Below are 72,089 nucleotides of genomic sequence, written 5' to 3'. Positions count from 1 at the left end.
GCTAACGCTCTATCAATAAAATTCCCAGCCGCGCCTGAATCGACAAGCGCCTTATGCTGGGAATACGGGGAAAACTCAGGGAAAGTGACACACAAACATATGTGCAACAGAGGGCTCTTGGTGAGAATGGTGCCGGCTCACCTGGGTTGGCGCCAGAGCGCCCTGCCTGCTGCCTCGATCCCCAGAGGAACCAACCCGGCACCGACGAGCTGGAACCCCCTCCGGTCTCCCTGCGCACCGCCCCTCCCAGCTCCATGGGTATCGGAGCGGGGGTGCGGGAGGATGGAACCACCAGACCCCGATCTGAACGTCCGCGGGTAGCCAGTAGGTTGTCCAGCTGGATGGACAGGTCCACCAGCTGGTCAAACGTGAGGGTGGTGTCTCTGCAGGCCATCTCCCGACGGACGTCCTCACGCAGACTGCAGCGGTCATGGTCGATCTGGGCCCTGTCGTTCCATCCCGCGCCGGCAGCCAGGGTCCTAAACTCCAGGGCGAACTCCTGGGTGCTCCTCGTCTCCTGCCTCAGATGGAAGAGGCGTTCACCCGCCTCTCTACCCTCGGGCGGGTTGTCGAAGACTGCCCGGAAACGGCAGGTGACCTCCTCAAACTGGTCCCATGCCGCATCTCCCTCTCTCCACATGGCGTTGGCCCACTCCAGGGCTTTCCAGGTGAGGCACGAGACGAAGGCGGACACCCTCTCACGGCCCGATTGAGCCGGGTGGACGGTGCCCAGGTATAGGTCCAGTTGTAGAAGGAACCCCTGGCAGTTCGCAGCCTTTCCGTCGTATTCCTGGGGCAGGGAGTCACGAATCCCACTGGGACCAGGAGGAAGAGGGGCGTTTAGGGGAGACCTTGGTTGTGCTGGTGGAGGCGCTGGAAGAACTCCCTGTCTCTCCCAGCGGTCCATTGTCTGGACAACACGATCAATGGTGGTGCCAAGATGGTGGAGCATTGCTGCGTGCTCCCGGACGCGCTCCTCCACCCATATACCCGGGGTACCTGCTCCTGCTGACTCCATAGTTTTGGTCGGTAATTCTGTAGTGAGGTGCATACTGGCGGCAGAGAAGTCAGGCGCAGGAGAACAAAAACTGATTTACAACAGTGTCCTTTAATATCCATAAACCACCTGTCAACAGAACAATACAATAAATGGGTCAAACAAAACCCGGTAAATACCAGCATACCATGCTAAAGCACTACAAGAAACAATTACCAACAAGGGGGAACAAAGGGTTAAATACAACATGTAATTGATGGAATTGGAACCAGGTGTGATGGAAGACAAGACAAAACCAATAGAAAATGAAAAGCGGATCAGCGATGGCTAGAAGGTCGGTGACTTCGACCGCTGAACGCCGCCCGAACAAGGAGAAGGACCAACTTCTGCGGAAGTCGTGACACCAGTTTTTCCTAATCAGGTCACATGTTATTTTTTTTTTTATGTCAAACTGCAGCAACCTTATACTTGTTCAATGAATTATATTTAGACTAGATTATGAGGGGGATTTCCTCTACCCAGACAACTGATAGACAGAACTCACAGAGCTGAGTTTGCGTTACGCATGTTTGCGTTATGACTCACGTCTGTCATCACTATTATGTTGTAATAATTTTGGATCGAAAACGTATAGGCAGCTTTGCCAGCCCAATTTGGAATATAAACCAAATTTGATCACATTCACATTTTCTCCTGACACACAAATGGACTATAAATACATAACATGACCAATTATTTACCTAAACCAGATGAGCAGGGTGCATAGGCTATATGCAGCACCTATTATTAGTAGCCTACAGTTAATCCGACTGCAAAATGGTCTCGTTTTCATCCCATACGGCATGTCAGATCTGTCAGTTTAGGTGTAGCCTAGGCTGCTGCAACATTTATGTCATGAGTTTTTGCTTGTGTCTGTCTGGAGTGATTGTGTGTTATCTTTGCTAAATAAATACCGGAGCAAAGTGGAAACCCTACTTAAGCGCGCTCGAAAATGATCTGTGTCAAACTCTCTTTCATCTAACTTTTAATGGATGACACGATGGAAGCTATCAAATCATTCAGAACATCCCAGAAAAAAAGTAGAAAGTTCCATATGTTCAGCAAGTAAAGCATCGTAACGTGCAATTACCACTGCAAGTAGGGTTTCCACTTACCGCTGTAGTTGCACTTGTTAGCGGAACTTTCCCTCTCGTCGTGTACTCTAAAAGCCAATTATTGCATGGCGAAAAATGCAGTGGTGTTGATAAGTCGCTTGAGAACATCCCTGTTTCTTCTTTCTCGTTGTTGCGCAGTTAGAATATCCAGACATCCGCCGTGATCGATGCGACTTTTTGGCAGAAGCTTGAATCTGATGTGGACATTTATACGCTCCCTGCTTTTTATTTTGCAGTTTAGCTTAACGATCAATGTTCTTCAGGTCACTGTACCCACCTTTCAGCCAAGGCTCAGACTTTACAAAAAGCAGGCAAGGCCAGAAATACAGGTGGCTTAATGAAAGATCCTGTTATCCAGCTATACTTTTGATTAGAGGTCGACCGATTATGATTTTTCAACGTCGATACCAGACCGATTATTGGAGGACAAAAAAAGCCGATACAGATTAATCGGCAGATTTTAAAATGTATTTGTAATAATGACAATTACAACAATACTGAATTAACACTTATTTTAATATAATAATCAATAAAATCAATTTTGCCTCAAATAAATAATGAAACATGTTCAATTTGGTTTAAATAATGCAAAAACAAAGTGTTGGAGAAGAAAGTAAAAGTGCAATATGTGCCATGTAAGAAAGCTAACGTTTCAGTTCCTTGCTCAGAACATGAGAACATATGAAAGCGGGTGGTTCCTTTTAACATGAGTCTTCAATATTCCCAGGTAAGAAGTTTTAGGTTTTAGTTATTATAGGAATTACAGGACTATTTCTCTCTATACCATTTGTATTTCATATACCTTTGACTATTGGATGTTCTTATAGGCACTTTAGTATTGCCAGTGTAACAGTATAGCTTCCGTCCCTGTCCTCGCTCCTACCTGGGCTCGAACCAGGAACACAACGACAACAGCCACCCTCGAAGCAGCGTTACCCATGCAGAGCAAGGGGAACAACTACTCCAAGTCTCAGAGCAAGTGACGTTTGAAACGCTATTAGTGCGCACCCAGCTAACTAGCTAGCCATTTCACATCACATCGTTACACCAGCCTAATCTCGGGAGTTGATAGGCTTGAAGTCATAAACAGCAGAGCTGCTGGCAAAACGCACGAAAGTGCTGTTTGAATGAATGCTTATGAGCCTGCTGGTGCCTACCATCTCTCAGTCAGACTGCTCTATCAAATCATAGACTTAATTATAACAAAATAACACACAGAAATGCGAGCCTTAGGTCATTAATATGGTCGAATCCGGAAACTATCATCTCGAAAACAAGAAGTTTATTCATTCAGTGAAATATGGAACCGTTCAGTATATTATCGAACGGGTGGCATCCATCAGTCTAAATATTCCTGTTACATTGCACAACCTTCAATGTTATGTCATAATTACGTAAAATTCTGCCAAATTAGTTCGCAATGAGCCAGGCGGCCCAAACTGTTGCATATGCAATGAACGCAAGAGAAGTGACACAATTTCACCTGGTTAATATTGCCTGCTAACCTGGATTTCTTTTAGCTAAATATGCAGGTTTAAAAATATATACTTCTGTGTATTGATTTTAAGAATGGCATTGGTGTTTATGGTTAGGTACACATGGGAGCAAAGACAGTCCTTTTTAGCGAATGCGCACTGCATCGATTATATGCAACGCAGGACACGCTAGATAAACTAGTAATATCATCAACCATGTGTAGTTATAACTAGTGATTATGATTGATTAAGTTTAATGCTAGCTAGCAACTTACCCTGGCTTCTTACTGCATTTGTGTAACAGGCGGGCTCCTCGTGAGGCAGGTGGTTAGAGCGTTGGACTAGTTAACAAGATTGCAAGATTGAATCCCTGAGCTGACAAGGTAAAAATCTGTCGTTCTGCCCCTGAACAAGGCAGTTAACCCACCGTTTCTAGGCCGTCATTGAAAATAAGAATGTGTTCTTAACTGACTTGCCTAGTTAAATAAAGGTGTAAAATTATATATATTTTTTTAAATGAATAAATCTGCAAAATCGGCTTCCAAGATTACTGATCTCCAATTGTTATGAAAACTTGAAATCGGCCCTAATTAATAGGCCATTCCAATTAATCGGTCGACCTCTACTTTTGATACCAATCGGTATTGAACACCCTCACCTTTTCACCCTTCTTCGTGAAACTGATCTCAGGCAGAGGTCGACCCTCGGTTTTAATTAGCACCTTTTCCGTGTACCACAGCGAATTAAGGGGTTCTTCATCGAAAAGTTAACAAAATTGAAATAAATTGCACTAACTGGACACAAAAATGATGTTCTAAAACCAAGAAAACAATCTACCTCCTCCATGTCCTGTAATTTGAAGAAACTCATTTGAATTGAAAAATATGACTTTTCAATCTCCAATAATGTCACCAAGCTCCTCAACACATAGATTCCCACCCTAATGCTTTGTGGCACAAGCCCAATACAACACTCGTTTCATCTGATCCTAATCCTATGATTGGATGACAACATGTCAGTTCATACTTATCAATGTTGATTGGTTGGAGGTCGTCCTCTGGAAGTGGTCAAAATTACCATGCAGGTCTATTGAAGGGGGTGAGGCCCTACGTGCCTCCTAGGTTTTGTATTGAGGTCAATATACACAGAAGACAAAAGCTTTCTTTTTTAGTGTTTCACTATTTTTATTTTAATGAAATTTCACCGAGGAGGATGGTCCTCCCCTTCCTCCTCTGAGGAGCCTCCACTGATAGAGAACCACACACTAATATAGGGTCAAACAGACAGGGAGAACCAGACACTACTATAGGGTCATACAGACAGGGAGAACCACACACTACTATAGGGTCATACAGACAGGGAGAAACACACTTTTCTTTATTCCCTCAGTAAAACCACACAGTTCACGGTTACTAAAGAAAAGCTGGAAACAGAGGATGAAACTTTCTTTGCTCTGCTCCCTCTCTCTGTTGTCCCAGTGGTGTACCATGGGGTGAATATGACAGTATGTTACCCCAGTGTGGGTCAGGATGGCATCCAGAAGGAGACCAACGCGGTGGCCATTATAGGAGCTGCCATCATGTACTGCTGTGTGCTCTTCGCATGGTGAGTGGCAAGTCACTGGAGGAGTGTGTAATGAATGTCAACAGTTGTCCCATTGAATCATATGTACAGTCTCTCTACACAGTGATCAAACAATAAGAGCTCTATTCAATCCGAATCGCTGAAGGTCAGTGTTACAGCGTGATTGAAATTTAAAGACAATTGTCCTGCGTTAGTGGAGACTGCATTCACTGTAAACACTGCATGTGTTGGCTCAATCAGAAAATACCTTTACATTTATATTGCGCAATCTGTAACACTTCATCGATACAGACTGAATAGAGACCCAAGTACTTTACTTATTGACTTATTTAGGCTAATTACTTACTAACTTTCTATGTAACAAATGGAGTGCAATTTTGAGGTTATTTTTTGTTTCTGTTTGAAAAAAATACATTGCTTGTCCTAATATTAGTTTACTTCAGTTGCTTATCCAAACAATGCTATATTTTCAGTAACGAAGCATCCTACCTGGCAGAGGTTTTTGGCCCTTTCTGGATGATTAAAGTTTACCGCTATGAGTTCCAGGTAAAGTACGAATTCATATAAAAATATTACTGTCAAGGATCATTCACTGCCAACATGGATAATGGAGGATCAACTCTGTGTTCCTGTGGCTCTGCATACATCTTGTTCTCAGTGGGTTCGTGGCACTTTAATTGGGGAGGATGGGCTCGTAGTAATAGTTGGAGTGGAATAGATGGAATGGTATCAAATACGATGCCATTCCATTCGCTCCGTTCCGGACATTATTATGAGCCGTCCCCCCTCAGCAGCCTTCACTGATCTTGGTATTAATTTGTGATGTGTGAGCGGCATGTTTCCACGCTCCATACGTGTGGAGAATGTATGGGCATCCTGAGCTCTGCTTACCTCTAGCAGTTTGATACAACTCCTGGAATCTCTCTCTCTCTCTCCGTTTTCCTAGAAAGCCACATGCTGCTTCTGCTGCCCTGACAAAGAGGAAGGTTGGTAGCCTACATGTCAATAAATTCTCAGCAACACTTTATTTGAAGGGTACCTGAATAAGGACTTCGTAACACATTCATGAAACATACATAAAACAAAAATAAGCAGTACATTTATGTTGGCGAAAAACTTCCTTTAAAGTTGCGGTTGTTGACATAAGCATGAATGTTAATGTAGTGCTTATGAATGTTTATGTAATGAAGTCCTTATGTCCTTATGTAGGTACCCATAAAATATATAGTTACGTAATTATCTTAATACGGATTCTTCTCCATATTATAAATAAGCCAGTATTAAGGCTGCAGAATAGAAAATATGTCTAAATAATTTATGTACAGACTAGCGGCTAGCCTATACTGAGACTGGTGTTATGACATTCAAATAAAATCAATATGATTTAGCACTATTCTTACACCTTCTGGGAAAATAAAATTACTGTGAATGATAAATTGCATGTTTTCTATATGCTGCTATGGTATTGTCAGAGCAGCACGATTCTTTATCACCCTCAGGTGATTGACTTTATATGTTTGGTCTGTGGTGTTTCCAGAGGTGGAGTTTGTGATTGACGAAGATATCAAGGGCTGCCAGAAGGTGATTCACAACGAGAACCAGAGAGTGGCTTACAGCTACTTCTTCTTCCACTTCGTCTTCTTCCTGGCCTCGCTCTACGTCATGATGACCCTAACCAACTGGTTCAGGTCAATATCTCACTCACTGGGCATTGGACACCCCAGCAAACACACAACCACAACACAACGTTGTCTCAATGTTGACGTTACATGAAAATGAAGACACTTGATGGCTCAATCATAAGGGCTACATTACCCTGTCATAATATAACCCTGTCATAATATAACAGATATCATAAACAGTCATGATAGCCTTCAACGCGTAAGCGCATTTTTCCTCTATATTGTGCTCGCATTTGTCACACTGCTTTTCCAAATTGAAGCGTTTCACACCGCATCCCAAACACCTGAGGGTAACAACATCAGTTTGTCAGTAAATGTCTACAACTAACTAGTAGCTGGGATGAGTTAAACATTTTCGGCATAGCTAGTTAGCGATGTATGCTAACATTAGCTATCGTTGCTAACTAGGTAGCTAGAGGACTGCATCTAACTAGTTCACTTGCTGCTGATGTTGAATCATTGCTGGTGAATGTTCATTACATCGTTGTGGTTTTAACTGAGATTTGTGATATAGCTAGCTAGTCTCCAGCTAGAAAGGGAAACAGAACATTTGGGTAAGTTGCTAGAACAAGGGAAAAAAACACATTTTAGTTCCCTTAATTGTGGGTAAGATTCTTGTTGACTCACCTCATTCGTTACCTGGTTGTACACAGCAGCTATATTGTGCCATTGTACCTCCATTGCCGTGCTAATCAAAATTCCTCTCCCACCTTTCCTTCCGCCACCTCCAGCTATGAGTCAGCGGTGCTGGAGACCACGTTCACCCACGGCAGCTGGTCCACGTTCTGGGTGAAAATGTCATCGTGTTGGGCATGCGTGGTACTCTACCTCTGGCTGCTGCTGAGCCCACTCTGCCACTGCGGCTCCGACTCGCACCGCCCGCGACGTTCCCGCATTAAACGCCGCTCAGCCAACTCCTCCAGTCACGTCAGTGTCAGCGTCTGACCTGTGAACTTTGGGCCAGAGTCTGGCTTCTGGGGGTGGAGAACAGGATAGGACAGCTAGCAGGAGAAGATGGACAATTTCCCCCGCTGTGGTACCCGGAAGGTGGAGGATGGTTTTGATGATATCCCCTTGAACCCTCCACCAGTCTCCCATATTGAAGTCGGATGTCAGGGGACAGAGATGAGAGGTCATGGGTCATTGAGACTCACTCCAGCTAGAAGGACAGACTAACAGACTAACCAGAGGATTAATGAATGAATCTGATGTTCCTCACACAGACCACCTGAACCTCCAAACATAGACCAAGGGAGTAACCAGACTGTGCTCTGAAACAGGAACAAAGACCCTATACACAATCACTACATCCTGCCATCCAAACTGATTTCACAACATTTCACTATTGTTTCACTCGGTAAGTGAAGTATTCAGTCTGGTTTAACCAGGCTAGAACCACTATGGACTACTATGCTGAGACTGCCAAAAGGGAACAAAAAGGATGAGCTCTTGACTGGCTTACGAGGGGAGCTGTAGGGAAATGTTGGCTGACTTGTTACTCTTTTTGAATATTTTATTTCTTATAGTAAGGACTGTGTACCATTTTAAAATTACAACCGGGGGTAGAGTTGTCAGTAGGATCATTATTTTTCTCAGTGGTTTCAACAACTGAAGGTTTACCTGAACATTTCACACCATTTCGAAGGTTTACATGAACATTTTGCACATTAGTGTGTTCATACTGTTTGAATATGTTCGCTCTGGTGTGGAGCTAATGTGAATGATAAAATAAAATATTACTTAACACTTTCGCCAACAGGTATAATGCTATATTACTTGTTATAAGCATGTATGAGCCTGTATAATGCCTTTACAATAAGGCCTAAACTGTTTTATGTTGGCCGAGCAAATTTCCAACGGACCTAATGGCTCATATAGTCAGGATCATTATGAGTTGATTACAACACATTATAAGGGGTTCATATATGTTCATGACAAGTCTTTCAATGCATTATATCTGTCGGCTTTAAGTAAAATGTTACCAAATACTCTTATACCAATTATTTATTTCGCAATGCCTTTTTAACATCGTGGGAGTGGTGTATCCATTTCTAAATTGGTTTTTGAAAGGAAAATGTGGTAAAATTGTTTTGGAAGTTAAGTTTTACAAGAAACCCCAGCTACAAGACCCTGACATGTTTGGTTTAAAGGGGCTCTCTGTGATCTGGGGTGTATTTGCTAGGAACAGAATGGAAACAAATGTGCCGAAACGGGAAGAGACCTACCTGGAATTTTCCAATATGAAACGCTTGTTTGGTATTCACATTTCAAAATGCTTTGCTACGGAGTGCACTAATGAATGCACCCGTGTTTTAGAAGAACCATTGAGGATCGAGAGCCACGTTTCTGTGAAGACTTCTCCACAGTTAATGACCAATAATTTGACTCTGTAAAACCTTTGTGTACGATACTGCATTTAGGTCCTTTTTTAGCTCATTTCATGTTACTATGATAGCAGGTGTGTGAAGTTATTTTTGTAAATACATTTTGTATTGAAACACAGCTTCTGTTGATTAAAGTGTGATATTTTTGTAAGCGAACAACCCCTAAAATCACATTGGATTCCAATTAGTTTCCCAAATTCAATTTTCTCCCTTTTGTATTTTTCAGGTTTTCGCTCTCAGAAATCACACCTTTTAAAACATTTTTTTTTTACACATAACAACAAAAATGGATGTTCCAAGTCCACAACAATGCTTGAACCACATCAGGGCACCACTTTTGAGGTCTGTGAAAAATAGAAAACAATTTAGATTTTTGGGTGTAGTTACCCTTTTAATGCAACTGTGGACCAGCAAGAGACTGTTTGGTTAGTGGTGTTTATGTGGTGCTCATATGATTGCAGAATTTGCTAAACAAATGGCCACTGGATTGATGCAAATAATCATATCATTCTGCCAGGTTATAGGCTACTTTGTAGTTAACATTTAATTGAGAAGGTTTTGGGAAAAGCCTTTCTATCTCTACCAGAAGACGTTTATTATTACCATCATTGCTAATGGCTACACAAAGTGTAGACATATGCACGCACACACACACACACTCCTTTTCCAACTCAGAAAGTTGCTGGATAATACGAATCACATTCTGACTGAACAGAATAGGCTACACACGCTCATTCAAATTCAAATATCTAAACTACAGTTGTTGCGTGTGAAAAGGTTTCACGTACAAAAAATAAAAAGTCAATGTGCATCAGCGTTTCATCTTTCCCTACTCTCGCTTCGCTTGTTAGATATTAAGCACATTGATAGTTCGCTAGCAAACCTCTCCTGTTGATGTACTGTATCATAGCAGCAGGCTAACAGGAGGCAGCAGTCTAAATTATCAGATCGAAACATGCAATGAGAAGTGATCAAGTGAAATATGAAGCAAGTGAACGGAGACAGCTTCACTCTATCCAATCAGAACAGCAGGATCAACATACAGCCCTCCCTTCTCTTTACAGACAGGCAACTAACCAGTTGAGGTATGTACAGCACCGTTCTGAGGAGGACGACACGCTGTTGTCTTGGCTGCCACCTCTGGAGTAGTAGCTGCTTTCTTGTTGTTCACAATTCTTCATCCACCCTTTTCACCCTCTGCTTTACTTTCCCTGAGAGTGTGAGTATCCATAGCAACGACTTAATGAAGAGACATGAGAGAGCTGTTAGCTGAAGTTAGCCAGCTAATTTTCTCCACTCAACTCAAACAGCAGATACTTCTGTTCTGATTCCAGATTTGAATAGCAGAGAAGTAGAGGAAGATATCAAATGCCCAACGTGTCTAACTTGTTGAGAAACTGGTCAGCTGATTTGTGTCAAAAGTTGCAGTGAATGGAATGTTAGAAGTCTGGAAGTTGATATTGTCACAATGGGATCTTTAGAAATCCCATGGAATTGAATGAAGATGGCAAATAAAATAGTTTCATTTAAAAAAAAGACTTTTTAAACTATCAAAAAGTTGTATGCAAGCACTCAGCAGGTCTTAAAGTTTGAATGATGTTTCTAGGGTAATCTACCAATACAAACTACACAAAATGCATATGAGTGCAGACCTTGTAAAAGGCCGTGTAAAATGTGGTGTCAGTGGTGTTAAAGAAAGCAATGTGTTGGCACATATTTAAAACCTTATAATAAAAAATAACTTGTTACAGCATAGTTAATGTATAGGAATAGATTGCACATAATTCACCAGTCATTCAAATTAAATATGTTTCTTATATTTGTAGCTACTCAGTGCCACACCAATATAAAATACTGAATAATCCATATTTTGTTTCTCACAAAAGTAAATATTCATGTGAATTAAACAATAGGAGACCTAACAAAACAGACTAAGGGAACCTGATTGATTTAATATTCAAAACACAGTAACACCTTACATGAACTTGCTCTTATGTCAGTGTAGATTTAAATGCATAGTAATAGTAGTAGAGTTGAGCGGTTTCTGTTACTACACAAGTGAAATAAACTCAACCCCATCACTACGCAATTACAATGCAATTCATGAAGTACTGTGCTATAACATGTAACTACAATGCTACTAGTGTAATTAATGACACGGTTACTACACAGGTATAAGAGCAAATTAATGTAAATTGTTACCCAAAACACATACATCAATAGATAGAAATACATTGATAGATTTAAAAAAAATACTATATTTTAGAAGCAAAACACAAATATAAATGTTATGATCTAGATATTATTTTGCCACATAAATACAATATGGAACCATATGTAGTTTTATACATCTTAGGTATGAGAAGAAAGTAAAGTGTCACATTTATTTTGACTGTTTAGTCGATGACATTTCAGATTTAGATATGATAGTTTTTTACAAAGTAGTTTGGATGTAGTGAACTACTTTTTCAAAGTAACTATTAAAGTCAACTATATTTTTCTTTTTTCAAAGTAACTATTAAAGTCAACTATATTTTTATTTAGTAGCGTAAGGGCTCTGTTCAATCAGATCCGCTTTAGCCGACATCCGCATAGCAGTTGTTCAGGCAGTGTCGGAGGTGGAACTGCGTTAGAGCAGATCCTGGCATTATACCTGAAGGGGACATTGCTATTGGCTGCACGAAGTCGCATTAAGAGAAATCTCATGCAAGCCTTATTTAGAAGTTCGAAACACGGAATGTGAGATGTGATCTACACCTCGATTCAGCTGATAGAAATCCTCATTATTTTCTTTAGGCTAATGATATTCAATTTGAGAGTCATTATTTCTATATAGCCTACACTTTGTCATTCTGAATATCTAACTTGAGTGACAATGATGAAGAGTAGCTCTTCACCAATTTGACAGCTCCAACACAGTTACATCTCCAGCACCGTCAAAACATCAGCTATGCAGGTGTCTGCTATCGCCGGTTAACGCTTTATCTGATTGAATCTAGGCCGAAGTGTAGGTTAACCTCTTCCAGTGTGAAGTAATTGATACAAGCTATAAACTATATTTTCAGAGTAGCTTCCCCAACACTGCCTGTTAGTAACCCAGACAGATAGTTATAGTCAGTTATCTAGTTAGCAAAGGGAACAAAACAAAACACAAACGCTTGGCCATTGCAGTGGATATATTCTTCTCTTTGGTTTAAAGGTTAAAGTTTAAAGGTGGGTGATAATGTCCACCTAAAGTGCTATACTTTGTGAGCTGGTCAGCTTTTGCATTGCTCTTTGAGGGCTTTGCCTTCTTATCACACTGACTGACAGATCTACTGGGTCACCCTGAGTATAGTCTCTTCCCAGGGTTCAACTAGTATTTGCCTCCGCCATTTTCAGTTCCCCCATTTTGGAATTCTAGTGGTTCTATTGCTCTCTGTGTGTCTTTTGAAGGGCCAGAGGCAGGAAGTTGTTGCGTAGGGGTGTATGGGATTTTAATGTCACACACAGACTCACACATGCAGCCCCATTGTTTGTCGGATTCACCATCAGAAGTGCTCAGTCTTGAGGAGTGTTAAGGAGTCATGACAGTCAAAGTATGTGTGCATCTAGGTGTGCACGTGTATACTGTACATCTCTATGTCTAGGCATAGCCGCCTCTCAGTTCCGCAGGTGGCCTGGGCCCTCTGTTACTACACAGATCCTCCAGGGGGCGCAACAGAGCGTCCTCTCTAGGTTTATAGGGTATTGCGTAGCTGTCCTCCTCCATCAGTATCCGGTTCAACGTCTGCTCGTTGTTAATGTGGCGACGCACCATCAGTACGTACTGGCGCCCTTCCTCCAGAGGGGGGCAGTCACACACGTTGGGCACCCACAGGAACTCGCGGTGCTCCAGGCGGAAGCGATTGTGGTAGGTGTGGATGATCTGGACATCGTAGCGCGTCTCCTCGCCCCGGTACAGCTTGCTCATGACTTTGGCACGGAACACTGACAACCAATGAAAGACATTATGCTAACACTTTACATAAAGCCAACAGGTATAATGCATTAAAACTTGGTATAACTTACAAGCATGTATGCGCCCTTACAATGTCTTATAATAAGGTTTGTTGTGCCATGCTTGTTTTTCCATGCTGCAATTTTTCAACTGACTTAAAATGTCTGTTTAAGTTTCACCGAATTACATTAGTTCCTTACTTTAAAAAACTATTCAAGTGAGATGTCAACTTGCACCACTATCACCTGATGTTGTAAACTCAAACCCAGCTGTAAACTGGGTCATGTGAATTTAAAGCACACAAGGGTGTTTGAACCGCTAACTTTAGGTATTCAAGAAGTTCAGACTTACCGAAGTCTTTCTGGCAGTACTGCCTCTGGCGCTCCCCTCGACCGCGGGCCCGCCTACATTTCCCACAATGCCCTACGGGAGTAGAAAGAGAAGCGGTGAGTTGATTTGAGCACAGATGGTTTTTTATATCAGGGTATTGCACAATGGTTAGGATGGCACAGATGAGTTTCTGAGAGTGAGTAGGGGACTTAAGGATAGTAGAGTAGAGAGTAGGATAGATTAAAGGAAAGAAGAGATTAGGACAGATTAAAAGGAAGAGTAGAGAGTAGGATAGATTAAAGGAAAGAGAAGAGATTAGGACAGATTAAAAGGAAGAGTAGAGAGTAGGACAGATTAAAGGAAAGAGAAGAGATTAGGACAGATTAAAAGGAAGAGTAGAGAGTAGGATAGATTAAAGGAAAGAGAAGAGATTAGGACAGATTAAAAGGAAGAGTAGAGAGCAGGATAGATTAAAGGAAAGAGAAGAGCATAGGACAGATTAAAAGGAAGAGTAGAGAACGGGATAGATTAAACGAAAGAGTAGAGTAGAGAGCAGGACAGATTCAAGGAAAGAGTAGAGTAGAGAACAGATTAAAGAGTAGAGTAGAGATTAAGACAGATGAAAGGAAGAGTAAAGTAGAGGTTAGGACAGATGAAAGGAAGAGTAGAGTAGAGATTAGGACAGATTAAATGAAGAGAGTAGGACAGATTAAAAGAAGAGTAGAATGTAGGCTAGATGAAAGGAAGAGTAGAGAGTAGCACAGATTAAAGGAAGAGTAGAGTAGAGAGTAGGATATATGAAAGGAAGAGAGTAGGACAGATTAAAGGAAGAGTAGAATGTAGGCTAGATGAAAGGAAGAGTAGAGTAGAGAGTAGGACATTAAAGGAAGAGTAGATTAGAAGGTAGGACAGATTAGAGGAAGAGTAGAGTAGGACAGATTAGAGGAAGAGTAGAGTAGGACAGATTAAATGAAAAGTAGAGTAGGATAGATTAAAGGAAAGAGTAGGGTAGATAGGGGGGATGCAGAGGAGAGAGGATTGTAGCATTTTAGCAAGGCGAGAGTTGAGGTTTAGGGGAGTGGGGGTGAGATAGGGGTTAAAGATTTAGGTGAGGGAGAGATTGAGGTGAGGTGGAGCAAACCTCCTCGGGGTGGTTGGGGTAGTCGGTTCCTCCTGGTCTCATCCCTCTCCAGGCGGGGAAGGACAGGTGGGCGATGGGGCTGGTGAGGGGGTTGTCGAGCTGGGTGGCGAGGGGACTTGATGGGCCAGCCACCTGGAGGAGCTGAGGGACAGTGTGGGAAAAGGTGAGTTACATTATTGAGTATCAACATGCCTTTGGAGTTAGGGCCAGGAGTTTTCATGACCTGACCAAGAAAAGGACCTCAAATGGAACTTTAAGGGATAGTTTACTTATTTATTAGATGTTTGTTTTCTTACCTTAAAAGCAGTCTACGGAAAAGGAGTGGCTGCAATCCACACTTTGTTTTTGTTAAACTAGCCACTGCCAACAAAATGTTAACATGAGCATTTTTTTTACCAAAGCACCATGTCAGTAAATCTCCCCAGTTAAGCATGTTTTACATTTCATGCCCAAATCATTTTTAATCATTAAAAAACAATTAATTGAGGACCACAATCCATTTAAGAGATGAGGGAAAAAATATCTAAATATGTACAATTTCTGAACTATTCCTTTAAATTTGCATTAATCATCCATTAATGTGAGATTTGTGCAAACGATGGAGAAGCATATGTGTATCTTGAATCAGGATTTGGGCAAGGGATCTTTCCAAGGCATTCTTTAGGTAGAATCTGTAAGGACAGGCAGTGGGAGACGAGAAGCAAGTACAGGGAGTGAACATTTAATGAAACACGAAAAGGGTCTGGACAGGGGAAACAAAACAACATTAATGCTGACACGGAGATGCAACTGAGGAACAGACAGATAGAGAGGGAGCAATCAACAAAGTGAAGGAGTCCAGGTGAGTCCAATGAAGCGCTGATGCGTGTAATGATGGTGACAGGTGTGTGTAATGAGGGGCAGCCTGGCGCCCTTGAGTGCCAGGGAGAGGGAGCGGGAGGAGGCGTGACAGAATCACTAAAGAGTGACTTTCTGTCCAGCATCAAATCACTATGATACGACATGAGCAAACATCGTCTTAGATCATTGATTTCTGCTCCAAAATGCTAAATCGCTTTTGTTCGTCTTGACTCCCCCACAGGCTTTCAATGCTCCCTGTGACCACAAGGTAAATAAGACCATGTTTCTAGACCTAACCCAGTCTTTAGCCACGACTCAAAAGGAACTGACTGTGTGACCCTTTAGTGGATCTAAACCCACCAGTTAGAAAACACTATGCTAGGGGCTAGACTACTTCTCAACCCACCAGTTAGAAAACACTATGCTAGGGGCTAGACTATTTCTCAACCCACCAGTTAGAAAACACTATGCTAGGGGCTAGACTACTTCTCAACCCACCAGTTAGAAAACACTATGCTAGGGGCTAGACTACTTCTCAACCCACCAGTTAGAACACACTATGCTAGGGGCTAGACTATTTCTCAACCCACCAGTTAGAACACACTATGCTAGGGGCTAGACTACTTCTCAACCCACCAGTTAGAAAACACTATGCTAGGGGCTAGACTACTTCTCAACCCACCAGTTAGAACACACTATGCTAGGGGCTAGACTACTTCTCAACCCACCAGTTAGAAAACACCATGCTAGGGGCTAGACTACTTCTCAACCCACCAGTTAGAACACACTATGCTAGGGGCTAGACTACTTCTCAACCCACCAGTTAGAAAACACTATGCTAGGGGCTAGACTACTTCTCAACCCACCAGTTAGAACACACTATGCTAGGGGCTAGACTACTTCTCAACCCACCAGTTAGAACACACTATGCTAGGGGCTAGACTACTTCTCAACCCACCAGTTAGAAAACACTATGCTAGGGGCTAGACTACTTCTCAACCCACCAGTTAGAAAACACTATGCTAGGGGCTAGACTACTTCTCAACCCACCAGTTAGAAAACACTATGCTAGGGGCTAGACTACTTCTCAACCCACCAGTTAGAAAACACTATGCTAGGGGCTAGACTACTTCTCAACCCACCAGTTAGAACACACTATGCTAGGGGCTAGACTACTTCTCAACCCACCAGTTAGAACACACTATGCTAGGGGCTAGACTACTTCTCAACCCACCAGTTAGAAAACACTATGCTAGGGGCTAGACTACTTCTCAACCCACCAGTTAGAACACACTATGCTAGTTAGAACACACTATGCTAGGGGCTAGACTTCTTCTCAACCCACCAGTTAGAAAACACTATGCTAGGGGCTAGACTACTTCTCAACCCACCAGTTAGAACACACTATGCTAGGGGCTAGACTACTTCTCAACCCACCAGTTAGAAAACACTATGCTAGGGGCTAGACTACTTCTCAACCCACCAGTTAGAACACACTATGCTAGGGGCTAGACTACTTCTCAACCCACCAGTTAGAACACACTATGCTAGGGGCTAGACTACTTCTCAGCCCACCAGTTAGAAAACACTATGCTAGGGGCTAGACTACTTCTCAACCCACCAGTTAGAAAACACTATGCTAGGGGCTAGACTACTTCTCAACCCACCAGTTAGAAAACACTATGCTAGGGGCTAGACTACTTCTCAACCCACCAGTTAGAACACACTATGCTAGGGGCTAGACGACATCTCAACCCACCAGTTAGAAAACACTATGCTAGGGGCTAGACTACTTCTCAACCCACCAGTTAGAACACACTATGCTAGGGGCTAGACTACTTCTCAACCCACCAGTTAGAACACACTATGCTAGGGGCTAGACTACTTCTCAACCCACCAGTTAGAAAACACTATGCTAGGGGCTAGACTACTTCTCAGCCCACCAGTTAGAAAACACTATGCTAGGGGCTAGACTACTTCTCAACCCACCAGTTAGAACACACTATGCTAGGGGCTAGACTACTCCCATTATGTCCTGCACCAAATTACTTGATAAATTACTAAATTATCAAACCTGTTTACTAAATTCTAAAGGATGCTAAAGTCTTAGATCATTGCTTTGTTGAGCAGTACACAGAAATTAGTCAAAACTATGGTTTTGTACCAAGCACCACTATCTCAGCATGGAATATGCGGTGGGTTTTGGGATTAGGAGCGTTATCACTAAACACTTCTAAGATAAGAGGGGGACATTCCACTCCAGAAACTTCATGCCTTGGCTTTATCAGTTATTGTCAGCCAGGTACAGATCAAAGTATAGCAGGTCAGAACAGTGTATTCAGTTTTGGATCAAAGTCCACTTTTGCAGTTATATAGGACAAATATAATGATTACTATTGAATGTTGGTTACATTCCAACCGGGGCCAATTTAATAGAAATACAACACTGATTATAAACCTATGATTGAGTTTGCAGTTAATAATTCCCCTCTTATATAAACGGATGTCATAAAACATTCCAGAAGACATGTGCTGCACATTAGCAAGGCACAGTCAGTTTGTAGGCCAGGGGTTTTCAAACTGGGGTCCCTGTCAGCCTCCCAGGCCCATGTTGCCCAGGGTTATGAACATACTTTGTAGATGAATAATATTACATAGTGTTGTATTACACCTTCTAAACTTATATCACAGATCCCTTGGCCAAAATGTGTTACCTTTGTTGTTAGTGATATTCATTAAAACCAAATGAAATGTAAAAAAAAAACTATTTTGAGATCTGGCAGTACCTCTGCTCTGCCGGAGGCAGTCAGATCTGAAAATATTAAAAACATATAAACATTTGTTTATTCATTTTACTTGTAGAGCTTGTCGTAATGTGCAGATGTTTAAATACCCCTTGCAGTAATGTTTAGATCCATCTATCTACCCATCTTTCGTGTCCATCTATCTTCCGTATTCATCCATCCATCATCCGTATCATCCATCCATCATCCGTATCCATCCATCCATCATCCATCTTCCATCCCATCCATCTCCATCTTCGTATCATCCATCCATCCATCCATCTCTCCGTATCCATCCATCCATCTTCATCCATCCATCTCCGTATCCATCCGTCCATCATCCGTATCCATCCGTCCATCATCCGTATCCATCCATCCATCATCCGTATCCATCCGTCCATCATCCGTATCCATCCGTCCATCATCCGTATCCATCCTCCATCATCCGTATCCATCCGTCCATCATCCGTATCCATCCATCATCCGTATCCATCCGTCCATCATCCGTATCCATCCATCTTCCGTATTCATCCATCCATCCATCTTCCATTTCTATCATCCATCCATCTTCATCATCCATCCATCCATCCATCCATCCATCCATCCATCCATCCATCATCCGTATCCATCCATCATCATCCATCCATCTTCCGTATTCATCCATCCATCCATCCATCCATCCATCCCGTATCCATCCATCCATCATCCGTATCCATCCATCCATCCATCCATCCATCATCCATATCCATCCATCTTCCGTATTCATTCATCCATTCATCTTCCGTATCATCCATCATCCATATCCATCCATCTTCCGTATCCATCCATCATCCATATCCATCCATCTTCCGTATTCATCCATCATCCATATCCATCCATCTTCCGTATCCATCCATCATCCATATCCATCCATCTTCCGTATCATCCATCATCCATATCCATCCATCTTCCGTATCCATCCATCATCCATATCCATCCATCTTCCGTATCCATCCATCATCCATATCCATCCATCTTCCGTATCCATCCATCATCCATATCCATCCATCTTCCGTATCATCCATCCATCCATCCATCTTCCGTATCCATCCATCATCCATATCCATCCATCTTCCGTATCATCCATCATCCATCCATCCATCTTCCGTATCCATCCATCATCATATCCATCCATCTTCCGTATCCATCCATCATCCATATCCATCCATCTTCCGTATCCATCCATCATCCATATCCATCCATCTTCCGTATCCATCCATCATCATCCATCCATCTTCATCCATCCATCATCATATCCATCCATCTTCCGTATCCATCCATCATCCATATCCATCCATCTTCCGTATCCATCCATCATCCATCATCCATATCCATCCATCTTCCGTATCCATTCCATCATCCATATCCATCCATCTTCCGTATTCATCCATCCATCTTCCGTATTCATCCATCCATCCATCTTCCGTATTCATCCATCCATCCATCTTCCGTATTCCCATCCATCTTCCGTATCCATCCATCATGTATTAAACTTCAGTCACACAAACAGAGGATGAGTGAAACCAGGGGCAGGTTTTCCCATGTAAATACATACATCACATTAAATGGACATTTTGGACATGAAATTTAACACATGTTAATAATGGGTACATTGACGTCCATTGGCTTTTGCTTAGAAAATGCTAGCTAGCAGTTGGTGACAGTGCCTAGGTAAACAAACCCACAACCTGGATTGCATTTTGTCCTTAGACTTCTTACAAGGTAAGGAAACAAAATGTTATTTTAATTTGGTTGAACTATCCCTTTAACAATGGTCAGCGGTCTTACCCCAGTAGGGTCTTGTGCTGACAGGGGGAGGTCTAGTAGTAGTAGTAGTGGTAGTAGTAGTTGTGGGGTGATCCCAGGGGATGTAGCTAGCAGTGTGGTGAGGCTGGCGTAGCTGACTCCTCCTGCCATGGAACAGAGCGTAGCGGTCTGGAGGGAGCCAATACTCGTATTCTATCCCCGGGTTTCTGTCTGTCACCAACACCTGCAGACACAACCACACAGTGTACAACGGATGTATATTTTAATATATATTGTTTTATAATACCCTGTATATTTTAAGCAATATTGGCCATATAACACAAACCTCAGAGATGCCTTATTGCTATTATAAACTGGTTACCAACGTAATTAGAAAAGTTAAAAATAAATGTTTTGTCATACCCGTGGTATACGGTCTAATATAACACGGCTGTCAGCCAATCAGTATTCAGGGCTCAAACCACCCAGTTTAGAACTGTCAATACCAACAATATACTGAAAAAATATAACATATGGAAGACAACACGTTAAGAAAATATATGTCCGTTACATATAGGAGAGGAGACTGACTGGTTATAAATTGGCGTTTTGTATTTGTCATTATTAGGATCCCCATTAGCTGCTGCCAAGGTAGCAGCTACTCTTCCTGTGGTCCAAACACATTAAGGCACTTACATTACACATAAAACAGTTTATCATATACATATCATATATAACAGTATTACACCACTAAATATCTACAATACAAAATGTATAATACCACAATATTGCAATGTACGTGTGTGTCGAGAGAGTCTGCTAGCGTGTGTGCGTATGCATGTGTCTGTACCTGTGTGGGTGTCTCTTCACAGTCTCCATTGGTGTCTGATGTGGAATAGAGTTCCATTGTCATTCTATAAGGTGTATTTATCTGATGTCTTGTGGGGTATTTATGGGTGTCCGAGAGTTCCACATTCAGTAGTCATGAGCCATGAGAGATTGACATGCATATCATTAACGTAGTACTGTAGTACTGTGAGCCACACTCTGAACAGTAGTCTAGGTGCATAGTCTGTATCATTGTTGTGAGGTTACATCCCTGTTAGTGAGCATTTTTCCTTTGTTGTGCAAAATTTGATAATTTTTCCATCCACCTGACAGGTGTGGCATATCAAGAAGCTGATTAAACAGCATGATCATTACACAAGTGCACCTTGTGCTGGGGACAATAAAAGGCCACTAAAATGTGCAGTTCTGTCACACAACACAATGCCACAAATGTCTCAAGTTTTGAAGGCGAGTGCAATTGGCATGTTGACTGCACGAAAGCCCACCAGAGCTGTTGCCAGAGAATTGAATGTTAATTTCTCTAACATAAGCAGCCTCCAACATTGTTTTAGAGAATTTGGTAGTACGTCCAACCGGCCTCCCAACCACTGTCGTTGTGTGGGTGAGCGGTTGGCTGATGTGAACAAACTGCCCCATGGTGGCAGTGGGGTTAAGGTATGGACAGGCATAAGCTACGGACATTGAACACAATAGCATTTTATCAATGGCAATTTGAATGCATAAAAATACCGTAACGAGATCCTAAGGCCCATTGTGAGGCCCATTTCTTTCTTTCCTTCCCGTCATGTGAAATCCAGAGATTAGGGCCTAATGAATCTATTTCAATTGACTTCCTCATATGAACTGTTACTCAGTAAAAATCAATGAAATTGTTGCATGCTACGATAATATTTTTGTTCAGTATAGTTATTGCATTGCAGCTCCTGTCAATCATAACTTTGACCAGACTGACCATGATGTGCAGGTCCTCCATAGTGGGTCCAGGGACCTCAAAGCTTTCCCAGGTGTCCACAGAGCGCTTGTACAGGAGCTTGGTTCCCGCTACGCTGTACTCCCCAGGAACACTGATCTTCCAGTTCCCATTAATGACAAACTGGGAACGCCCGTTCTGGAGCGCTGGAGGGAGAAGAGAAGGCTTGAATGAAGGTAGGAAATGTGTTTAGTTTTCAATGCTGATTGGTGAAGTGTGACTGAAATTGGCTTTGTGATGATAATATGTATGTGTTTGAATTATGCTACGGTTGGGGTCAATTCCTTTTCAGTCAATTCACAAATCGCAATTGAGGTATGAGGGAAATTTGATGTGGATTTTTCCTCCTCATATCCAATTACGATCTTGTCTCATCGCTGCAACTCTTGGTAGAGGTGAAAGTCGAGTCATGCATCCTCTGAAACATGACCCGCCAAACAGCGCTTCTTAACACCCGCCAACTTAACCTGGAAGCCAGCTGCACCAATGTGTCGGAGGAAACACCGTTCAACTGACGACCGGGGTCAGCCTGCAGGTGCCCGGACCACCACAAGGAGTCGCTAGATGAGCCAAGTAAAGCCCCCCCGGCCAAACCCTCCCCTAACCCGGGCAAAGCTGGGCCAATTGTGTGCCGCCCTATGGGACTCCCGGTCACGGCCGGTTGTGACACAGCCTGGGATTGAACCCGGGTCTGAAGTGACGCCTCAAGTACTGCGATGCAGTTCCTTCGACCGCTGCGCCACTCAGGAGGCCATGAGTTGGAATTTCTACTTACATTTATGTCAGTTAGCAGACCCTTTTATCCAAAGTAACAGAGTAGTGAGTGCATACATTTTTTTTTGTACTGGTCCTGCGTGGGAATCAAACCCACAACCCTGGCGTTGCAAGAGCCATGCTCTACCAACTGAGCTACACGGGACCATACCACTTTATTTGAAATGGAATAAACCTCAACCCTACAATGTAACATCTCTTAATTCAGCAAAGTTACAAAGTTGCCTTGCCAAACAGAGTGGCATTACTACATCATTGCCTTGTTTGGCCTAACTGTGACAATTTACAGGAACAAACAAATGGGGAAACCAACTCTTGGAACATACTTTTTTTTTGGGGGGGGGGGGGAATCTTCCAACCAAATCAGAACTAACCAAGTACATCCACTTGCCTGCCAGAAGGCCAGATCCCCAGTTCCCCCCACCCTTTTCCCGCACCCAGTTCCCCCACCCTGCCCCATGGCCAAATTAAACCTTTACGTGTGTTCCATTTCAGGATCCCTGCATTTTCCATTTCAGGAGTCACGTTATTACAGTCTTGTAAATGTGGGTGAGAATAGATGGATAGCCTTGGGTGTTGTGTTGACTGGAGAGCCCAGCCAGAGTGCAGCTGGGTATCAACCAGAGAGCTGTATCGGTCTCTGGTGCCAGGAAGTAACAGTAAGCTAACAGGAATGAGAGGAGAGAAGCATTATGGCTACTGAAAGTGTCAGGGAAGTGGTAGAGTTCTCTAGCCATGGCTGGGTGGGTTGAAACTCATAGCAGACATACTGAAGATGATAAAAAGGTTTCAAAGCAAATTCTCTGTCAAACCAGCACTTCTGAGAGGCTGTCTGTATATGTACTGTATATAGTTAATGATATACAGAACATTGATGCTGTCCTTGTGTGACAGCTCATTCCCAGTGTGTGTGCGTGCGTGTGCGCGCGTGCGTCTGTCAAGCTGAGCCATCTCTTACCCAGATAGTTCCTGCTGTTATCGGTGACACGGATGTGAGTAGCTCCAGCTGGGATCATGGTCACTTCATTGTACCCAAACGGACCCGCTATAGCCAACAGAGTACAGAGACATTCATTAAGACAGATATTACACCAGTGGGAAACAAGTATAAACCATTAATTTAGAGACTGGGTAACAGTGATGTAGATAAACACAATATGTGGTGCAGTGTGTGTTATATGCAATATATATATAAATATATATTTATATTTGTGAATATATATGGTATATGCTTATGTGTAACACATATAAAACTTTATTAAAGTAAATACATAAACTCAGAAAAAAGGTCCTCTCACTGTCAACTGCTTTTGTTTTCAGCAAACTTAACATGTGTAAATATTTGTATGAACATAACAAGACTCAACAACTGAGACATAAACTGAACAAGTTCCACAGACATGTGACTAACAGAAATTGAATGATGTGTCCCTGAACAAAGGGGGGTCAAAATAAAATAACAGTCAGTATCTGGTGTGGCCACCAGCTGCATTAAGTACTGCAGTGCATCTCCTACTCATAGTCTGCCCCAGATTTGCCAGTTCTTGCTGTGAGATGTTACCCCACTCTTCCACCAAGGCACCTGCAAGTTCCCGGACCCTAGCCCTCGCCCTCTGATCCAACAGGTCCCAGACGTGCTCAATGGGATTGAGATCCGGGCTCTTCGCTGGCCATGCAGAACACTGACATTCCTGTCTTGAAGGAAATCACGCACAGAACGAGCAGTATGGCTGGTGGCATTGTCATGCTGGAGGGTCATGTCAGGATGAGCCTGCAGGAAGGGTACCACATGAGGGATGTCTTCCCTGTAACGAACAGCATTGAGATTGCTTGCAATGACAACAAGCTCAGTCCGATGATGCTGTGACACACCACCACCATGACGGACCCTCTACCTCCAAATCGATCCCGCTCCAGAGAACAGGCCTCGGTGTAACGCTCATTCCTTTGACGATAAACACGAATCCGACCATCACCCCTGGTGAGACAAAACCGTGAGTCGTCAGTGAAAAGCACTTTTTGCCAGTCCTGTCTGGTCCAGCGACGGTGGGTTTGTGCCCATAGTCGACGTTGTTGCTGATGATGTCTGGTGAGGACCTGCCTTACAACAGGCCTACAAGCCCTCAGTCTGAGCACTGATGGAGGGATTGTGCGTTCCTGGTGTAACTCGGGCAGTTGTTGTTGCCATCCTGTACCTGTCTGCAGGTGTGATGTTCGGATGTACCGATCCTGTGCAGGGGTTTTTACACGTGGTCTGCTACTGCGAGGATGATGAGCTGTCGGTCCTGTCTCCCTGTAGCGCTGTCTTAGGCGTCTCACAGTACGGACATTGCAATTTATTGCCCTGGCCACATCTGCAGTCCTCATGCCTCCTTGCAGCATGCCTAAGGCACGTTCACGCAGATGAGCAGGGACCCTGGGCATCTTTATTTTGGTGTTTTTCAGTCAGTAGAAAGGCCTCTTTCGTGTCCTAACTTTTCATAACTGTGACCTTAATTGCCTACCGTCTGTAAGCTGTTAGTGTCTTAACGGTAGTTCCACAGGTGCATGTTCATTAATTGTTTATGGTTCATTGAACAAGCTTGGGAAACAGCGTTTAAACCCTTTACAATGAAGATCTGTGAAGTTATTTGGATTTTTACAAATTATCTTTGAAAGACAGGGTCCTGAAAAAGGGACGTTTCTTTTTTTGTGGAGTTTATATACGTATATACATATAGCTTTTTTTCTGAGATATATTCTCATAGCAAATTGTTAATACATATTAATTTACTCATTAATGATAACTAAATTAGGATTACATAATGATTTACAGACAGTTTATTAATGGTTAAACCAAAGCGGGATATTTCACCATCGAGCCAAAAGCATGAACCATTCATTTAGAGAGTGATATTTCACTAGTCAAAAGCAGTCAACATCTCTGTGGTTCCCCTGCTGCTGGTGTGTGAAAAGCGAGCAGCAAGACTACCCTATTCATCGTGGTTTTTCTATGGGACTGAGAAACCGTTGCTCTTGTTTTGACAATTGTAGGTCTCTGAGATGAAAGCTGTGTGTGAATTAAGAGTTATAGTGCTATTTTAAATGGGTCCATTTGAAGAAAGCGTAAAGCTAATATAGTGATTTACCGCCACCTACAACACAGTCCTGAACCAAATATTGTGTGAAATTCATTTATTTTGGTCACTAGATTGAGGTGATATAGCTTAAAGTGGCAATCAGCAGTTGCTACATCCATTTTATGGGGATAAATGAATTATATGTTCCCTCTGAACTTATAAATGCCTCATAAACTTACTTCATCTGTCCTACCTCATCACAACACAAAATATAAGCTTGTTTTACTCCGTTTGTAAACAAAGAAAATGTTAACAAACACTATATGGCCTCAAAACATGGTTAAAACTATCATGTTGATATCATGGTCAGTCCTTGCATCCATAGCTTTGTCTATGAACTTGAGAGTGGTTTATTTCTGCAGCCCCATCCCTCAGCTGTTTACTGAACCAGGGGCAGGAAGAACGCTTTGTTATTGTTTCTACTGTAGATTGCCGCTTTAAAGACATTTCCTAACCATAGGCAACTCAATTTGAAGACAATGCTCTAATCATTTGCTAGTTTAAAATGTTGGAAGCCCTCAATTGCAATGTCCATGCTAAAACGGGTTATATCCATCTAGAGTCCTCTATCAGTCTCTATGGTTCAGCAATAGACTTAGTTATGAACCCGAGTTTGAGTTTTTTGAATGAATCTTGTATGTTAGTGCTGGGCTAGAACAAAGGCCTGCAGACCCCGGAGGGCCTACCCTTAATAAGTTCAGCTGTGTTCAGGACTTCCTCGTTCAAACAAACATCTAGCAACATCTAAAAACCAAAAACATTTTCTATGCAAGCTAACATCACTGTGTGGCTGGACCTGTTTCGAGTTAGTAGGTACTGTACTGTTAAAAATGCCATGAAATAGCTTTTGATTCAAATTCCGGTGGTTGTAGCATGGCCAAAAGCAAAGCAAAAGTAGGACAAATCCAACTCATGCAATTAAACCATCCAGAGTCCTCTATCTATCTCTATGGTTCAGACTGTCTCCATTAAATTAATGACTCGCAAAGATTTTGCCATGTTGTGTGAAGAGCTGGAGTAAGTCAGCTGTTCTACAACACAAAATTATTAAACGGTCTAGTTTTGTCTTGGCTGTTGAGTTATGAAACTGATCTATATGTATGTGATAGATCTGCACAGGGCTGTTGACTTATGAAACTGATCTATATGTATGTGATAGATCTGCACAGGGCTGTTGACTTATGAAACTGATCTATATGTATGTGATAGATCTGCACAGGGCTGTTGAGTTATGAAACTGAACTATATGTATTTGGTAGATCTGCACAGGGCTGTTCTGCACAGGGCTGTTGAGTTATGAAACTGATCTATATGTATGTGATAGATCTGCACAGGGCTGTTGACTTATGAAACTGATCTAGATGTATGTGATAGATCTGCACAGGGCTGTTGAGTTATGAAACTGAACTATATGTATGTGATAGATCTGCACAGGGCTGTTGACTTATGAAACTGATCTAGATGTATGTGATAGATCTGCACAGGGCTGTTGAGTTATGAAACTCATCTAGTTGTATGTGATAGATCTGCACAGGGCTGTTGAGTTATGAAACTGATCTATATGTATGTGATAGATCTGCACAGGGCTGTTGACTTATGAAACTGATCTAGATGTATGTGATAGATCTGCACAGGGCTGTTGAGTTATGAAACTGAACTATATGTATGTGATAGATCTGCACAGGGCTGTTGACTTATGAAACTGATCTAGATGTATGTGATAGATCTGCACAGGGCTGTTGAGTTATGAAACTCATCTAGTTGTATGTGATAGATGAGTTATGAAACTGGACTATATGTATTTGGTAGATCTGCACAGGGCTGTAGAGTTATGAAACTGATCTATATGTATGTGATAGATCTGCACAGGGCTGTTGAGTTATGAAACTGATCTATATGTATGTGATAGATCTGCACAGGGCTGTTGACTTATGAAACTGATCTATATGTATGTGATAGATCTGCACAGGGCTGTTGACTTATGAAACTGATCTATATGTATGTGATAGATCTGCACAGGGCTGTTGACTTATGAAACTGATCTAGATGTATTTTTGTATTAGTGCTAGGCTGGAACAAAGATCTTCACACAATTTGGCCACAAAAGTGCCTATCCTGTAGAGTTCAGCTGTAGGGTTTGAGTTATCAACCTTGAGTTAGGGTTCTGTTCCGCCTCCGGTTAACATTAGAGTGTTATAGCCTGACCGTGATGATTATTTGAATCTGGTGAGTTAGTACCGGGCTGGAACAAACACCTGCACACCAGACGTGCCTGACCTTAAGAAGATCTTAGAGTTAGAAAAGGTAAGACAAATGTATGAACTCACTACTGTAAGTCACTCTGGATAAGAGCGTCTGCTAAATGACTCAAAGATAAATGTATGTATAGCTTGACCGTGATGAGTTCTCTGGGCCCTTGGCTTTTGACCCTGTGGGAAGCAATGATTACACCCAGCGGCATCAAATCTGTTATGCCTCATTGGGACACACAGCTGCAGGAGGAGAGAAAACCCGGGAAGCCCTCCTAGGCTGCCCAGGCACTCAAACAAAGCCTCCTTTATCTCCATGTTGTCTCCTCACTCAAGCTGAACCATCATGAAGCAGTACAGTCTCTCTTCAGTCACTGTGCCCACACGCGGCGCCAGCTCAACAGAGGATTCTGTTTCAGAACTCAAGCTGAACCATCATGAAGCAGTACAGTCTCTCTTCAGTCACTGTGCCCACACGCGGCGCCAGCTCAACAGAGGATTCTGTTTCAGAATGGAGCGCAGTGCCAAATCGCACGCCAGAGGTGTTGGCCGCTCTGTGTGTGTATGTGTGTGTGGGTCTGTGTGTGTGTCTGTGTGTGTGTATGTGTCGAGGGGAGGGGGGATTTATTATTGTGTATTCTTGTTTGGGTGCCTGTGTCTGCCTTGCACAGAGTGCAAGTGTGTGTCCGTGTGTGTCCGTGTGTGTCTTTCTCTGCTGCTTGAACACTCGGTCACTGTCCTGCAGGAATCACTTAGGTTGAGAATTCCATGGCAGAGGGCCAGAGCTTATAGTTTGGGGGCCTCTGCTTTGACCCTCAGAAAACACACACACACACACACACACACACACACACACACACACACACACACACACACACACACACACACACACACACACACACACACACACACACACACACACACACACAGTGCATTTATGGGCCTAGAGTAACATTCTGTTGATGTTCTGTTTGTACATTCTGTTTCTTAGAGTGCAGCAAGTACCATTAGTGTTCCCTTATCGAAACTTCATGAATCCAGCTTTGACTAAACATAAACACCGAGTGTACAAAACATTAGGAACATCTGCTCTTTCCATGACATACACTGACCAAGTGAATTCTATGATCCCTTATTGATGTCACCTGTTAAAGCCACTTCAATCAGGGTACATGAAGGGGAGGAGACAGATTAAAGAAGGGGTTTTAAGCCTTGAGACAATTCAGACATGGATTGTATATGTGTGCCATTCAGAGGGTGAATGGGCAAGACAAAAGATTGAAGTGTCTTTGAACGGGGTATGATAGTAGGTGCCAGGCGCACCGGTTTTAGTCAAGAACTGCAACGCTACTGGGTTTCTCCGCGCTCAACAGTTTCTTCCTGTGTGAATCAATGGGCCACCACCCAAAGGACATCCAGTCAACTTGACACAACCATGGGAAGCATTGGAGTCAACATGGGCCAGCATCCCTGTGGAACGCTTTCAACACCTTGTAGAGTCAACATGGGCCAGCATTGCTGTGGAACGCTTTCAACACCTTGTAGAGTCAACATGGGCCAGCATCCCTGTGGAACGCTTTCAACACCTTGTAGAGTCAACATGGGCCAGCATCCCTGTGGAACACTTTCAACACCTTGTAGAGTCAACATGGGCCAGCATCCCTGTGGAACGCTTTCAACACCTTGTAGAGTCCATGGCTGACAGATTGAGGCTGTTCTGAGGGCAAAGGGGGGTGCAACCAAATATTAGGAAATTTGTAATGTTTTGTACATTCAGTGTGTCAGCCTTTGACATTTTGTTTGCTCTGTCTATGCTTCAAGTTTGTGTGTGTGTGTGTTTGCTTATGTGTACCTGCTCCCTGTGCATTCTGGTACACACTCCTGTGGTGTAGACAGGTGGAGTTCTGTCCTCCACACACCATACAGGCATCCTCCTGCTGGTCCGAGCCCAAGATCAGGTCACAGCCCGGTGTCTACACAAGACAGACAACATACAGGCAACGTTCAGACAACGCACAGGCAACACAGAGACAATTAACATAAAACCAGACACACAACAGACAAAGCAAAAACAAATCAAGGTTGAAAACCAAATACCCCAAGATACCACCTGAAAAAGAGCACCAGTAACTGCTGGTCTGATGGCCTTGTTAAACGTAGACCCAGTGAAATGCCACAAGCAGCACTGCAGATATTGAGATGAGTGAGATGCAAGACTTCACTCCCACACAGTCACACACAGCATCTGCACATGTGCACGGGTTCGTTTCACGTTGTTACAACGTGGGACCCACGGAACCAAAATGGCTGAGAATTTCTGCCTCGCGCTTCAACGCTCTTAGTTGTTGCGGAAATTGACCCACGCTGCTGTTTACTTTCTGTGTTTATGTCATATCGCTGGGTCTACCTTTAAGGGACGATCACTCCGGGTACCTGATTAGACTGGACAGGCTCCTTTACTATGCCTCAGACACACAGCTTTATGACTGGTTTTTCATCATGACACATTCACACCACGTCCGGGAGTTCAGAGTTGGTAACCCTTTGGCAGAAAAGAGCCTATGGAAAAGTCTAGTTGTTTTCTCCTTTCTCTGTAAAAGTGGGACTGACCTCTGACCCCGGCTTGGGCATGCTGACCCCCAATATATCAGTCCAGGCGTAAAGTTCAGGGGTGATGATTGGCGGGTCAAAGGTCCCATAAGAAGTCAGGGGTGTGTCATGTAAACAGAGAGCCCTTCCCCCTATGGCAGAATTGCAGTAATCGTAAAGCAGTTCTAGTTGAGGGGTGCAGGTTTTCTACAATACCACAGAACTCAGAAGGCTTCAGAATAATTCTGAACAGGAAGAAGGGCATGTAGATAATACCACACCAACATTTATTTGAAGATGGTGACCTAGCGATGGAGGTAAGTTGAAGATGTGGATGTCTTTTTCCACTACATAAAAGGACAAGGGGCACAGCACTAATTAACTATGTCCATGTAGTCAGATGTTGCTCTTTGGTGAACATCCCCACTGTCTCTGTTGAAGCATGTTCCACTCTGGAGAGACGTGGAGAGGAGAGACGTGGAGAGACGATGAGAGGAGAGATGTGGAGAGACGATGAGAGGAGAGACGTGGAGAGACGATGAGAGGAGAGACGTGGAGAGACGATGAGAGGAGAGATGTGGAGAGACGATGAGAGGAGAGACGTGGAGAGACGATGAGAGGAGAGACGTGGAGGGACGATGAGAGGAGAGATGATGAGAGGAGACGTGGAGAGACGATGAGTGGAGAGACAAGGAGAGGAGAGACGTGGAGAGACGAGGAGAGGAGAGACGTGGAGAGACAAGGAGAGGTGGAGAGACGATGAGGAGAGACGTGGAGAGACGATGAGAGGAGAGATGTGGAGAGACAATGAGAGGAGAGAATAGGAGAGACGATGAGAGACAAGGAGAGGAGAGACGAGGAGAGGAGAGACGAGGAGAGGAGAGACGAGGAGAGACGATTAGAGGAGACGAGGAGAGGAGATGATGAGAGACGATGAGAGGAGAGAAGGAGAGGAGAGAATAGGAGAGACGTTGAGAGGAGAGAATAGGAGAGGAGAGGAGAGACGAGGAGAGGAGAGACGAGGAGAGACGAGGAGAGACGAGGAGAGAAGATTAGAGGAGAAACGAGGAGAGGAGAAACGAGGAGAGGAGAGACGAGGAGAGACGATGAGAGGATAGATAAGGAGAGGAGAGAATAGGAGAGAGGTGGAAAGACGATGAGAGGAGAGAAGAAAAAAATAGACAAGGAGAGACGTGGAGAGATGATGAGAGGAGAGACGATGAGAGGAGAGACGAGGAGAGGAGAGATGATGAGAAGAGAGACGATGAGAGGAGAGACGAGGAGAGGAGAGACGAGGAGAGAAGAGACGATTAGAGGAGAGACGATGAGAAGAGAGACGATGAGAGGAAAGACGAGGATTGGAGAGACGGTGAGAGGAGAGACGATGAGAGGAGAGACGATGAGAGGAGAGACGATGAGAGGAGAGACGATGAGAAGAGAGACGAGGAGAGACGATGAGAAGAGAGACGATGAGAGGAGAGACGAGGAGAGGAGAGACGATGAGAGGAGAGACAATGAGAGGAGAGACGATGAGAGGAGAGACGATGAGAGGAGAGACGATGAGAGGAGAGACGATGAGAGGAGAGACGATGAGAAGAGAGACGATGAGAGGAGAGACGATGAGAGGAGAGACGAGGAGAGGAGAGACGATGAGAGGAGAGACGATGAGAGGAGTGACGATGAGAAGAGAGACGAGGAGATACGATGAGAAGAGAGACGAGGAGAGGAGAGACGATGAGAGGAGAGACGATGAGAGGAGAGACGATGAGAAGAGAGACGAGGAGAGACGATGAGAAGAGAGACGAGGAGAGGAGAGACGATGAGAGGAGAGACGATGAGAGGAGAGACGATGAGAAGAGAGACGAGGAGAGACGATGAGAAGAGAGACGAGGAGAGGAGAAATACCAACCCTACAAAGCACTTTGAAGCCTGGTGAAAAGCATCATACCATCATATACATTAAAACACTCAGAGAGAAGCTTTTTTACATTTTAAATGTAACCTTTATTTAACCAGGCTAGTCAGTTAAGAACAAATTCTTATTTACAATGATGGCCTACCGGGGAACAGTGGGTTAACTGCCTTGTTCAGGGGCAGAGCGACATATTTTTACCTTGTCAGTTTGGGGATTCGATCCAACAACGGTTACTGGCCCAACACTCTAACCACTCTGCTAGCTGCTGCCCCAGATTCAAGTGGGCGTCTGTGTATGTTTGTGTGTGTGTGTGTGTGTGTGTGTGTGTGTGTGTGTGTGTGTGTGTGTGTGTGTGTGTGTGTGTGTGTGTGTGTGTGTGTGTGTGTGTGTGTGTGTGTGTGTGTGTGTGTGTGTGTGTGTGTGTGGGGTCAGGGGTCAATTGCTTGCTACACACCAGTCAGATTACAATCTGTATGTTCCTCCTGCAGTGCAGAGAAAACCAATCAAGTGGGAGGTTCTAGAGTAGAGACCAGCAATCTAGGAAACATATAATTATCTACCCCTCACACACACACAGTGAATCTGTGTACGCAACAGTATATTAATCAACACAACAAGCTACCTGAGTGCATGAGGCACTCTTTACTGTATACATGAATACGCCCACACACACACACACACACACACACACACATTTAGTCCAGGCAGCTATGTGTAGTGTGGGCTTGAACTCAATCTGTGTCACGCCGCCTTCCAGACCAGCTGGACTCTGCATCTGCTTCCTGTCCTAGACCATGCCCCCTGGGACCTCAGACAGTTTAGGGCCACTGCTGACCTCACGCCCCATAAATCCCCTCATACACATCAACTCACACAAAGACATACAAGCACACACACAGACATAAAGACCAAAATGCTCATGTTCACACTCCTACATTTCTCTGCACACACACACACACACACACACACACACACACACACACACACACACACACACACACACACACACACACACGCATTTTGATTTTGGGATTTGATGGAGGACCATAATGTACCAAAGCCTCAACCTCTGGGGAGAGAATTGATTTTCCAATCATCTCCATCTGCTGGAGTGTGTGGGGGATGGGAGAACCCTATTACTGAGGTGTGTGTGTGGGATGGGAGAACCCTATTACTGAGGTGTGTGTGTGGGATTTGAGAACCCTATTACTGAGGTGTGTGTGTGGGATGGGAGAACCTTATTACTGAGGTGTGTGTGTGTGAGTGTGTGTCCCTGAAAGGGCCCCTCGTGCATCCCTTGTTGCATTGTTCCACATACACAGAGCAACAACATGTTTATGTCTGTGTGTGTGTGTGTGTGTGTGTCCGTGTGTGTGTGTCCGTGTGTCTGTGTGTGTGTGTCCGTGTGTGTGTGTGTGTGTGTGTCTTTCTCTGCTGCTTGAACACTCGGTCACTGTCCTGCAGGAATCACTTAGGTTGAGAATTTAGTGGCGGAGGGCCAGAGCTTAGAGTTTGGGGGCCTCTGCTTTGGCCCTCAGAACACACACACACACACACACACACACACACACACACACACACACACACACACACACAGTGCATTTATGGGCCTAGAGTAACATTCTGTTGATGTTCTGTTTGTACATTCTGTTTCTTAGAGTGCAGCAAGTACCATTAGTGTTCCCTTATCGAAACTTCATGAATCCAGCTTTGACTAAACATAAATTAGTTCTAAAAGAAAAAGCCACAAAGAATGTCAGCCCTTGACATTTATTTTGCTCCGTCTATCCTATGGAGGCTGTGTGTGTGTGTGTGCGAGCGTGTGTCTGTGTGTGTGTGTGTGTGTGTGTGTGTGTGTGTGTGTGTGTGTGTGTGTGTGTGTGTGTGTGTGGGTGTGCTCTGACAAGTGCACTCTGGTCCTAACGCACAGGATGAGTAAACTACTCCTAAGGGAACCAGAGGAAATGGTCAACACAGTCCCAATACTGTCCAGACAGACAGTCCCAATACTGTCCAGACAGAGACAGTCCCAATACTGTCCAGACAGAGACAGTCCCAATACTGTCCAGACAGAGACAGTACCAATACTGTCCAGACAGAGACAGTCCCAAGACTGCCCAGACAGAGACAGTCCCAATACTGTCCAGACAGAGACAGTCCCAAAACTGTCCAGACAGAGACAGTCCCAATACTGCCCAGACAGAGACAGTCCCAATACTGCCCAGACAGAGGCAGTCCCAATACTGTCCAGACAGAGACAGTCCCAATACTGTCCAGACAGAGACAGTCCCAATACTGTCCAGACAGAGACAGTCCCAATACTGCCCAGACAGAGACAGTCCCAATACTACCCAGACAGAGACAGTCCCAATACTGCCCAGACAGAGACAGTCCCAATACTGTCCAGACAGAGACAGTCCCAATACTGTCCAGACAGAGACAGTCCCAATACTGCCCAGACAGAGACAGTCCCAATACTGCCCAGACAGAGAGTCCCAATACTGCCCAGACAGAGACAGTCCCAATACTGCCCAGACAGAGACAGTCCCAATACTGCCCAGACAGAGACAGTCCCAATACTGCCCAGACAGAGAGTCCCAATACTGCCCAGACAGAGACAGTCCCAATACTGCCCAGACAGAGAGAAAGGGGATGCAAGAGTGAGAGTGTGTGCTTTCGATTCCAGTACTGCCTGACACACACACACATAGTGAGACCACCTCTCTGCGTAGTGGACACATACACACAAAATTGGCACTCACCAAGCATTTTCCGTTGACACACACATCTCCAGGCTCTTTACTGCAGGCAGTGCCGTCCAGGACACGACCAAAGTTGTAGTAGAAGTTGTGACCCTGGGCCAGACAGCTCAGCTCACACGGGTTAGAACCTTAGGTTAGGAGGTGGTATCACAAGACAAGGCAAACATACACATATAAACAACCTCCTCACGGACAGACATTACCTCTCACATACGACTAAACAGTACAGTTACTAGAAAGTTGGGTTAGTCACGTTACTGGCTATTCTAGTCTATTATCTCCTAGCCGTAGTACTGCAGGACAGGGGTTAAAAGAACTGGACATTTTAATTGATGGAAGGAGGTAACTAGTAGCAGGTGGAGGACAGATGGGAATGGAATGAGGTAGGAGAACGGGGATGGAGGTAGGAAATGGGGGGGAAGTAGTGGTGGGGGTAGGGTCCAGAGGGGAAAGGGTGAAACAGGTCAGTGGAGAGTATGGACTGAACTCATAATACAGATGTGGCCAAATGACAAGCAGATTTCCCAATGGACATATGCCACATTTAGCGCGCACACACACACACACACACACACACACACACACACACACACACACACACACACACACACACACACACACACACACACACACACACACACACACACACACACACACACACACACACATGCCTCACCGACCTCCATGGAAGGTGGTCCATCTGTAACGGTTTCCAGCCACCAGTGGTCTGTCGTTGTAGGCAGAACACTGCATCTCCCTGAAGTCCTCTGAGCCCCCAGCACACCCCTGCAGCAGACAGATACATACAATAGAGAGACCTGGTTACCCAGTGCTATGCACTCACACATGCATGCCTCAAACACACCTCACCACCTTATGTTAATATGTTTAATATACTGTAACCAATACTGACTCACTGTCTAAACACACATGTACACACCCATACTTCTGACAGAGGATCCTCACCGTATACCTTCCAGGTAAACCAACGTCTTGGACGATATATCTTCAAGAATATATACCATGAAAATATACTATTCACTGAGGGTGTAGATGAAAACTCTGTTGTATCTATCTATTTCTGGGACTAGAAGTATATGTACTGTTCATATAGTATCAGGAGCTCAACTTGTGTACAGTACAATGGAGTGACAGGTTCATGTGTCAGTGAAACCGATCACGCCCAGACAGCATACCTGCTTAGTTAAATATAGTAACAGCACAGTTCACATTCACTGAACCAACTTTGTTATCAGCCCTGAAGCACACTTAGCTTATCGTTTCCAAATGTTTGACAACAATACGAAGGTCTGCATCCACCATTCTGTATGGAAATCCATCATTCAAAAGTTGTGATTCTGATTACACCTTTTTTGTTGTTGAAGGAGAACAGATGTATTTTTCCCTTCGGTTTGGTTATTCTTAGACAGTGAAGAAAGTGAGAAAGCAGAAAGGGATGATGCAGGGTTGAAAGTGATTGACTTTAGGGTGGACCAGGAATCGAACCCTTGTGTCTCGGGGCAAAGAGTGAATGGGGGTCTGCAGTAGACAGCACACGACAACAAGTCACAGTTACAATGAGATTGTAACACAGTGGAATCTCAAACTCCAAAAAAAAGCAACAAGTGACACATTGATAGGTTACAAATTCCTGTCATACACACAAGGCTGACGCAGGGTTACAGATCTGTTTGCAATTTAGCCAACTCCTCGTTCTGTTGTGTTTATCCATTGTCTTGCCAGCGTGTCATGTAGGCCTATGGCAGGAGTCAGAGGAGTTGGCACTTCAACAGATGAGACCAGGGGTGTGTTAATTAGACTAAAGGGACTTCCTGGACTCATCCAAAACAAAATGCTCCTTTAAATGTTATTTTCCAAAATGTTTTAAACCGTTTTCCATTGCGTTCCGTACACAAGCTTGACACTCACTTGGCTGCATGATATTGTGGATGTTGTAGTGGGCCAGTAGGTCTTGGCATGATAGACATGTGCAAACACAGCATACTGCTTTCCCTGTGTGGTGATGTCATCGTGTTGACACATACCTTGGTGTTGCAGATCTTGTATTGTCTGGGGTCTCCTGAACATGGTCCGCCAACTGGGTTCCTGGGACAGAGTTCAGTCATTTATGAAAATGACAATGACTTAGAAATAAGGAGGGTTCTATGGTGTAACAATCAAATAAAGGCTATTACGGTGAGCCTGATGTCCCGCAGGCAGATTCTGCATGTAGACTGAGAGAATCTGCCAGGACTGAGTGGGATGTGTGAGATCCGAGCAGCATTAGTTCATTTTTTTTGTCACTGGTTATTTGGATGAATCAGGATTGGGAAAAGGCGATGCTTAAACTGATTCGCCTTGAGTGCATCGCACCTGTGCCCACACGGATCAGAAGGGGGGGGCGGGGGGCTTTGCCTGAGAGTTTCCTTTTGCAACGGGGGGGAGACTTGGCATTTGCTGGAAATGTACATTTCTAATACATATGAACACGCAGCTGACCAAATTATGTGAGATTTTACTTCTGCTTTAACAGAGATTACTGTAAGCCTACTGAACACAGGGATGAGCCTCCAGCCAAATGTTTTCATTTGAGAAGTAGTCAATCTGACTGGGGCCATTGTGGTCAAAATGTTAAAGGCCCTGTCCAGTTAAAAACTTGATTTTTCTATGTTTTATAATTCCTCAAAATAAGGTTGGAATAATACTGTGAAATTGTGAAAATGATGATAATGCACTTTTAGTGTAAGACTGTACACTTATGGGCACACTAAATAAGGCCACTGGTCATCCCATTACAGAAATCTGACTTGAATGGTAGTCATTGTGTTCTCATGTTTTATTACTAGATAGACCACAGCAAATACAGAGAAAGCAGCATACAAAGACATTCACTGACATTTTTTGAGGGTTAACCTGTTTGAAACAAGTCTCTATTGTGATTGGACCATCCCTGGTTCTTACCTGGTGATGCAGGTGCGTGTACGCACAGAGGCCCCTCCCCCACATGAGCGCGAGCACACGGACCAGCCATTCCACGAGGCCCATTCGTTCCTGTAGTGCAGCTGTCGTCGTGCACGCGCTGAACGACCCTCTGAAGGACCCCATGCAGACACCCAGGAAGACTGAGACACAGAAGGTCAGAGGTCAACATAATTTATTAACGTAAAGTAAACTAGACTCTATTGATATATTCCTAATGGTTCACATACATTACAAACAGCACTCTGCATCAACTGATTATTCATTGATTCCTACAGAATTGATCCCAAAGGGCCAAGGCCATTAGCTTATTGGTTGGAGAATCAATTCTCTAGGGCCCCAATTATGATTCCTTAGAAGATACATCACTTTGGATTGAACGATTGACTGATTGATTTGGTCATTCAACAATACCCTTAGACAACAGTCAAATCAGTTTCCGTTATTACCACTCACACATTATGATTAAAGCAGTACCTTCATTCCAAATGATTGAGTGTGAACATGTATTGCCAGAATAAATACAACAACTCTCTCCCCATTGTGGAGCTCTGGGCCCATGTTCATAAAGTTTGAGTTCATGCCCGACTACATTGCAGACGCATACCAGATCGTACAATGCCTGGATAAGTATTTAACATATCACACTGTGTGTGTGTGTGTGTGTGTGTGTGTGTGTGTGTGTGTGAGAGAGAGAGAGGAGGGGGTGAAAGCGAGGTATAGGTGAGGTAAATGCCATGAATGCGTGAAAGCGGTGTAGTGTGTGTGTGTGTGTGTGTGTGTGTGTTTGTACACAACCTGCTACCTGTCAACAAGATGACCTTGGGGAAGCCAGTTGTTTAGTGCTGTATATAAAAGCTTCATCTCCATCACATAAATCTATTTCAAGAGTGTGTGTGTGTGTGTACCTGCACCCCTATGTGACAACTGTAAACACAGCCAAACAACAAAATGATGAGAGAACTAAACGGTTCATTTTCAAAAGCATTCCAGGGTTTCTCTGGAGGGGGATTTAAACTGTCAGTGATCCCTCTTATCTTTCATAGGGGAGCAGAGCATGGGCTTCAAAACCTTTCACTTACAGTACACATTATTATGTATCCCTCACTGACAAACATATCCACTTCTACTGAAAGCATTGCTGTGCACGTACGTGGTTGACACCTGTGCCGAAGGTGTGTGTTCACCCTGTCCGACTTCCTGGTTGGTTACTATTGGCCCGGTTTCAGATCAATCAGTTCCCTTGTTGTGCATAGCTGTAAGCAATATGGTTATATCCCCACCTATCTTTCTGAGAGCCCTAGCCCTGGGTGGAGTTTAGGCCATATTATTTGTATACTATCAGGTATTTTCAGGTCAATGAGGGGGAGTCACTAAAGGCCAAGTGAGTGGATTGGAAATCGTCCCCAAAATCTGCCTCTTTATAACTGACAGAGTCAGATTTCCCTCCGTTAAGGTTCAGGAGTGACTAGTCTAGAGGACTACATTACACACGCCATCATATGGTCCATGGCAGGGTGACCTGGGGTTACAACCACCGCCAGTTAAATTAGCATCGATAAAGTTGGCGATAGGAAGGCCCGGCATACTAGACTAATGAAAACAACCTCTGACCTTTCCAAACACCCCCCAATCCCCTTTATTTTCCCCTTATCCCTCAATATATTCCGGGAGAGGTGATTGAAGGTAAGGTACAGCGAATCAGGAATCCCCTTCACTTCTACAGAGTAAATAAGTCATATTTGTCTGAGCCAAAACAGCCCATAGGACAGGAGCCCATCTCCTATTTCTATAGTGTGAGGCAGCTTGGTGTCCACCTCTTGGACATGCTAGTCTGTCGCAGGGCCTTACCCCCAAACTATCTCCCTACTGCTGTGTGCCAAGCAGAGAGCCCTCGTTTCTAGAGTCTTTGGTACGACTCGACCTGGAAACAAACCCACAACCTTACAATCTCAATCTCTTCTTGGACTCCTGAGTGGTGCAGCGGTCTAAGGCACTGCATCTCAGTGCAATAGTCCCTGGTTTCGAATCCAGGCTGTCACATCTGTCCGTGATTGGGAGTCCCATAGGGCGGCACACAATTGGCCCAGCGTCGTCTGGGTTTGGCTGGGGTAGGCCGTCATTGTAAATAACAATTTGTTCTTAACTGACTTGCCTAGTTAAATATAAAATAAATTAATAAAGACAGATAGTCTTACCATAAGACCTCTGAATTGAACGCTCTCAGAGTGGCTTATAGGTAATCAGGTTGACCTGGCTACCAGAATGGATGGACGTCTCAGGGTAGGAGTGCTGATCTAGGATCAGGTCCCCCGTCTATGTGATCTTATTCATTGGGATTCAAGAAGGGAAGACGGGTCCTAAATTAGCACTAGGTTTACTTAGATGTTAGACTAGATTGTGGATTTGTGTCTGTAGGAACATGCACATAAACTAATCCCAGAGAAGATTTAGGAGAACAGAACTGTGCTGATCTAGGATCAGTTTTGCCTTGTAGATAGAATATTCGTACATGGACAGGACATCGTGGATCAACAGTCCTACTCATACAGAATATGAAGCCGATACAAAACGTCGTTCACACCATTTCTATTCACACCTTTATGAAGACTAAATCATATTATTGGTAACTATGGTAGTTATCAAGGTAGATTGTTGTTTTTCAAGTGTATCATTTTGATGCATCTGAATAACTCAGGTAAGACTCTGGTAAGAGTTAAGGTAAGAGAATAAAGACTTCCACAAAGTTGAATTGTTGTTTGTGTAACATAGTGGATGAATAAAGCACAGGGGAGCAGCATGATACAGTGTGCTGGCCTTTCTTTATACATCGTGCATTATTGCCCAGCACCTGTGTAGCAACGCGCCGCAGGTCCATGGTCTCGTGATGAGGTGGCCCTGCCTGCGACTTCAAAATCAATGTCAAGTTTCTAACATCCCTGTTCACCCATGAGTGTGTGGCCAGGCAGGTCTCCAACTCAATCATCAAGTTTGCTGACGACACAACAGTAGTAGGCCTGATTACCAACAATGACGAGACAGTCTACAGGGAGGAGGTGAGAGACCTGGTGGAGTGGTGCCAGGTAAACAACCTCTCCCTCAACGTCAACAAAATGAAGGAGCTGATCGTAGACTACAGGAGACAGCAGAGAGCACACCCCCATCCACATCGACGGAGAGGGCCAAATGTTTCATGTTCCTCGGCGAGCACATCACTGGTGACCTGAAATGGTCCCTTCACACAGACAGACAGTGTGGTGAAGAAGGCGCAACAGCACCTCTTCAACACCAGGAGGCTGAAGAAATTCGGCTTGGCCCCTAAGACCCTAACACACTTGCACCACTGAGAGCATCCTGTCGGGCTGTATCAGCGCCTGGTACGGCAATCACATCGCCAGCAACTGCAGGGCTCTCCAGAGGGTGGTGTAGTCAGCCCAATGCTTCATCAGGGGCACATTGCCTGCTCTCCAGGACATCTACAGCACCCGGTGTCACAGGAAGGCCAAGAAGATCAAGGACCCCAGCCCCCCGAGACATGGCCTGTTCATCCCGCTACCGTCTAGAAGGAGGAGACAGTACAGGTGCATCAAGAGACTGGGACCATCAAATCTGGGATCGAGAGGCACAGTCACTACTAGCCGGCCTCAGCCCAGTACCCTGCCCTGTACCTAACACACGGTCACTAGCCGGCTACAACCGGGTTATCTACCCCACACCTTAGAGATCACTGCCCTATGTGCATAGAGTCATTGAACACTGGTCACTTTAATAATGTTCACATACTGTTTTACCTAATTAACATGTATATAGTGTATTCTAGTCATGGCTCATCCTATATAACTACTGCTATACACACCTTTCTATTCACATACTGTCCATATCGTCTACACACATCATTCACATACATCTACAGGGGCTTCAGAAAGTATACCCCTTGATTTTTACACATTTTGTTGTGTTAAAAAGTGGGATTAAATGTATTTAGTAATAATTTTTTTCTTAAATGATCTAAACAAAATACTCTATAATCTTGATTTCCTGTTGTGTTTTTAATTTATTTGTTATATCTTGTTTATTATTTGTGTACTTGTTTGACATGATACTGCATTGTTAGGAGCTAGTAACTTAAGCATTTCGGTGCAACCTCTATAAAATATGCAACCAATACACTTTTGATTTGAGACTTTGGTCTCTACCGTGGGTGAGCCGGGTTCAGATCCCGCCCATGACATGATTTCACCTTAGTTGACTTCAAGAGTTTGGCACATGCCTACCTTAGTCAGACAAACACCTGTAAAGTGCTCCATTTGATCACTCCCCTTTTCACTATAACCCAGTCAGAGGAATGACACGGATGATTGGCTGAGGGTTAACGGACATGGCTGGGCAATGGTTGACTGTCTCAGCCACCGGAGGGTTTTTGTGTGTGTGCGAGTTAGTGAGTGAGTGAGAGAGAGAGAGAGAGTGAAAGAGTGAAAGAACGAAAGAAAGAGTCCAGGACCAAGAGATGGTGTTAACAAGGCTGTAAATTCAACCTCAAGTTCAGTTTTGCTGCCACATTTTAAACCGGTCTGTCTGTGCGTCAATGTCAGGAGGAGGTCTGTGTGGGGGAGTGTGAGGGGTGTGTGTACGTGTGTCAGGAAAGCCTCCTTTGCCCTCAGGCTCTCCCTGACAACCAGACAAACAGTGATGAAAGATGGCCGCTCCGCTTGAAGGAGAAGCAAGGGGCAACGCAGCAATTAGAGAGTGCCCAGATGGGAGAGAGATGGAGAGCAACTACCAGCCCTATAGGAACATGCCGCCATCCCCGCCTCCATTAGCAGGCTAAACGCTACACAAACATTCCAATCAGCTCCTTTCTTCCAGAACCTCAATCGCCGTGTCAGCTGGACCCCTCATCACATCTGATACTAGTTGGAGCACTTTGATTTCTATATTATCTAAATGACCTGGATTTTCCTCAGGGAAACACTGGAGAACAGGGATTTGTGTCCCAAATGGCACCCTATTCCTTATATAGGCCACTACTTTTGACCAGGACCCATAAGGGTTAGGGTTAATAGTGCACTATATAGGGAATAGGGTGCCATTTGGTACACAAACTTTCTTTGCACAGATTAGAGCATCAGACTAATCAGGCCCTGTTCTCAGACCTGTTTCTGCTGTCTTGCCAACTCCTATGGTCATTGTCAAGCCAATAGGAGTTGGAAAGAATACACAAACAGATCTGGGAGCAGGCTACTGAATGAGGTCTGTGAGTTTATAAAGCGTCCAGCCAGGATGGGTTCAATTCCATTTCACGTCAGCCATTTCAGGGGGATGATTGGAAATGTCCCATTAATGTAGCATTGTTTCATGAGTTGACTCAAAACCGTGGGCATCCAGTCAGATTCAGTAAGAATCCAAACATTCTTGTCTGAGGTTTCCAAAAGCTTTCCTAGCGAAAGTGTTAATTTTCATTATTTAGTAGTGTTATCTTGACAACATGAAATCACACGCTCGCAGAACAGTTAAGTGCTTAATTTGACAAATTCTGTTCGTTCACATGTATACTGTATAATTGTTACTCTCTCGCGGCTGTGCAGCAGGGCTGTGGAGAGAAATAAGAAACTTCTTTAGCGACGTGAAACCCAGCCCTCAGCAGGCACTGTGGACATGTCCTATCAGTGTTACCCTCTTACAGCTCCCCCCTACTTTGTGCAATTTCCACCTGAAGACATACCCAAATCTAACAGCCTGTAGCTCAGGCACAGAACCAAGGATATGCATATTATTGGTACCATTTGACAGAAAACACTCTGAAGTTTGTGTACATGTGAATTGAATGTAGGAGAATATAACACAATAGATCTGGTTTAGATAAAACAATGAAGGAAACCATACGTTTTATATTTTTATTTTTGTATCATCATCTTTAAAAGGAACAAGATATAACAAACATTCAGATAGGATGATGGGGACAATTTCAGTGAAAAATATAAGGGGGCAACAGTACTTGTGCAAAGTTTCAGAATGATAACTTCCAAAATGAGTGTGCTACATGACATTTATCATGAAGTCACCCAGGTGTCCCACACAAGTAGCCCAAATGTACCCAAGTGGCCAAATTGGTGAAGGTATACATTTTTAAACAAATAACTATATACAAAATACCAAAATGGTATTCTAACACCCCCCCCCCCCCCCTCCCAAAGAATTGAGAAAAAAAAATGGGGAAAAAATAATGATTGATTAATGAGGTGTGCTGGAGAAGGTAGTGAAGAACTAACTTACGCTGGGCTGGGAGGACAGGTAGACGGCAGAGACCAGCAGGCAGATGAAGGTCAGAGCCTGGCAGAGAGACAACCTTCTGGAGACAGAGACAATAAACAACCTCAGTCAGTTACACACCCAGCTTTTCTCCATACCAATCACACCCTCACATCGATAAACAACCCCGATTAAATCAGAGAGAGAGAGAGAGAGAGAGAGAGAGAGAGAGAGAGAGAGAGAGAGAAATGAGAGGGGACAGCCAGAGAGAGGGAGGTGAGAGAGAGGGAAAGCGAAAGACAAAGAGAGAGTGGGGAGGAGGGAGAGAGAGAAGAGAGACTTTTGATGGTCTTTATTGACAAATCCTCACTTACAGAAGTTTAAAAAAACAGAGACATCCTCACAGTAGTTAAACACACAGAGACAGAGAGACAGAGACAAAGACAGACACAGAAAGAGACATCTTCACTGAGTTCAAGACAGAGACACAGAGAGAAAGGCAGAGATACAGAGACAGAAGGACAAAGAAATCAGGTGAATTATTAAATTCAAGCTATATGTTGTAATATCTAAGCAAGATTCATGATGTTGTGTAAATGTGAATGGCACTAGCCCAAGTGCTCCCTTGGAGAGGTAGAGTGGTACATTTGTAGTGGAGATATCCATCTTGTGGGCAGACATGACAGGCCAGATGGAAATAGCAAGCAAAAGCGAGAGAGAGAGAAAGACAGACACAAACAGAAAGTTGGACAGAGAGAGAGCGAGAGCCCAATCGGGAGACAATGAGAGAGAGAGAGAGAGAGAGAGAGAGAGAGAGAGAGAGAGAGAGAGAGAGAGAGAGAGAGAGAGAGAGAGAAATGAGAGGGGACAGCCAGAGAGAGGGAGGTGAGAGAGAGGGAAAGTGAAAGACAAAGAGAGAGTGGGGAGGAGGGAGAGAGAGAAGAGAGACTTTTGATGGTCTTTATTGACAAATCCTCACTTACAGAAGTTTAAAAAAACAGAGACATCCTCACAGTAGTTAAACACACAGAGACAGAGAGACAGAGACAAAGACAGACACAGAAAGAGACATCTTCACTGAGTTCAAGACAGAGACACAGAGAGAAAGGCAGAGATACAGAGACAGAAGGACAAAGAAATCAGGTCAATTATTAAATTCAAGCTATATGTTGTAATATCTAAGCAAGATTCCTGATGTTGTGTAAATGTGAATGGCACTAGCCCAAGTGCACCCTTGGAGAGGTAGAGTGGTACATTTGTAGTGGAGATATCCATCTTGTGGGCAGACATGACAGGCCAGATGGAAATAGCAAGCAAAAGCGAGAGAGAGCGAAAGACAGACACAAACAGAAAGTTGGACAGAGAGAGAGCGAGAGCCCAATCGGGAGACAATGAGAGAGAGAGAGAGAGAGAGAGAGAGAGAGAGAGAGAGAAGCGAGAGAGAGAAACCCATCGGGAGACAATGAGAGACCCATCGAGAGAGAGACAGTCAGACGGCTGAGACCAGCAGGCAGATGAAGGTCAGAGTCTGTGGCGACCTAAATGCCAGAACCGAACAAGAACCTGACACCCTCAGCACACAGCGGAACAAACACCTGCCTAGAAGTGACAGCATTCCCTCCCCCATATGCCCCTATGACAACATAACCAACAAAAACTGGTCACAACTACTGCAGATCTGTCACACGCTGGGACTCTGGTTGTTACACCTACAGCTCATCTCTTGGCAGTAGTACTGTAGAGTACTGTATCACTGACCTCAACCCAGAGTCTCTCAGAGCGTTCATCCCATTGACACCCCTATCAGATCATAGCAAATGAACAGAGCAATACTCAATCATGAGGCATCAAAGCCAAAGGAACTCAGTAATATTAAGAAATGCTATAGATGGAAGGAATGTACTGTGGACACCTACCAAAAAACAATTAGGCAACAACAAATTCAATACCTTCTAGGCAACTTCCTGGACATAGTGAAGGTTATAGTGAAGGTGTAAATTTGTCAGTAGAAAATGTTAACATTATATTTGACCTCTCAGCTTCCCTATCTAATCCCCAAAAAATCTAAACAGAAAACTGAAGAAAATGAACAACAATGACAAATGGTTTGATGAAGAATATAAAAACCTAAGAAAGAAATTGAGACATCTGTCCAACCAAAAACATAGAGACCCAGAAAACCTGAGTCTACGCATTCACTATGGTGAATCACTAAAACAATACAGAATTACACTATGGAAAAAGAAGGAACAGCAGGTCAGAAATCAGCTCAATGTAATTGAAGAATCCATAGACTAACCACTTCTGGGAAAATTAGAAAACACTAAACAACACGAATAATTATCTATCCAAATGGAGATGTATGGGTAAACCACTTCTCCATTCTTTTTGGCTCTATAACAAAGAGCAAAAACATATACATGATCAAATAGAAATCTTAGAATTAACTATTAAACCCACTGGATTCTCCAATTACCTTGAATGAGCTACAGGACAAAATAAAAACCCTCCAACCCAAAAAGGCATGTGGTGTTGATGGTATCCTCGATGAAATGATCAAATATACAGACAACAAATTCCAATTGACTATACTAAAACTCTTCAACATTATCCTTAGCTCTGGAATCTTCCCCAATATTCGCAACCAAGGATTGATAACCCCAATCCACAAAAGTGGAGACAAATTTGACCCCAATAACTACCGTGGGACATGCGTCAACAGCAACCTTGGGAAAAGCCTCTGCATTATCATTAACAGCAGACTCATACATTTCCCCAGTGAAAACAATGTACTGAGCAAATGTCAAATTGGCTTTTTACCAAATTAACAAACGACAGACCACGTATTCACGCTGCACATCCTAATTGACAAACAAACCAAAACAAAGGCAAAGTCTTCTCATGTTGATTTCAAAAAAGACTTTGACTCAATTTGGCATGAAGGTCTGCTATACAAATTGATGGAGGCACGTGGTGATTGGGAAGAAAACATACAACATTATAAAATCCATGTACACAAACAACAAGTGTGCGGTTAAAATAGGCAAAAAACACACATCTTCCCACAGGAACGTGGGGTGAGACAGGGATGCAGCTCAAGCCACACCCTCTTCAACATTTTTATCAACGAATTGGCGAGTGCACTAGAATAAAAGTCTGCAGTACCCTGCCTCACCCTACTAGAATCTGAAGTCAAATGTCTGTTTGCTGATGATCTGGTGCTTCTGTCACCAACCAAGAAGGGCCTACAGCAGCACTTAGATCTTCTGCACAGATTCTGACAGACCAGGGCCCTGACAGTAAATCTCTAAGACCAAAATAATGGTGTTCCAAAAAAGGTCCAGTCGCCAGGACCACAAATACAAATTCCATCTAGACACCGTTGCCCTAGAGCACACAAACTATACATACCTTGGCCTAAACATCAGCACCACAGGTAACTTTCACAAAGCTCTGAACGATCTGAGAGACATGGCAAGAAGGGCATTCTATTCCATCAAAAGGAAGATAACATTTGACATACCAATTAGGATCTGGTTAAAAATACTTAAAATATCAGTTATAGAACCCACTGCCCTTTATGGTTGTGAGGTCTGGGGTCCGCTCACCAACCAATAATTCACAAAATGGGACACACACCAAATTGAGACAACGTAAAACTTAAAACATCAAAGAATTCATGCAGAGCAGAATTAGGCCGATACCCGCTAATTATAAAAATCCAGAAAAGAGCCATTCAATTCTACAACCACCTAAAAGGAAGCGATTCCCAAACCTTCCATAACAAAGCCATCACCTACAGAGAGATGACCAATTCAGGCCTCGCTTAACACAGGAGCCCCGGCTCTAGGGGTCACTGATAACAACAAACAAGCTTCCATGCCACTGGGGCCCCTGGGGGCAGGGCAGGAGCCAAAGTCAAGAATGCACCCACACAACCACCCTCCATCATCATTAACTCTCTCTCCCACAGCAGCACCAGGGTTCAGCCACCTCCCACCATCATCATTAACTCTCTCTCCCACAGCAGCACCAGGGTTCAGCCACCTCCCACCATCATCATTAACTCTCTCTCCCACAGCAGCACCAGGGTTCAGCCACCTCCCACCATCATCATTAACTCTCTCTCCCACAGCAGCACCAGGGTTCAGCCACCTCCCTCCATCATCATTAACTCTCTCTCCCACAGCAGCACCAGGGTTCAGCCACCTCCCACCATCATCATTAACTCTCTCTCCCACAGCACCACCAGGGTTCAGCCACCTCCCACCATCATCATTAACTCTCTCTCCCACAGCACCACCAGGGTTCAGCCACCTCCCACCATCATCATTAACTCTCTCCCCCACAGCAGCACCAGGGTCCAGCCACCTACCACCATCATTAACTCTCTCTCCCACAGCAGCACCAGGGTTCAGCCACCTCCCACCATCATCATTAACTCTCTCTCCCACAGCAGCACCAGGGTTCAGCCACCTCTCACCATCATCATTAACTCTCTCTCCCACAGCAACACCAGGGTCCAGCCACCTCCCACCATCATCATTAACTCTCTCTCCCACAGCACCACCAGGGTTCAGTCACCTCCCACCATCATTAACTCTCTCTCCCACAGCACCATCAGGGTCCAGCCACCTCCCACCATCATTAACTCTCTCTGCCACAGCAGCACCAGGGTTCAGCCACCTCCCATCATCATCATTAACTCTCTCTCCCACAGCACCACCAGGGTTCAGCCACCTCCCACCATCATTAACTCTCTCTCCCACAGCAGCACCAGGGTTAAGCCACCTCTCACCATCATCATTAACTCTCTCTCCCACAGCACCACCAGGGTTCAGCCACCTCCCACCATCATCATTAACTCTCTCTCCCACAGCACCACCAGGGTTCAGCCACCTCCCACCATCATTAACTCTCTCTCCCATAGCAGCACCAGGGTTCAGCCACCTCCCATCATCATCATTAACTCTCTCTCCCACAGCACCACCAGGGTTCAGCCACCTCCCACCATCATCATTAACTCTCTCCCCCACAGCAGCACCAGGGTCCAGCCACCTACCACCATCATTAACTCTCTCTCCCACAGCACCACCAGGGTTCAGCCACCTCCCACCACCCATGACTGTAACACACAACTATTCTCAAATGTAAGAACTGAGTGTATTTGTACGTGTGTGTACCCATGCGGATGTGTAGAGGATATGTTTTCCCAATGCCCTAGAAACGCTAATTCAGTCAAAATAAACAAAGTGTGTGTGTGTGCCAGCTACCTACCTTATTTAACCTTAGGTTTATACAGGTAGGTCAATTAAGAACAAATTCATATTTACAATGAAGACCTGTCTGCAGTGGCAGAGATGGAAGCAGTACAGCCTTTTTTATATACCATTCAGCCTATGACTGCTTATTAAACACATGATACTGCTGATAAAGGACCTTGTCTGTCAAAACGTTCCTCCTATAATCAATAGAATGGAGCCAAACATATTGTAAACATGTGTTTGGTACCCCTCTATTCCTGCCATTACAATGAGCCCGTCCTCCTAAAGCTCCCCCCACCAGCCTCCTCTGCTGTACAGTTCCCTTCGTTCTTTAGTCATGTTTATTTATTTGAATGACTGCCGTGCTCCATCTGGATATGTGTGGAGATGCTCTCTTTTCAATGTGTATGACTGTTAGCACAACTGTATGTCTTGAGCAGCCACTGCCAGCCAGTCTACTCCCTGTCTGTCCTTATTAAACCGTCTACATTCACCTCAAGGATGCTCCGACGATAACCCGAGACCACACACACACACACACTTAATTTGACTCGTTACACCCACATGCACACTGGTTATGCGCACACAAACAAGCACATACACAGGATATCTGTACTTCATCCTCTCCCTGGCTGACACACACAGTCACTCTGACTCATCAAAGGCTTTAGTGTGTTTTCTCAGAAATGCCTCCTCAGAAATGGTTGGAAACCCCCCCTATAAAGGCTTCCTGGTACTGATTTGTTTAGTGCTAACTAACTACTGTTAGTCCATCTGTAAGGAGAGTTGCACAAGTCAAGTGGGTCTGATTTGTCATTTGAGAAACAGCACATGAGTACGTCCCTAATGGTACTTTATTTCCTACATATGGCTCTGGTAAGAAATGGTGCACTATGGGCCCAATAAATAGAATAGGGTCCCATTTGAGGCGACACTCATACCATTTGTCCAAGTCTCAGTATTAGAGACCACTAGGGTACGTTAATGTTAGATCTCAAGCACCAAAACAAGCTCATCCAGGCCCACCCACTCAGATTGAGCAAAAAATGAATATTTGTATTTATTAATAAAAAAACAAAAATATGCCCTTTAATTTCCAGTGTTCCAAACAGGACATTATTTGTCTTTTTATCTAAACATGCAAACACCATCAGATAGAATTGACAGCATGCAGTGCACTTTGTTAGTCAGATTTGATTAAATATAACAGAACTCATGACCTGGGGTGACATTCATTCTCACAAAAATTGCCAAAAATAACTAACTGAAAGCCACACCCCCAATAAACCACGAATATGACTGCATTGAGGCATACAGTGCATTCAAAAAGTATTCAGACCCTTGAACTTTTTCCACATTTCCCAGACTCTTGAACTTTTTCCACATTCCACAGCCTTATTCAAAAATGTATTTAAATGTTTTTTTCCCCCTCAATCTACACACAATAGCCTATAATGATGAAGCAATCTATTAAAACTGAAATGTATATTTACATAAATATTCAGACCCTTTACTCAGTACTTTCTTGAAGCACCTTTGGCAGTTATTACAGACTCGAGTCTTCTTGGATATGACATTACCATTCTTCTCTGCAGATCCTCTCAAGCTCCGTCAGGTTGGATGGGGATCGTCGTTGTAGAGCAATTTTCAGGTCTCTCCAGAGATGTTCAATCGGGTTCAAGTCCGGGCACTGGCTGGACCACTCAAGAGCATTCAGAGACTTGTCCTGAAGTCATTCCTGCATTGTCTTGGCTCTGTGCTTAGGGTCAATATCCTGTTGGAAGCTGAACCTTTGCCCCAGTCTGAGGTCCTGAGCGTTCTGGAGAAGGTTTTCATCAAGGAGCTCTCTGTACTTTGTTCCATTCATCTTTCCCTTGATCCTGACAAGTCTCCCAGTCCCTGCCACTGAAAACCCTCCCCACAGCATGATGCTGCCACCACCATGTTTCACCGTAGGGATGGTGCCAGGTTTCCGCCAGACGTGACGCTTGGCATTCAGGCCAAAGAGTTCAATTTGGTTTCATCAGACTGGATAATTTTGTTTCTCATGGTCTGAGAGAGTCTTTAGGTGCCTTTTGCCAAACTCCAAGCAGACTGTCATGTGCCTTTTACTGAGGAGTGGCTTCCGTCTGGCCACTCTACCATAAAGGCCTGATTTGGTGGAGTGATGCAGAGATGGGAGAACTTTCCAGAAGAACAACCATCTCCACAGAGGAACTCTGGAGCTCTGTCAGAGTGACCATCGGGTTCTAAGTCACCTCCCTGACCAAGGCCCTTCTACCACGATTGCTCAGACTCTAGGAAGAGTCTTGGTGGTTCCAAACTTCTTCCATTTAAGAATGATGGAGGCTACTGTGTTCTTGGGGACCTTCAATGCAGCTGACATTTTTTGGTACCCTTCCCCAGATCTGTGCCTCAACACAATCCTGTCTAGGAGCTCTAGGGACAATTCCTTCGACCTTATGGCTTGGATTTTGCTCTGACATGCACTGTCAAATGTGGGATCTTATATTGACTGGTGTGTATCTTTCCAAATCATGTCCAATTTACCACAGGTGGACTCCAATCAAGTTGAAGAAACAACTCAAAGATGATCAATGGAAACAGGATGCACCTGAGCTCAATTTCGAGTCTCATAGCAAAGGGTCTGAATACTTATGTAAATAAGGATTTTTTTAATATACATTTGAGAACATTTCTAAAAACCTGTTTATGGGGTGTTGTGTGTAGATTGATGAGGAAAAATAATAATTTCCTCCATTTTAGAACAAGGCTGCAAGGTAACAAAATGTGGAAAAAGTCAAGGAGTCTGAATACTTTCCGAATGCACTGAATGTCACTGTGATTTTATGGCTACAGTATATGCATCATACCAGTGCCTAATTTGTTTATTTGGCAAACAAGACAGCTCATAATCCACATACATTTCTGCAAGCCCACCCACCAATGAATTTCTGTCTATGCCAATGCACCGGACGAGGAACCATGTTTTTTCCTGGGTCTCCCTTCAGTGTATTTGGTTCTTCCCATGTAATGATATGTCATTTAGCAGACACTTTTATCAAAAGCAACTAAAAGTAGTGCATTGATACATTTTGTATGGGTAGAAAGAACACAGCGGGAATCAAACCCACAATCCTGGCATTGCAAGTGCCATGCTCTACCAACTGAGCCACACACACGTCCCTTTCCCTTTACGCGTTCTGTTTGTTCTCCCTGTCTTCTCCCGCTCCCTTTTTCTTATCTGTAACAAGTTTATAAACACACATCTAGGCCAAAAGCTCTGTTTGGCAGAGTTCCAGGTCAGTAGTCGCCCTGTCCAATTAAACGATACACATCTCCCTCACATTCCACTGAGCAGTCCTTCTACTAGGGAAGTCTGGGGGAATCTGGGGGAATCTGGCACTGGGCTGGAGCTAAGGAAGCCTGGGAAATCTGGCACTGGGCTAAAGCTAGGGAAGTCTGGGGAATCTGGGAAAGCTGGCACTGGGCTGGAGCTAGGGTAGTCTGGGGAAAGCTGGCGCTGGGTTGGAGCTAGGGAATTCTGGGGAATCTTTGTGAGTCTGTTGCTGGGCTGGAGCTAGGGACGTCTGGGGGAAGCTGGCACTTGGCTGGAACTAGAGAAGTCTGGGGGAATCTGTCGCTGGGCTGGAGCTAAGAAAGTCTGGGGGAATCTGGCACTGGGCTGGAGCTAGGGAAGCCTGGGGAAGTCTGGGTTTGCTGGTGCTGGCCTGGAGCAGCTAGTGCAGCCTGGGGAAGCTGGTGCTGGCCTGGAGCTAAGGAAGGCTGAGGGAACATGGGATGGAGTTGGGGGAATCTGGGCTTGGGGACACTGAGTTGGTACAATGCTGGGAAAGGCTGGGGAAGGCTGGGAAATGTGGGGGAATCTGGGTTTAGACTTAGGGAGGTTGCAGCATGCTGGGCTGGGGATAGGATAGACCGGGGGAAGACTTGGGGAGTTAGGGCTGGTGAAGGTTGGGGGAAAACTAGACTAGGGCTAAGGAAAAACTAGGCTAGGGCTAGGCGAGGCTGGGGATAGCTGGGCTGGGACTAGGGGAAGGAGAGACTGGGGTTAGCTGGGCTGGCGCTAGGAGACACTGGGGGTAACTGGGCTGGAGCTAGGAGAGACTGGGTCTAGGAGAGACTGGGGGTAGCTGGGCTGGGGCTAGGGCAGACTGGGTCTAGGAGAGACTGGGGTTAGCTGGGCTGGGGAAAGAGGAAAAATAAGCAAAAACCAAACTTATGGAGGGGAAGTGTAGCAGTAGGCCGGATACAAGATCAAATGTACCGCAAATCATTCAGAATATATTGAGCCGTACCCAAAACTACATGCTGGACCTTTTATGCCTCCTCCATTTTCCCCAGGTCGCAGGGAGCCTGTCTGGCCACTGTTTGCCCCCTAATCACAGAGGCCCTACTGGAGGTCAACAACAGCTCCTCCTGCGTCTCATTAAGCCAATGGTAGCACATTAGAGCAGGGCTCAGGGGAAGGCAGGGGGAAATGGCTTTAATCATTACGAGACAAGTTGTTTATTTTGACTGAATTAGTCTTTCTATGGCATTGGGAAAACATACCCATTACCCATCCACATGGGTGTACACACACACACACACACACAAAGTCAGTGCCAAAGACAGTGTGAGAAAGCAGTTGGTGCTGCCTTCATGGTGATGGGTATTCCACACAATCTCCATTAAACCTGTGACTCATATGAAACCATAGCCAAGAATCCAACTATTCAGGCTGCATCTATGTGTCTCTTTTCATGAAATAGATATTGCATTATTCAGTTTAATACACTAAATGGCCTATAAATGTTGTTTTTAACCAAGGTTATTTATTTGCTATAGGACAGTAGTACTTTATGATGTTAGCGACCCATGAATACTGGAGGTGATGCGGAAGCAGTGGATCACTGCGTCTGTAGTGTTAGTGTGCAGGCATTTGGGTTTATTTAAGCAGACCTTTTCACCAAGTATCTACATATAATGGATGTAACCCGTCACAACATTACCATTCTTTCTTATATATGTATATATTTTTAAAGGTATTTTTCAGATTTTACTGAAGAGAGAGAGGGAGGATGACAGTAGGTTGTATGAAAGGGCAGTAGGCCGGATTCCAACCCATCCTGACACCATAGATCTGTGAGGCTGTGGCATTGCCAATAGTCCAGCCAGACCACCATTGCCATTATTTAAATACATTTGCTAATATCACACACAGGCTGAAACTGTTCCATCCACCTGTCTGGCACGAGTACAAGAGAGAGAAGAGAGTTCAGAACCCTCATTAAAAAAGGACAAAAAAACGTCATCCCCACCCACCACCCTACATTTCTCCCCATATTTTGGTTCAGCTGTAATATGGTTGACCTCACACACCCTTGTTTTAATTCACTCCAGAAAACACAGCTCTCGCTCTCTCGTCATTTTTATGCTGTTATCTCGGAGATTACTGCCATAACTGTGCACTGATTACTAGAGTGTATTGCAGGTTAGAATGTGCCCTTTGGCCCTCTAACGCAGTGGGCACCATGTCACAGGGACAAATATGGCATGGTTGCTAGGGGGGCCACCTCACTCTGGCTCCCAGTGGTCCCTACTTTGTGTAAGATGGATTCCCACTAATAATATTTTTTTATTTACATAGACATGAAATTGTGAGAGACTCCAGACACCAAAGTCATAGACAGTTTTTTCTGCTACCACACGGCATGCGGAACCTGAGCGGCAAGTCTAGGACCAAAAGGCTCCTTAACAGCTGCTTTTTACACTGCTGCTACTCGCTGTTTATTATCTATGCATAGTCACTTTACCCCTACCTACATGTACAAATGACCTCAACTAACCTGTACCCCTGCACACTGACTTGGTACCGGTACCCCCTGTATATAGCCTCGTTATTGTGTTACTTTGTATTCTTTTTTACTTTAGTTTATTTGGTAAATATTTTCTTAACTCTTCTTGAACTGCACTGTTGGTTAAGGGCTTGTAAGTAACCGTTTCACAGTAAGGTCCAGTAAATGCCTGTTGTATTTGGTGCATGTGACAAATAAAGTTTGATTTGATTTGAAAGACTAAAAACACCAGGAAATCAACTCCAAGTGAATTTCATTTAGAAAGTATTCCCACGCATAATATAAAGACGCGTGATCGTATACAAATGTAAGCCAGGTTTGAAATTATTATGTTTTAATCAAATATTATATCTGTTTGGGCAAATTATTTGCAATTCCTGTATGTTCCGACCATCGGCTGAAGAAGAAAAAACTGTCCGTCAGCGGAATCTATACTTAACAAAAACATAAAACACAACAATTTCAAAGATTTTACTGAGTTACAGTTCATATAAGGAAATCAGTCAATTTAAATAAATTCATTAGGCCCTAATCTATGGATTTCACACAACTTGGAAGGGGATAGGCCCACCCGATGGGGAGCCAGACACAGCCAATCAGAATGAGTTTTTCCCCCCACAAAGGATAATTATTACAGACAGAAATACTCCTCAGCACCGTGGTTACACGTGTTCTGCAGTTTTGAAGCCGGTTGGAGGTATTGCCAAATTATCTAAAAATATGTTGGAGGCAGCTTATGGTAGAGAAATTAACATTCAATTCTAGAGCAACAGCTCTGGTGGACATTCCTGCAGTCAACATGCCAATTGCACACTCCCTCAAAACTTGAGACACCTGTGGCATTGTGTTGTGAGACAGAACTGCACATTTTAAAAAGTGGCCACCCCAGCACAACGTGCACCTGTGTAATGATCATTCTGTTCAATCAGCAAACATTTTTTAGAGAAATAAGCATTTTGTGCGTATGGAACATTTCTGGGATTTTTTATTTCAGTGCATGAAACATGGGACCAACACTTATACATGTCGCGTTTATATTTCTGTTCAGTCTAGTTGATGATCCCTGGTGTAGGCCATCGTTTCCCAACACATCTTCAGGGACCCCAAGACTGGACATTTTGGTTCCAGCCCAGAACGAACACACCTGATTCAACTAATCAAGGCAAGGGCTTGGTGATTAGATTCACTAGTTGAATCAGATGTGTTATTGCTGGTCTAGAACTAAAATGCGCAGGGCATGGGTTCCTAAACCAACGGATTTCTGTAAAACACTGGTCAGGCCTGGTGGTTCCTAAGGCCGGGATTAAACCTCCCTATGACACTTGACATTTAAAGGGAATTTCCAATTGAGCTGACATCTGCTGTGTTTACCTTGAATTTAATCTCCGCAACACGTTAACATTGTGCTTGTAGGCAACGTGGCAATCAGATTTAATCCTGGCCTAAACTGTTTTGTGCTATGACCCAACTATACTCTTGAATGTATGCAGCTGTGCCAGAGCTACCAAAAGGTTTCTATGGGAACGGGGTGCTTTTCTGGGTAAACATAACAATAAAACTGGGTAAAGAAAACAATAAAAATGACAGCTACACCCTATGACTGCAACAATGATATATTCAGTTAATTTTGCGTTAGCTTTTACATTTTGATTTATTTATTTTTACAAAAGAGCACCATGAGGTTAACGGACTACGTCGGCGTCATCTGTAGCTTTTGAATGATCCACCAAGTGAACAAAAGACAGTGTCTCTAGCCAGTCCCCCTCCTCCATGACCCACAGGGACTTAGCAGTGACCCACTATTTGGTGAACACTGGTTTAAAAAGAGATTCTCTGGTACTTTTTGCATAGTTTTCAGCTAGTAGTTCTGAAAGTAGCACTCACGAGACAGAAGTGGTCCCTGAAAATTGCGTACTAAGTCACATATGTACAGATATGTGCACCACATCATTGCGCTCTCTCTTGCTTTGCTATGTGTGCATCTTGCTCGCTGTCGCTCAAATGGCAATGGGCTAAAGCTCATTGGCTGGAACTTGAATTGCTAGGAGGCTGGCCCACGTGGGGGAAAATGTAGGGTAAATAGTGCCACAGCTTTTAGTAAACAGTCACTTTCAAACTAGGGGTTTCGCAGCTAATTGAGTTAAGACAATTCTGCATGTATGAACACATCGACACATCCAGCGCAGTCTGGGAGGACTAAAAAAATAGTTACTAATGGCCAGTGTTCCAGAGCTTGACTTCAAGGCCTGGTGGACGCATATAGACTAGGTACTTCAGTAAATAGAGTTGAATAGACTAAAAAACATGACCTTTGAACCCTAAATCTGAACAGACTATTAATGGGCGGGAACAATGAGACACTCACGGTCAGGCAATGAACCTGGTCAGGGATTAGCCCAATCAATGAGGCAACAATTCATCATTGCACGAGTCATGAAGCACTGAAAGGGTCGATCCATGGGTATACCTTAATCCAAAATGAATGACAAAAATTAGCACCATATAATGAATTTGTTTCAGTTGAGGCAGGAAACTGGATCAACACAACTGATGGTGTGGGACAAGGCTTTTGACTAACTTTGACTTTGTGTAATGCCCCTTTAAGCAACATAAGGAGTTTAAGACATTTACTTTGAAAAGCAGTGCTGAGTATTGACCAAATGCATTATGTTTAATGTGATGCTATTCTAAAGACAGAGGTTGCTGTTTAAACTAATCCCACACCTTAGTTGTGTCTTGGGGTCCCTGACCATTGCTCCTAGAACTCAAAGATACTCCTCTGTTCCTCTACTGCCTGACTGGCTGCACCATCGTTCTCCTTCTCAGGACAAACAGACAAAATCTCTTGACATTGTCATACCTCTTGGATTATGAGCTTATCTTTTCACATTTTACTGAGACCGACCGTCCGTCTGATCCAGTCTGGCTGGCCATCTACGGTCATGCTCTTCCTCAGCCAGCTCCAACATTTGGATCTACTGACATGGTGAATAACACCAGGGTTGTGTTCAGTAGGGAAAGCAACTGAACATTTTCTAAAATGTTTTGCAATGCCAAACGAAAATGTGCATTTCTTTGTCAAGTTCAGGTAGCCCCTGCCTGTTTCGGTCTGTTTTCTTTCGTTTGGTGCCTAATGAACATGACCTGATCTCCTTTTAGGTCACTGCCAAACACATTAGAACACCATTTTTCCACCAACACTTCCTCCACTGAGAATTGAAAATACACCAATTTATACACTTGGTTTTCACTGTGGAATTAGTCTGGTCAAATCAAATCCAATTTTATTGGTCACATGCACATGGTTAGCAGATGTTAATGCGAGTGTAGGGAAATGCTTGTGCTTCTAGTTCCAACCGTTCAGTAATATCTAACAAGTAATCTAACAATTTCACAACAACTACCTTATACACACAAGTGTAAAGGAATGAATAAGAATATGTATATATAAATATATGGATGAGTGATGGCCATGCGGCATAAGCAAGATGGAGTAGATAGTAGAGTACAGTATATACATATGAGACGAGTAATGTAGGGTATGTAAACATTATATAAAGTGGCATTGTTTAAAGTGACTAGTGATACAATTATTACATCAATTTTTTTATTATGAAAGTGGCTAGAGATTTTGGAGTGTCCCAGGTCTGTTTGTGCTGTATACAGTGGGGAGAACAAGTATTTGATACACTGCCGATATTGCAGGTTTTCCTACTTACAAAGCATGTAGAGGTCTGTAATTTTTATCATAGGTACACTTCAACTGTGAGAGACGGAATCTAAAACAAAAATCCAGAAAATCACATGGTATGATTTTTAAGTAATTAATTTGCATTTTATTGCATGACATAAGTATTTGATCACCTACCAACCAGTAAGAATTCCAGCTCTCACAGACCTGTTAGTTTTTCTTTAAGACGCCCTCCTGTTCTCCACTCATTACCTGTATTAACTGCACCTGTTTGAACTCGTTACCTGTATAAAAAGACACCTGTCCACACACTCAATCAAACAGACTCCAACCTCTCCACAATGGCCAAGACCAGAGAGCTGTGTAAGGACATCGGGGATAAAATTGTAGACATGCACAAGGCTGGGATGGGCTACAGGACAATAGGCAAGCAGCTTGGTGAGAAGGCAACAACTGTTGGCGCAATTATTAGAAAATGGAAGAAGTTCAAGATGACGGTCAATCACCCTCGGTCTGGGGCTCCATGCAAGATCTCACCTCGTGGGGCATCAATGATCATGAGGAAGGTGAGGGATCAGCCCAGAACTACACGGCAGGACCTGGTCAATGACCTGAAGAGAGCTGGGACCACAGTCTCAAAGAAAACCATTAGTAACACACTACGCCGTCATGGATTAAAATCCTGCAGCGCACGCAAGGTCCCCCTGCTCAAGCCGGCGCATGTCCAGGCCCGTCTGAAGTTTGCCAATGACCATCTGAATGATCCAGAGGAGGAATGGGAGAAGGTCATGTGGTCTGATGAGACAAAAATAGAGCTTTTTGGTCTAAACTCCACTCGCTGTGTTTGGAGGAAGAAGAAGGATGAGTACAACCCCAAGAACACCATCCCAACCGTGAAGCATGGCGGTGGAAACATCATTCTTTGGGGATGCTTTTCTGCAAAGGGGACAGGACGACTGCACCGTATTGAGGGGAGGATTGATGGGGCCATGTATCGCGAGATCTTGGCCAACAACCTCCTTCCCCCAGTAAGAGCTGGGTCTTCCAGCAAGACAACGACCCGAAACACACAGCCAGGGCAACTAAGGAGTGGCTCCGTAAGAAGCATCTCAAGGTCCTGGAGTGGCCTAGCTAGTCTCCAGACCTGAACCCAATAGAAAATCTTTGGCGGGAGCTGAAAGTCTGTATTGCCCAGCAACAGCACCGAAACCTGAAGGATCTGGAGGATCTGGATCTGGAGAAGGTCTGTATGGAGGAGTGGGCCCTGCTGCAGTGTGTGCAAACCTGGTCAAGAACTACAAGAAACGTATGATCTCTAATTCCAAACAAAGGTTTATGTACCAAATATTAAGTTCTGCTTTTCTGATGTATCAAATACTTATGTCATGCAATAAAATGCAAATGAATTACTTAAAAATCATACAATGTGATTTTCTGGATTTTTGTTTTAGATTCCGTCTCTCACAGTTGAAGTGTACCTATGATAAAAAATTAGACCTCTACATGCTTTGTAAGTAGGGAAAACCTGCAAAATCGGCAGTGTGTCAAATACTTGTTCTCCCCACTGTAGCTAACTCCTAATGTTGTAGGCTCTTAATTTTAACCAGTATCCTACAGCAGGAAAATAATCCTGTAGCAACAGGAAATGTGAATGATAATTCATGGCCATTTTTGTAGGGGCTGATACATTTTTCGTAATGAAAAATAAAGTCTGACATTTCATAGAGGGAATTAGAAACATCTGTTGTCTATTAAGCCTCAAATACACAACACGTTCTACAGTTCTCCTGCGACAGATTGTTAAAATCAAGATCCTACATCTGTGTGGTCATCATTCATGCCAAATCATATGATGATAGAAGTTGAGAGACAGCACAAACAGATCTGGGACCAGAGTACAATGGAATACCAGCAAACACATAAACATGTGATTGGGGGAGAAAGTGCAAGGTGACATTAATATAGACAAACAACTGAACTATCATAGTCATAGCATTCCTGACGTGACTATTGACCTGTAAAGTCTTATCTGACAGTGTACTCTGCGACACTCCACTGTCACTCAATGAGGATCCATCCACATTATTTGAATCATTAGTATATCCCAACCGCACACAAATACAAGGTATAGTTGTGCTTACCCAAAGCGACAGTCCACTGTGCCGGCTCAGATACTGTATGTTCTTTTCACATTGTTGTTATTTCCAGCGAGGTTTCACTTCCAGCAACTATGGTGGGTACATAACCAGGCCAGCACAGTACAGCTCGGCATGGCTCTGCTTAATAGTGTCAAAAGTTTAAAACAGAAGAGGCTATATCACAGTGTGACCGACCAGAGTACTAAGGCTACTGCCACACAGACTCATGAACAACTATGAAACTGTCAAAAGTACAACACAAATCAAGAGTTTAATCAGTCAAAAGACAAAGTTTGTGCGTTTTTTTGTCAGACAATCATCCATTTTCATTTATCCGGCAACTCTCATTGAAAGAACATTTGATTCATCTGAAATTCTGACACAATCCCAGTATGCCGATGGCCTTACATGCAAAATGTATTTAGAAATCCATGTCATTCAATTATTGCACCCACACTGCCCGCGCGCGCCAACAATTGTCTGCGATGCCAAGGGATAAAATAGAACTTCTTTCTATTTCTGACGCAGATCGCGCTGCAAGTCCTGCCTCTCCCATCTCCTCATTGGTTTATAGAAGCAGGTGATTGAAAGACAAACTGTTTAGCCGGTTGTCGTGGTAATACTATGAAAGTATAGATGCCATCACCATATAATATCAATTATGAAAAAGCATGGAAGGAGGAGAGATGACTAGAAACTATGTGTGGATTAATTGTCGGACTATAGGACCTTGTGCATTTCAGGTAAAATAACAACTCAATGTTTATATCCCAGGACAAATTAGCTAGCAACAGCATGTTAGCTAAATAGAACAAATTACCATACATGTTTAATGCTTTTCGACCTGTCCCCAAATTACTGTAACTGGTTCAGAGTTTGTTTTGATATTGTAACCTGCGTGTTGTGATCGCGTTTGGTGTAGGGGGACAAAATAAATGTATGCACGATGGCGCACGCGCGCAGCCGGTTTGGCTTCCGTGTATCCGGGTCTCCTGCGCACGGAGCCCCTGAGCTTGGAGCAGACACACGTCTTCAGGTTTCAAACACGTGAACATTGATCCGAACCTACTTTACACCATCAAGGATGAGACCTGCTTATCCATGACCTTCATTAAAGTATCAATTACACGCTGCTTCATGCATAAACTTACATGCCCATCGCCAAGCGATCGAAATTCCACCCCCGGGGGAAGAGATCTCGAGTGACGACATCGACATTCTGAAACTGTCGCTTTAATTAGGAAACTCATTCCGGAGGGATTTGAGCAGCGTGCCATAGTACATTGAGCTGTCTCGCTCCCAAACAAACATTCCTTAAGAGACGGATCTGGGAGAAAGACATATCCCTCTCATGTCCCGAGTATTCAACCTGATCTCACATTAGCCAATTTGACAGACTACAGACCTGTAAAGGAAACATCATAGGTTGATCCTGAGGAAGCTCATGTCGTCCATTAAGTCGAGAAGAGTCGCTAATTTATGTGTGCTTTTAATATAAAAACTGCACTTGTTTAGTCAAAAAGTGCTTCATTAGGTCTAAAATCCCAAAGCACACCCAGATGTTCTGATTCTCATTTCCCCCCAGGAATATCTTCTTCAATGAATAACATACAATATCTAGGAACAATAGATGATACTTCAACTCTTCAGGAAAATAAAATATAAAATATTCTAGTGGGGCGGTTCTGCAGAACAGCCATGAGACTCCCCTTATTCTAGTGGGGCGGTTCTGCAGAACAGCCATGAGACTCCCCTTATTCTAGTGGGGCGGTTCTGTAGAACAGCCATGAGACTCCCCTTATTCTAGTGGGGCGGTTCTGTAGAACAGCAATGATTAGACTCCCCTTATTCTAGTGGGGCGGTTCTGTAGAACAACCATGAGACTCCCCTTATTCTAGTGGGGCGGTTCTGTAGAACAGCAATGATTAGACTCCCCTTATTCTAGTGGGGCGGTTCTGTAGAACAACCATGAGACTCCCCTTATTCTAGTGGGGCGGTTCTGTAGAACAGCCATGAGACTCCCCTTATTCTAGTGGGGCGGTTCTGTAGAACAGCCATGAGACTCCCCTTATTCTAGTGGGGCGGTTCTGTAGAACAGCCATGATAAGACTCCCCTTATTCTAGTGGGGCGGTTCTGTAGAACTGCCATGAGACTCCCCTTATTCTAGTGGGGCGGTTCTGTAGAACTGCCATGAGACTCCCCTTATTCTAGTGGGGCGGTTCTGTAGAACTGCCATGAGACTCCCCTTATTCTAGTGGGGCGGTTCTGTAGAACAACCATGAGACTCCCCTTATTCTAGTGGGGCGGTTCTGTAGAACAGCAATGATTAGACTCCCCTTATTCTAGTGGGGCGGTTCTGTAGAACAACCATGAGACTCCCCTTATTCTAGTGGGGCGGTTCTGTAGAACAGCCATGAGACTCCCCTTATTCTAGTGGGGCGGTTCTGTAGAACTGCCATGAGACTCCCCTTATTCTAGTGGGGCGGTTCTGTAGAACTGCCATGAGACTCCCCTTATTCTAGTGGGGCGGTTCTGTAGAACTGCCATGATGGGATAATTATAGCCTCTGACATTTGGAGATAAAGGTAATGGAGCCGGATGAGAGGAATGCACAGCCAGGGGCTTCTATACAAGCCACGCTGCTGCAGTCTCTCAGTATATGAATGGGGATTACCTCAGACTAGTAAAGCTACTTCACTCCACTCTTGATGAGTATGCCTGACTGTATCTGCATCATACTCTGACAGGGACTGTTACACACACACACAGCAAACAAAAGCACGTACACACACACGCTGTATGTTTGTCAGGGCGTTCAAGACCAAACTTTCACTTGTTTATCATAATGTGTAGTTTCTCTCTCTCTCTCATATTGAAGAAGCTACTGTCTGGTTGGATTAACAACAAGCTAAGCTGTGTTTTGCTATATTGCACTTGTGATTTCATGAAAATTAAATATTTTTAGTAATTTAATTTTAATTTGGCGCTCTGCAATTCAGCGGATGTTGACTAAAATGATCTCGCTAACGGGATGGGTGCGTCAAGAAGTTAATGCAACCGCTGTGTCAGATTTTTTTAAAAACTTTACGGAAAAAGCAAACCACGCAATAATCTGAGACGGCGCTCAGAAAAAGAAAAAAAAAATTATCCGCCATGTTGGAGTCAACAGAAATCAGAAATAAAAAAATAAATATTACCTTACCTTTGATGATTTTCATCAGAATGCACTCCCAGGAATCCTAGTTCCACAATAAATGTTTGTTTTGTTCGATAATGTCCATTATTTATGTCCAAGTAGCTACTTTTGTTAGCACGTTTAGTACACAAATCCAAACGCTCGTGCAGGTCCAGCCGAACGAAAACTTCAAAAAGTTATATTACAGGTCGAAGAAACTTGTCAAACTTAGTATATAATCAATCTTTAGGATGTTGTTATCATAAATCTTCAATAACGTTCCAACCGGAGAATTCCTATGTCTGTAGAAAAGCCATGGAACGCAAGTCGCTATCATGTGAAATGCGTGTGACCAGGATCTGGCTCTCTGCCAGACCACTGACTCAAACAGCTCCCATCCGGCTCCACATCACAGTAGAAGCATCATTCAAGTTTCTAAAGACGCTTGACATCTAGTGGAAGCCTTAGGAAGTGCAACATAACCAATATCCCACTGTGTATTCAATAGGGGCTGGGTTGAAAATCAACCAACCTCAGATTTCCCACTTCCTGTTTGGATTTCTTCTCAGGTTTTTTGCCTGCCATGTGAGTTCTGTTCTACTCACAGACATCATTCAAACAGTTTTATAAACATCAGTGTGTTTTCTCTCCAATAATAATAATAATAATAATAATAATAATAATATGCATATATTAGCAACTAGGACTGAGGAGCAGGCCGTTTACTCTGGGCACCTCTGGGCATCCAAGCTACTCAATACTGCCCATGCAACCATAAGAAGTTAATAAATGTATCATATAGTGTGTGTGGCAGGCTTACAATGATGGCAAAAAACAACATTTGAGAGAACAAAGACCCTGGTGCTAGAGGGGGTACAAAGCTGGAGGTTGAATGTTTGAAGGGGTATGGGACTATAAAAAGTTTGGGAACAACTGGCGTGCACACACACACACACACACACACACACACACACACACACACACACACACACACACACACACACCTCTCGGATTACAGTAATAATCGACTAGGTGTGAGTTTGCCAAGTTCCTAAATCAACTTAAAATCACTTGATATGGGCCACTAAATACTCCCCTTTCTTATCAGAGGTATGTACAACGTCATATTTTTAAAATGTACAACGTCATAAACATATACTTCAGCATAAACATAGGCTACTTCAGCATATACGCTACACTTGTACGTAAACTTGTAAGCTATATCAAATGTTAAACTGTGTTTATAACCATACACCTGCGTTTATAACCATACACCTGCATCTTACCTGGTTGGTAATGTTGACATAGTAGGTCCTTGTCAAATGTGATCAGCTGTGTTGCATTCGATGTCAGGTGCAATTTTACGCTTGCATCATGATCCAAGCAGTTTCAGCTCAGTCAATTGGTTTGTTGGGCATCCCGGAGTCAGTGGAGTCCAAGAGAACGTTCACGAATTTAAGCTCAAATTTAGTTGAAATTCATAATTTGTTGAAATACCATAACCAGATAATTAACTTGTGGTCTCTTTCATTCAAGCTTAGAACGTTTGGCTATCCAACGAGTTCCAAATATATCCAGTTCTATTCCATGTTCTTCCTGCGAAAGGCGCGACGAATCTCTTTTGGAAGACGAGGCAAAACTCATCTCTCTCGCCAAGTAGACATTCAGGTGCAATGTCGCAGGACACACACTGCGCTCTGCGCCTGGCCGTGCAGGATTAAATGACATTTGTATTATGTCCTTATCTCAGCGATAACTTTTCTGCGGATAACATTGGAAAACGCAATGGTTTATCATTGGAATGGTGCCAATAGCGCAGGTGACAGCACACCCGATTGCTAGATTAGTGTACAGAAAGCATAGGCTAAACTACTGGCAAGAATATGATTGCAATCTGACAAATTTGGTTTACAATTCAGGCAATTTAGCAACGGTAGGCTAATATAAGAACAGTAGGCATATGCTCTTAAAAATGGCATGAACGTTCGATTTAGCCTACCGTTGTCTATTTTCACATGCGCACAAAATCAATATTGTGAAAAATACAAGGATAATTGTGTTTTTTCCCATTTAAGCATCTTTTTTTGAACGAGCTCTTACATGTTGGTGGAGCATTACGAACAAATAGATATGCTAAGAAAATGTATGACTAGGTTACTCCTCTGTATTCTTCATGAGTCAACGTCTGTTCCACTTGCAGCCGGAAAATAATATCCTTCTGATACGCCGCTACCAGCAACCAACAGGACAGGTAGGTAGCCCTGTCCCTCTCTCTCTCAATTGAAACAAGTTGTTTAGGGCCCAGTCCTTTTGTGAATATCTTACACACGCAAGCCTTTTCAGATAGAATAGAACGCTGTCAATTAATAAATAATAATAACCCCGCAAGCGACAACCACCCTTTAGTTATAGTTCACCAATAGGGATCAGCTTGTCAAAAAAGAAACTCGCCGAAAAAAAAGGCTTCTCTCATATCTGAGCGTATCCAGTTATCGCTTCAGCACGCTGCCTACACCTGAGGCCCGCTCCCCTATGCTGCATTCCATTGAAAATGTAGTAAACACTCCCCCTTTCACTCAGCGCGTCCAATCGAGAGTGCTGTCGCTCAGTAGCCCCGCAAAAAAAAAAAAAAAAACAGGAATCGAAGGATCTGCTATTTTAGTCTCTGTGTCTGAAATGATTAGAGTTGGGGACTGCGTTATGTACACATAACTGTCAAAATAAAGGAAACACTTGAGTAAATGAGGGATACAAAATATATTGAAAGCAGATGCTTTCACACAGATGTGGTTCATGAGTTAATTAAGCAATTAACAACATGCTTAGGGTCATGTATAAAAATGCCCAGTTGCCCATTGTTGTGCCTACCATGGCTGCACTCTTAGAAAAAGATTTCCAAAAGGGTTCTTCGGCTGTCGCCATAGGATATCCCTTTTGGCTTCCATGTAGAACCTCCTGTGGAAAGGGTCCTACCTGGAGCCCAAAGGGGCCCTACCTGGAGCCCAAAGGGGTCCTACCTGGAGCCCAAAGGGGTCCTACCTGGAATCCAAAAGGTTTCTTCAAAGGGTTCCTCAATGGGGACAACCCTTCTAGGTTGTAGATAACCTTTTTTCTAAGCGCGTAGAAGAAGAGATCTCAGTGACTTTGAAAGAGGGGTCTCAAAGGAGTTTAGGGGCTTTAAAGTGTGTGTGTGTGTGTGTGTGTGTGTGTGTGTGTGTGTGTGTGTCTCAGTCACCAGATCTCAACCCAATTAAACACTTATGGGAGATTCTGGATCAGTGCCTGAGACAGCGTTTTACATCACCATCAACAAAACAACAAAATGAAGGATTTCTTGTGGAAGAATGATGCCAAATTGATTATACAAGTGTCTGGAACTCTATTGGAGGGATGTGACATCATTCTTCCAAAATTTCTAAATTCCTTCCTTTTGTTGATGGTGATGTAAAACGCTGTCTCAGGCACTGATCCAGAATCTCCCTTAAGTGTTCAATTGGGTTGAGATCTGGTGACTGAGACACACACCCACCCTTTAAACCCCATATACTCATTTGAGACCCCTCTTTGAAGCTGTTCTGTGAGCTCACCCTATGAAGACACTTTATGTTGGTGTTTCCTTTATTCTGACAGTTACCTGTAGCAAGCCTACTGTGTATATTGTCTGTGGCAGGCTACTGTAGCTGTCAGACACAAAAGTTCTGCGCTGCATTCTTCTTGACCTGTAGGTTACATGGCTACAAGCTGCCTTTTAAAAGTTTTGCTCTTTGAACCTATATTGCATAAAGACCTATGACACTTAAATGATCTCTTTGGCTATTAGTGAAAGTATCCTATTTTTGCCATGCGGTTGTACCAATGTCCAGTAAAAAAGTGATAGGAGAAAAGAACATGGGGAACACGTGTGATCCGTCTCTCTGACAATGAATCCCAGACTGCCTGTCTCTCCCCATAGGCCTCATCACACACCTCCTCCCCATAGGCCTCATCACACACCTCCTCCCCATAGGCCTCATCACACACCTCCTCCCCATAGGCCTCATCACACACCTCCTCCCCATAGGCCTCATCACACACCTCCTCCCCATAGGCCTCATCACACACCTCCTCCCCATAGGCCTCATCACACACCTCCTCCCCATAGGCCTCATCACACACCTCCTCCCCATAGGCCACATCACACACCTCCTTCCCATAGGCCTCATCACACACCTCTTCCCCATAGGCCTCATCACACACCTCCTCCCCATAGGCCTCATCATACACGTCCTCCCCATAGGCCTCATCACACACCTCCTTCCCATAGGTCTCATCACACACCCAGTGTCCAGTGTCTCCCCTCTTCAACCCTTTCCTCCTCCTCAGTCCTCGGCTCTGCTCTCCTCTCAGCAGCTCAGTGCTGCCTGTCTGACACCTCCGGGACTTGAACATTATCTTAATCTGCAAGTCAAGACACCTATAGCTCATTCATTTCATGTCTCTCTCTCTCTGGGAAATCATCTGGGCTTCTCTCCTATTTCTGGCCTGGGTGTAATTTACGCCTAAGGCATCTCCTGCTGCTATGTGTACTTTCGAAAGTAAAACATTTTGTGAAATCGGCCAATCACTCATAGGATTTGAAAATGTGCACAATGTCACAGTGACATTTGACAAGTCAGGACAAAGCAGGGATGATAATCTGTAATTTCCTACAGCACTTTCACCCCTGCATGTCCTTTCCAGGACTGAAGTTTGAACAATCTCCATGACAAAGATATCATCAAGAAACAACACGGCCTCACCCTGACCCAGACCTACAGAGAGCTATCTGCACGAACCACACAGCGCTCTAATCTATTACTAAAGCGGAAAAACTAAGGGTGTGTTCATTAGGGCACACAACGGGAAGCGTTCTAACACATTTTTCAACTGAAACAGAACAGGTAATGCCTCCCTGTTTAAATCTGTTTTCATCCGTTTGGTGTCTAATGAACACAACCTTTAGACAGTGACCTTGAGCTACCATCGGTAGCTATGCAGCCATAACAGAGCAAAACAGTCTAACCACGCCAAAAGATGATCCCAATGGAATGCAGTCTCAGGCCTAGCTGTGTGATCTTGACTGTCAATGCAATTCTTTAAATACATTTTGCAATTACATAGGGTGTGTTCGAGTGCGCTCTGGGAGTTCGTAAAATCAGTGTTTTGTCAGCACCCAAGCTAACTGGCTAAAGTTGGCTAGCTTGCTAGCTACTTCCAGACACAAATTAGAGAACGCCCCACTGACCGTTTTACTCGCCCTAGCAGAGCTGGTTAGGCAGTGTTCATTTTATCTAGAGCGTTGGTGACTAACTGTGCTGCTGGCAACAATTTAATTCAGTTGTTTTGCCGATGTTTGCTGACACCGGTCATATTCAATGGGTGTTGCTCGTTCATAAATTCATCAGTTATTATTCTGTGCTCTGGCACACTTAAGCGAGAGTGCTCTGACATCAGAGTAGACAGCCAGAGTTAATTCATGAATGCACCTCTAGTTAATTGCTGTCATGTCATCAATGGAATCCAGTAAGATTCTGCAGACCCAATTACAAGTGTGACAGAGGTGGTTCTTGAAGCTAAAATAGGCTCCTGCGATGAGTAACCATGCAGAGACCTGAAGATTCAGCTCCCAATGCTTCTTAGACTTTAGCTCAGCAGGCTAACTCAGTCTTGAATCACACAGACAACTTGGATCAGTAGACCGTGTAGTAGTCTACAGGAGTGTGACTGTGGAGCCAACATCCTCTTAGTGTGTGTTACACTCACTAGCGTGCCTAACCTTAACCTTACCCTAACCTACACCATTCACCTGCATGCTTCCATTCTGTTTTCCATTTCCTTTTATAGTCAAGTGAAACCAAGCACCCCTGGTTAGAAATATCAACTATCCCACTGTTATGTTGTTTAGCATGGCCTTGCTAGACATAACCTGTATCTACTAGGACACTGAGGGACAGGGTAAATCAGGCACTGTAGAGAATAGCTATGGGAAATCACAACAAAGAGGGGAAAATCTATAAACATGACATTCACTACAAATGTGTACCAAAGGTGAGATTAGCTGTGCAGCCTCTCCATGTACAGAATGTCGACTTTATACCCGTGGTAGCCGTTATGAAACAGATGATTACAATAACAATTTAGGACAACCATAAAAGAACACAGCAACAGCCAGCATTTCTTACTAGACAAGGCCAGGTAGTCCCTCCCCGTTTCAGTACATTTTCTTAAGTTCGGTGCCTAATGACACAACTTTGGTCTTGCAGCTCCAACAGCATGGAGGGATTCTGCTGAATAATAATAATTAGCTGAGTAGTCTCCCTGGCATCTATGGACGTGTCCTGTCTTGCAGGGAGATTTTCCATGGCAGTCCCATACGTTCCCCATATTCATGTCCTTGTTTAGGATAGTCTGCGATATTAACAGAGACCAGAGAGATGGATAGCACTGTCTGATTATCATTCTACTGACAGCCAAGTGTGGACAGTAATCATTAGTTTGGGTGCACAGCGTTACATAAGAGTGTGTGCGTGTACCTGTGTGTCTGAAGCACCAATCGGCGGACAGCTTCTAAGGGCAGCACTAAACTGATTTAGTACCGCATAGAGACATGTGGATGACACTTGCTATGTTCCAAGCATAGCATCCCACTGGGCACACACTGGTTGAATCAACGTTGTTTCCATGTCATTTCAATGAATTTAGACGTTGAGTTGCCATCTGTGCCCAGTGGGGTGAGCCACGGTGAGTGAGTGAGTGAGTATGAGAAAAGGCTTCGACACATGACCTGGCTGACAGTGTGTGTGTGTGTGTGTGTGTGTGTGTGTGTGTGTATGTGTGTGTATGTGTGTGTGTGTGTGTGTGTGTGTGTGTGTGTGTGTGTGTGTGTGTGTGTGTGTGTGTGTGTGTGTGTGTGTGTGTGTGTGTGTGTGTGTGCAGCGGACAAAACATTAAGAACACCTTCCTAATATTGAGTTGCACCCCCCCACTTGCCGTCAGCGCAACCTCAATTCGTTGGGGCATGGACACTACAAGTTGTCAAAAATGTTCCACAGGAATGGTGACACCTTTTTTCTCCCCAATTTCGTGGAATCCAATTGGTAGATACAGTCTTGTCTCATCGCTACAACTCCCGTATGGACTCTGGAGAGGCGAAGGTTGAGAGCCATGCGTCCTCCGAAACACAACCCAAACAAGCCGCACTGCTTCTTGACACAATGCACATCCAACCCGGAAAACAGCCGCACCAATGTGTCGGAGGAAACACCGTTCACCCGGCGACCTGGTCAGCATGCACTGCGCCCGGCCCGCCACAGGAGGCGCTAGTGCGCGATGAGACAAGGATATCCTCCCAA

At 43.9% G+C, this 72,089-nt stretch overlaps 2 protein-coding genes and 1 non-coding gene across 5 annotated transcripts in view; 1 reads left to right on the top strand and 2 right to left on the bottom strand.

Moving 5' to 3' along the window:
- LOC139395937 (serine incorporator 4-like) overlaps window positions 1-7,968 on the top strand; it is a gene marked incomplete at its 5' end in the record, with an annotated part of 16,654 nt that extends 8,686 nt beyond the window's left edge. Inside the window, 5 exons of the mRNA XM_071143245.1 lie at window positions 5,105-5,231; window positions 5,684-5,756; window positions 6,157-6,196; window positions 6,748-6,898; window positions 7,624-7,968. Coding sequence (XP_070999346.1) covers window positions 5,105-5,231; window positions 5,684-5,756; window positions 6,157-6,196; window positions 6,748-6,898; window positions 7,624-7,837 — 605 coding nt within the window. The remainder of the gene's footprint in view (window positions 1-5,104; window positions 5,232-5,683; window positions 5,757-6,156; window positions 6,197-6,747; window positions 6,899-7,623) is intronic.
- Window positions 7,969-12,062: 4,094 nt separating this feature from the next.
- On the bottom strand, window positions 12,063-67,067 carry LOC139395938 (ADAMTS-like protein 5). 3 transcript variants are annotated; one of them, XM_071143246.1, is made up of 13 exons: window positions 66,006-67,067; window positions 44,614-44,689; window positions 38,323-38,483; window positions 37,407-37,467; window positions 36,042-36,147; window positions 35,362-35,489; window positions 29,948-30,068; window positions 23,686-23,772; window positions 21,936-22,099; window positions 20,177-20,378; window positions 14,727-14,867; window positions 13,607-13,678; window positions 12,063-13,245 (listed from the first exon to the last, which is right to left on the bottom strand). In XM_071143246.1, exons 1-13 carry the CDS (start codon window positions 66,023-66,025, stop codon window positions 12,902-12,904), a joined length of 1,683 nt encoding a protein of 560 aa, XP_070999347.1. In that variant the 5' UTR covers window positions 66,026-67,067; the 3' UTR covers window positions 12,063-12,901. The 3 variants fall into 3 exon arrangements, with proteins under 3 accessions (XP_070999347.1, XP_070999348.1, XP_070999349.1); XM_071143247.1 differs by having other exon boundaries at window positions 36,038-36,147; window positions 66,006-66,385; XM_071143248.1 differs by lacking the exon at window positions 66,006-67,067 and adding an exon at window positions 61,547-61,560 and having other exon boundaries at window positions 36,038-36,147.
- Window positions 52,963-53,039, bottom strand: trnaa-ugc (transfer RNA alanine (anticodon UGC)). The gene has a single exon. It is a non-coding gene; the product is annotated as a tRNA-Ala (tRNA).
- Window positions 67,068-72,089: the final 5,022 nt, after the last annotated feature.

This window comes from Oncorhynchus clarkii, unplaced genomic scaffold (assembly GCF_045791955.1).
Source record: "Oncorhynchus clarkii lewisi isolate Uvic-CL-2024 unplaced genomic scaffold, UVic_Ocla_1.0 unplaced_contig_3747_pilon_pilon, whole genome shotgun sequence".
NCBI classification, from domain to species: Eukaryota; Metazoa; Chordata; class Actinopteri; order Salmoniformes; family Salmonidae; genus Oncorhynchus; species Oncorhynchus clarkii.
The sequence above is the reverse complement of the archived record's forward strand: the minus strand, read 5'-3'. Positions and strand labels throughout refer to the sequence as shown.

What these genes read in the sequence shown, in the direction of transcription:
- LOC139395938 (XM_071143246.1), bottom strand. Translation starts at nt 66,025, where the DNA reads ATGTCAACATTACCAACCAG. An exon ending in ATGTCAACATTACCAACCAG is followed by an intron (nt 44,690 to 66,005) that starts GTAAGATGCAGG and finishes CTCTGTCTCCAG; the next exon opens with AAGGTTGTCTCTCTGCCAGG. An exon ending in ACAAGATCTGCAACACCAAG is followed by an intron (nt 36,148 to 37,406) that starts GTATGTGTCAAC and finishes TGTCTGCTGCAG; the next exon opens with GGGTGTGCTGGGGGCTCAGA.